The 70,790-nt window shown below is 45.8% G+C and overlaps 3 protein-coding genes and 1 long non-coding RNA gene across 8 annotated transcripts; 1 reads left to right on the top strand and 3 right to left on the bottom strand.

Moving 5' to 3' along the window:
* Positions 1-4,642: 4,642 nt before the first annotated feature.
* Positions 4,643-11,321, bottom strand: CYB561D1 (cytochrome b561 family member D1; the record flags this gene model as incomplete). The annotated part of the gene is made up of 3 exons (XM_083745246.1): positions 4,643-5,227; positions 8,223-8,260; positions 11,192-11,321. 3 exons carry the CDS (start codon positions 11,319-11,321, stop codon positions 4,730-4,732), a joined length of 666 nt encoding a protein of 221 aa, XP_083601372.1. The 3' UTR covers positions 4,643-4,729.
* Positions 11,322-16,988: 5,667 nt separating this feature from the next.
* Positions 16,989-39,436, bottom strand: ATXN7L2 (ataxin 7 like 2). 3 transcript variants are annotated; one of them, XM_083745187.1, is made up of 11 exons: positions 39,238-39,436; positions 35,462-35,530; positions 33,073-33,177; positions 30,750-30,954; positions 29,005-29,303; positions 27,861-27,943; positions 25,313-25,557; positions 24,609-24,801; positions 23,940-24,061; positions 20,240-21,119; positions 16,989-17,133 (listed from the first exon to the last, which is right to left on the bottom strand). In XM_083745187.1, the coding sequence occupies exons 1-11, from the start codon at positions 39,377-39,379 to the stop codon at positions 17,119-17,121; spliced, it is 2,358 nt and encodes a 785-aa protein (XP_083601313.1). In that variant the 5' UTR covers positions 39,380-39,436; the 3' UTR covers positions 16,989-17,118. The 3 variants fall into 3 exon arrangements, with proteins under 3 accessions (XP_083601313.1, XP_083601311.1, XP_083601312.1); XM_083745185.1 differs by having other exon boundaries at positions 20,240-21,116; positions 39,238-39,430; XM_083745186.1 differs by lacking the exon at positions 39,238-39,436 and adding an exon at positions 37,838-37,931.
* LOC310847438 lies at positions 39,407-48,152 on the top strand. Of its 2 annotated transcripts, XR_014565801.1 has the most exons (3): positions 39,509-39,531; positions 40,341-40,458; positions 45,375-48,152. It is a non-coding gene; the product is annotated as an uncharacterized lncRNA (long non-coding RNA). The 2 variants fall into 2 exon arrangements; XR_014565800.1 differs by lacking the exon at positions 40,341-40,458 and having other exon boundaries at positions 39,407-39,531.
* Positions 48,153-50,213: 2,061 nt separating this feature from the next.
* SYPL2 (synaptophysin like 2) lies at positions 50,214-67,892 on the bottom strand. Of its 2 annotated transcripts, XM_083745239.1 has the most exons (6): positions 67,458-67,892; positions 67,190-67,261; positions 62,241-62,365; positions 56,571-56,775; positions 55,461-55,652; positions 50,214-53,658 (listed from the first exon to the last, which is right to left on the bottom strand). In XM_083745239.1, the coding sequence occupies exons 1-6, from the start codon at positions 67,521-67,523 to the stop codon at positions 53,530-53,532; spliced, it is 789 nt and encodes a 262-aa protein (XP_083601365.1). In that variant the 5' UTR covers positions 67,524-67,892; the 3' UTR covers positions 50,214-53,529. The 2 variants fall into 2 exon arrangements, with proteins under 2 accessions (XP_083601365.1, XP_083601366.1); XM_083745240.1 differs by lacking the exon at positions 67,190-67,261 and having other exon boundaries at positions 67,458-67,802.
* Between the last annotated feature and the right edge of the window lie 2,898 nt (positions 67,893-70,790).

Genomic DNA, 70,790 nt, shown 5'->3' with positions numbered 1-70,790 from the left:
CAACAGACCCAAGGAGTGTCTTAAATGCAGGAGAGAGAGACAGCACAGTGTCATCAAGGAAGGACTTTGGGGCAGAGATTCAGAGACCCACTCAGCAGAATGAATCAGAATGGCCCTGAAATGCAGCAGGGCTGGCTTACCACACCTGGAAGGAAGTGAGTGAAGTAATACACACCACCAGCTAAAGAGGACTTTATGGGCTTATCCACACTTGGCCTTTGCCCCTTGCTTTCCAGGCACAGGTCTCCACTTTAATACGCTCCCCTAGTGCTCTTTTTTCACCCTGGAAACCAGCTCATTCAAGCTGAAACACAACAAATGACAATTCAGATTTTCCACAGATTGCTGTTTGCTCCAATTCAGCAGTAAAGAGCGGGATTTTGTGCAGAAAGCTCAAAAAAGAAGAAAAAAGAAGAGTGTTCTGACATGGAGGTTTAAAGTGTGGACCATGCCTGGAAAGTATGGAGGAAAAGTAAGTGTGGAGAAGCCCGAGCTCATTCACTGATCAGAGCAAGGAGGCTCTGTCAATTACCCTGGCACTCCGGCAGATGACATCACTCCTGCCCTGAAAAAAATCCCAGAGCTGTGTTCCCTGCCACCATTACATGCTAATTAGCTGATGAAACAAGTTGCAAAACGTTGTTTAGTGCTGAAAAAATATGAAATTCCTGCAAGATATACAGTGGTACCTTGGGTTACATACGCTTCAGGTTACAGACTCTGCTAATCCAGAAATAGTACCTCGGGTTTAGAACTTTGCTTCAGGATGAGAACAGAAATTGTGCTCCAGCGGCACGGCGGCAGCAGGAGGCCCCATTAGCTAAAGTGGTGCTTCAGGTTAAGAATGGACCTCCGGAACAAATTAAGTACTTAACCCGAGGTACCACTGTACACAACCCTTAAGGAAAGACACCTAGAATGTATTAAACACGGTAGAAACAAATTTATTGTGCAAAATATTGACCAAATAACATGGTAGCCTTAGAAAATGACTATCTGTGTTTCATTTGTCTTGTGAATGTGCATAGAAAACCTATAACCTGTACTGTATCTAAAAGCTAGATTTGGATTTTACTTTTATTTCCTGTTTCCAATAATAATAATAATACCTTTATTGTCAATGTACAACCTGTGTACAATGAAATTAACTGGGCCTCCCTCCCCCCTGCCAAACACTCGATCTCATTGCACTCTGTGTGCTTGTTGCTGTTTCCACACAGCTTCTTATTCAAACCACCAGTTTCTCATTGGGAAACCTGCTGCATGATGAAGACCACCCTAGTAAAGGTTTCTTCCTGGCTTCAAAATTGTACTTACTTAGTCCAATTCTACCACAAAGAATTCCCCAAACTGCAAATTCTGGCAGCAAGTGTGTATTCCCAAGCCTCAACCATGAATTCTAATTCTTCTTCTTCTTTGGCGATCACTCGTAGCCGAGTAAGATTGTCTTCCATAAAAGCCTAGTTCCAGCTGCTTACCTGTGAGTCAGGTCAAGAAACCTAAGAAAGTAGCACCCTACCAATAGTTCCTTTAAATGAAAAAAGATATTGTGCCACATGTGACAGCACAGGCTGTAGCCTGGGTAGCAATAGCTGCTTATGTAGAGTGTAGCAAAAACTCCAAGGCCTTTGAAAGGCACTAGTGATCAGAGGGGAAATCTCAACAACATTTCTGAGCCATGGAGGAAAACTATGCAGCTCCAGAATTTGTCTAACCGACCGCTGGGGAATTTTCTTAACCGACCCCAAGACAGAAGCAGAGGCTATTATAGATTCTGTTAGCTAAACTGCACACTTGGGATAAGGAAGCCTATTCACCCAAAGGACTGCTTTGCCTCATGGACCACTTTCTGGTGGCCACATGCTAATGGTGGGCGGGTCCAACAGATTTGATTGGTCCAAAAGCTGGTCAACCTACCAATGCAACTTTGTACAATAGACTACATTCCAGCTATGCGAACAACAGGGTTTCTGCACTAACACCATCCCATCTCTGCATTCAGGAAAGCAAGGGGCACTGCCACCATTCAAAGGCACATTCTAGCCAGGCAAAAGCACCTGAAGGGCAGGTAAGAAATCTAGTTTATCAACAACATGAATATTTGGAGAGCAGGAAATTGATGTTCAGTGTTGAGCAATGGGTATTCAGCACAGGCTAGGTGCTACTTTTGAGGGAGAGCTTAGTTATTACAAGAAATAGAAAATTGTGGAAATTTTGTGATGGAAGCAAATGGGGTGGGGAGGGAGGTGGGGAGGGAGGGTTGTTGTTCACCAGAGAAGAGAATGCATGTTTTCTCTCTATGTAGCTCACTATCAACAGAGGTGGTACATTAAGCCAAGTGTGAGATATGCCATTGCTGTAAGTACAGGAATAAAGGAAGTTGCCTTCTACCAAGTCAGCTTATTTGTCCAGCTAGCTCCAGCTCAGACTAGCTTATTCCGGAAATCCTTGTCTTAGACTCTGTGAAAGGATTCTGTGGAACTGTAACAACCCTTCATGTTTATTATTGGACTCTAAGAACAGGCAGGTGGAATAGATACTTATACATGTAGGGACCTTATGCATGAACTGACTAGAGAATGAACTGATCCACTGGGTCTTCTGCTTTTTTCGTTGAACTTTATGAGACTTCCATTGAAATCTACAATTTGATACAATGAATAGTATACAGTGGTACCTTGGGTTACTTACGCTTCAGGTTACAGACTCCGCTAACCCAGAAATAGTACCTCGGGTTAAGAACTTTGCTTCAGGTTGAGAACAGAAATCGCGCGGCGGCAGCATGAGGCCCCATTAGCTAAAGTGATGCTTCAGGTTAAGAACAGTTTCAGGTTAAGAACGGACTTCCGGAACGTATTATGTAACCAGAGGTACCACTGTACCTTATTTATTCAAAAATACAGCCGCTTACGTCTTGTGTGTCTATTGAGTATGTTTCACGTAACCATAGGTTTGTTGTTGTTGTTTATCTACTCTGACTGACATCAGCTTTCCAGGGTCTTGGGCAGAAGCTCAGTCAGTAGAGCATGAGACTCTTAATCACAGGGTTGTGAGCTCATTGGGCAAAAGATTCCTGCATTTGCAGGGGGGTTGGCTAGAAGACCCTCATGGTCTCTTCCAACTCTATGATTCTGTGATTTGTTGCCTGATCCCTTTATGTGTAGAAGCCAGGGAACAAACCTGGGCCTTCTGCACACTCATAATGTGCTCTGCCACTAATCCATGCAGCCAGTCTGTGCCTCTTCTCAATTCCCAGCAGGAGAAGGCTGCCCTGCACATGCTTAGAGGTATTCAAAATATTTCCACTTTCTCTATTGATTCACTAACTGATTTTGGGCTAACCACTTAACCCTGCTCTTTCGTGTTCCAGTGAAGCAGTGACCTCTAACTTCTATAACACACGGACACACATCATTCCTTAAGAATAACAAGAACCCAGCCATTACCCTTAGGTTCCAGGGCAGGTTACAATTAAAACTTTAAAACAATTTGAAACAACTTACAATCACAGAAATAAGGTGGGTCTGCTTCCAGGGACAGTTCAATGTGTGGGATATGACCTGTAAAGCCCTACCCAGCTGAGGTCCAAGCTATCTGCTGCTTCAGCTGCTTAAGCAACAAGGTCTAAGAGCGCTCTCATGTTGAGTCATCAGTGGGAGTGATGGGAGGCAAAGCTCGTTCCATCAGCTCTGCTGAAAGACCCCTAGGCACCTCCTAGTCTTGAATGACGCCAGCTAGTCATTTTAAGAACTGGTGCCTGAGTTTGATTCCCTGCCCCTTTCCTTCCACATCCTTTTTGCCTTGTGTGGCATAGCATTTTTTTTTTAAGATTGTAAGCCTGCAAGGCAGCGTCGAGTCAGGGGCTGTCTTGTTTTAATGGATAATATATAAGCCACTCTGGGAGCCTGGCTGGGTTTTGAGATCTTTGGAGGAGGCCCTTCTCCTGGTCCCATCACCCTCCAGGACAAACTTCGTAGGGACACAAAAGATGGTCTTCCCAGTGGCTGCTCCCAGACTTTGAAACTCCCCCCCACACACACACACACAAAAGAAAAGGTGGTGTATATGATGATGATGATGATGATGATGATGATGATGGACTAGGTGACCCATGGTGTCCCTTCCAACTCTACAATTCTATGATTCTAAAAATAAAGAAGGAACTGGTGGGGGAGTGAAGCACCATGAGGAGAGCACAGGTGTTGGACAGGTGAGGGAAGAACAATTCCAGAGGCACAGAAACCAGGTGAGTATAACTCATGAAGTTCCTAGCTTGTGGGTGGCCACACATCTAATTACTGAAGCATTTCAGAATCTAAGAAACTATGAAACATTGCTCAAAAGCAACCCCATTGTTTCTATGCAACTATTTTCGAAGACACAGTAGTCATGAAGTCCTACTGGAAACATGCAGGCAGCAAGTTGTTGATTCTGTTTTCTGGAAAAGCACCCTAGATTCAAGCATGAGGCTCAGCCAAGCACTTGAGTCTACCTGATCAATGAGCTGGAAAATTGAATCAGCATATTTCCAGAATGTTGGAGTACTAGTATTAGCATGTACTTGACCTAAAACAAAACAAAACGTCACTTTGACAAAACACGGTGCAGCACACAAAACACAGAATCAGGTGTCAACAGAGGCTAAATTCAGCTGTTATAAATACTAAGGATAGGAGAAAACAATGGGGATGAGATATTGATTCCGGTGGGTTCTGATGGGATCCAAGACTCAAATGTACTGTCTCTTCTTACGAGTTCTAGTAATCTGTTTCACAATAACCAAAGCAGGACAGAAAGGCAACCCCAGGCAGAAGTACCAAGCCACCCCTTTAATCTGGGCCTGAAACCAGTCAGAATAAATGCCCAGGGCCACAGTGAAGGTAGCTAGCAGATAAACTATCAGTCCGTACGTCATGTGGATGAGCCGGAGGCGACCCACGGACGAGATCCTCAGCAGCCGAGGAAAGCGAAGGCAGAATCCACACAAGACCTGCCCACAAGCTGCCAGGAGAGTCAGGAGGCCCAGAACACTGTGCCAGGAGACCAGGTGTGGAAGCTCACTCCGGTTCTTGCTGGAGACAATGAAAGCCAAGCCCAGTGTGGCTGCCACAAGCGCCAGCGTCTGGGCAGTCCAGTGCAGCTGCACTTTCATTTTGTGGGAGCAGGAGCAGAAGAGGAGGCCCTCTGGCGAGAAGATCAGGATGGCTTCCGTCAGGCACAGGCAGAACTGGGAATACAAGAACCCATTAGCAACCTAGCAGTGGAGCCCGAGTCACCTTCCCAATCAAATAATCATCAAAACAATAAGCACCGAAGCACAGCCAAAGCTTTGGAACCAGTTATGTACTTAGTCATAGCAGGCAGTAAGCCTCTTCCTAATTGGCACCACTTCAGACTGCAGATTGGCTGGTTTTTAAGTTAAAAGTGGAGCTATACCCTACACCTTTCATTCATTCACCACTCAGGGCAGCCAAGTGTCAAATAATGCATACTTGCAATGCTCCAATAGTTAGTAAACTCCCTGTACACTTATGACTAGCAGCTCAGGGGAAAGTATTCAGCCCAGCCTTCTCCCCTGCATGTTGTTTTTCCTATATCCAGGTATGGGTGTTGATGATGGGGAGGGCTGTTCATTTTTCAAGAGCATTCAGAACACACTTCTCATTTGCAACCTGAATTGACACGGTCTGGTGTGGCAGGGCGAGCTCTTCTGCCAAGTACATAAACGGGTCTCATGAGTTGGTGTTATCTAGGGTGGCTTATAACATACCAAGAAGAGCTGCACAGGGTTGGCATTGGGAGGTTAGCACCACTGGGCATCTGCTGAGGCTGACATCCTTGTGCAGAGGAATGCTGCTGACCCTGAAGTTTCCTGGCCCAGGTGGTTCTCCTCCTCCTCCTTGCTGTCCCTGCTGGTTCACCTACCAGCAACATCCTTCTCTTACTATGCATCCTCTCCTGGGGTGGTTGTGCAGATTGGGTCCAAAGGGAGAGGCTAAGCAAACGGGCAGGACTGGCAGTGACCAGGAGGAGGTGGGCTCTCCAAGGGCATCCTCCCATTGGCACTCCAAAGCCTGGTGCTGGTTCTGAACTTGCTGGACCATTTTGGGCTCTGCTACTGCTCCACCTGTTATGACCACTTCTAATGATAATGATAATAGAAAGATCCTAGGATTGGTTAAGATGCCAAGTCCAGCATATATTGGCTGCATCCTTTTTAAAGAAAACATATGGTCAACCTGCCACTGAAACTACCTATCTGTTGCTATTTGCACAGTGGCCCTGCAGTGGAATAAGCCATTTTCCTCCAGCAGAGGAAGAACAGAGAAATGAGATGTACCGGTACATCTATAGTGTATGCTTAAAAGCAGTTTTAATTTGGATTAACTATCACAGCTCCCTGAACACTGGGAAGTACAGCTTTATGGCAACAGCTCTGTAAAGGCATTGCTAGCACATAACATTAATCCTTTGCGTATGCACTCACAGCACTGTCTACAGTCATGGTGGGATTTCAGCCATGCTCCTCTACATGCCTGAATTAGATGGCTGGGGGATCTGCATGAAGTGTGCAGCCCTACACATCTAGCTTTGCTCTTGAGATTTGTGGACATCCCACAGGGTGGGGAAAGAATCCGTTTTTTCCCCAGGACACTTTCTCTTTACTTCTTGGTACACACTTTAGTGCTGAATCAAAAGAACAGGTCACTATCATACTGACCTGCCTTACCAATCCACAGCTTCTTTAAAAAGCTGCATAATGTAAGATGTTGTGGCCTTTATTTGAAATCCAAACGTTATTGGCTCCTGGCTGAGAGCAAGATGTTCACAGAGAAGCTTTGATATAGGGCAGCACTTTCATTCTTGGCAGTGATAGGCATATTTGACTCTTCAGATGCAGCATAACTGCTGAAGAAAGATTCAAGGGGCCAAGCTAGGAAGTGCCATTTTGCAACAAAAGAAAAGTTATTTATTGCAAGTGCGTGCAACAGACTAGCTGCCAAGACTCTAGAATGGTTCCAGTCTGGGGTTTATTTATGAGACCATTTTAATCCCATCTTTCAGTTCCCAAGAAACCTCCAAGGTGGCTTGTAAAAAAATAATGCACAAATTAAACACAATAATCTGCTAGAATATAGTTCAGTATTATGAGTACAGAGACTATCTGCTAGGGAAATGGCAAGTGCAATCTTAGGTTACAAACAGCTAATCACTTTTTCAGGAGAGTGGGAGCAGTTTCTGTCTAGTGGTGTCACCACTTGTACATATGTAATGCTGTGGGGAAGGGGAAGAAAATCTTTGGCAGGCAATTTGCTCCTTTTGTCAGAGGAGATGCATCTCTGGAGATGTCCCCTCTTTAGCAGTAGAAGGCACATGCTTATTATTATTGTTGTTGTTGTTAATATTATTATTATTAAATATTGAAATAGCATACAGAAAGCTTTGCAGAGTTTTTTCTTTCTTAAAAGAAGCACAAACACCAATCCGCTACAGCAGATAAAAAGAATAGGATAGGACAAAAAGAAATGTTATTGCAAGAACAATAACCTCCCCAACTTACCTTTATTCTGTTTGATAGCTTGATAGCTCAACACAATCCTGTGACATAATGGTTTACTTAGCACATACCCAAGAAGCACATGAAGGGGAAAAGTGACTCAAGGTCAGAAGTGAAAAGGCTTAGGGGGTTGGGGTGATGTGACAAGGAGAATGATGCTGGCCATAGTATGTCATTGTAAAAGTGTGGGGAAAAACCACAAGGATGGGGAACATGTAGCCTCCCAATAGTCAGCAGGGTCACTGGCCAGGAATGATGGAAGTCCAGCAACATCTGGAGGGTCACAGATTCCCCATCTCCGCCTTAAAGAAAACCCCACTAAGCATGTGTAAGAGAGTCCTATTGGAGCCATTATCGCAAACGTGCTTGAAATATAGCCACAACGAAAACACATGTCCGTTTAGAAGTGCTGGCAGAGCTTCTGGAGAGCATTTTGGATTTTAGCAAGTACCTCCCAAGGCACTGCAAAAACAGGTTTATCTGAAAGGCTCACTAGAGGGGGAAATTAATGTGTGTATTGTTAGCTGCAAAAGGAGGACAGAAGCCCTTCCACCTCTCTAAAAGATTAGTGTGTGTACACATCTCTAGGCTTTCTGCTGTATTCTCCCTAGGCAAAAACAGACAACATTCCTCTGATGTACTGAATAAGCAGGAAGCAACTTACTGCTATTGACATGAATGCAGGGTGCCAGGAAAACAAACCTATAAGAAAGAGAGAAAATGCTTAGCCGAAACTGTGTTCCAGTCCAAAAACAAACATGACTTCATCAACAGATTTGATTGCAGCAGCCCCTTCAAGCTAGGAAGTCTGATCTATCATAACCACTATCCATGTATATTGCTCAACACTGCAAGTTTTCCAAACATATGGCATGTGGAAGGAACTCTCGTTAATGCTTCTTGCAAGAGTTTCAGATGAGGCGGTGTTTGCCATAGCTTGGACCAACCTGATATTGACTTATCAGACTCACCTCAATAAAAATTCAGTACCTGTAGCGGCAAACAAACTTCCCTGATAGGCAGCTTGCCCACGATGGCCACCGCTACTGATCTCCCCCTGCTATAAGCAACCACAAGGGAACACAAAATGAACTTTTAATTTGAAGCATCCTTTGCAACAGTCAGGGATTCTATGGCAGAAGTGGAGGGCTTCTTAAAAAGTCCAGTGAACATACAAAGACTTCTCCAACCATACGAAACTATAGTACTGTAGGTGGATTTTCCCCTCATGTTCCTGTTCTATTAAGACTAGGGTTAGAAAGAAGATGTTCTAATTTAAAAGCTGGAAGGAGGAAAAGACTTTCCCAATGGGCAGGCCTCAGCTATTCCTTTTTAGCTCAGGAGAAACAAGGGGTGATATTCAACCAAGTTTTACCCAGAGTAAACCCACTGAAATTAATAAACATGGCTAAGTTAGGTCCATTGATTGTAATAGCAGTGCTCTGAATAAAAAACTTAGTTGAATACCACCCAATCCTCCTAAGATACAGCTTGAACCACTCAAACTCAGTAGGAATCAGATTGTAATTGCATATTAATTGCCTTGTTGATTTTAGTGGAAGACTTGTGCATGTGCTTAATTCCAATGGAAGCTCTCCATTTCAAAGTGCTTAGCTGTGGTTGACTCATGCCCAGTTATTAAAAGCATGTATAAAAAGCTCAAACCTAAAAAAAATGCCAAACTATGTTAACACAGACAGACACAATAGGACTGCCGGATCAAAATTTCAAAAACAAGAGCCTGCAGAGATCTGGTGTGTCTGCCCTATAAAGTTCACTGAAGCTGCTGGATTCTGAAATAAGAAACATCCATTATGTACTATAGAGCTGTCATGTTCTAAAATAAGACTTCCAGCAGCCAGAACGGAAGATAAAAAACCATTCCAGACTTCACTAGAAAGGACTCGCAAAAACACCCACACTGGCTATTAATAAATTACAAAAGGCAGCTATAGCATTTAAATGATTGCAGAAAACTAGGCAGAATATAATGCTATGTTAAAATATATGGGAACAAGCTTGAGTAGCTGTACTGCACTATGAAAATGGGCCAGACAGAGTAGCAAGCTGGGAAATTATGCCCAGTACGCCCAGAATTTTGGCTTCCTATTGAAGTAAATGGGACTGAATTGCTCAGTTAAAAGCTTAAGTCCAATACCTTTCACGAGGTTACAGTCTTGGAATTTAGAGAGCCAGAACATGGATATCCTTGCCCTCTTACAATACAAAGCCCCAACTAGCTGTTGTATCCACCTCAAAATATTATGAACTCCTGTATTTCCATGTAGGAAAGGACATGTGTATATTGTCATATGAAACAGTTAAGCACATGCCTTTTTCCTGCGTGTATATGAGCCACTGTGATGTAATGGTTAGAATGCTGGACTAAGACCTAGGAGACTGGGGTTCTAGCCCCAATCACTCAGTCATGAAGCTCACTGGATGGCCTTGGGCCAGTCACTGTATGTCAGTGTAACCAACCAGGGTTGTTGCAAGGTTAATATGGAGAGTCATGTATGCCACCTTGAGCTCCTTGGGGGAAAGATGGAGCATTCAGAGGCCATAAATTAAGGTTACCAGATTTTTTTCAGTGAATCCGGAGACACTTTTCAACTTCCTACTAAATAGATGGATTTTGTCAGGGAACTGATTTATAAATCTGGGGACTGTCCCCAGGAAACGGGGATGTCTGGTACCCTTACCATAAATGGCTTCAGCTTAGCACAGACACACAATAATCAGTGAAAAGATGCCCACTGTTGCTGCACATGTAAATCAATATGGGGGCTGCACAATTTTACATACACCAAACTGTTTTTTATATTATTATTATTATTATTATTATTATTATTATTATTATTAATTATTATTATTACATAGGTTAATAACATTTAAGTAGCTCCACAAAGTGGCTTATACAAGGGTGTAAGATCTTTAATCCAACAGTTTTTGAGCTCATTGCAGAAACTGACAGGGATATCTTGAAGCAAGCTTGGTCGGGATTAGTGTTTCAGGTGAACTACTTAGACAATGTTCCATTTAGAATTATTCAAATGTAGGTTGCACAATAATTGTGTCTGGGGGTTGTCTGTCCATTCACAAGTGTGAAACTGCAAATGGAGCAAGGACATCTGGCTAAACTGCTACTACAACCAAGCCAATGCTGTGTGCACATTTGCTTAATGCTGTTTCGGTGGTGATAGTGGCAGGTCTCCTGCCTGTGTGTGTAGTCGCCTTGTTAACATCCCTTCAACCACGCTGTCACATCACTTGCAGTCCGCTCATTTTTACATCAATCATCGACCTCTCCTTCTTGCAAAGATCGTAGAATCCCTCCTGTGTGTAGCCTGGGGAACCTAAAGCTTTCAACTCTGCCCATTACTTTCAGTGGGTCGACTCAGAGCAGGCCTAACCATGGAGAAAACGCAGGGAGCGGAAGCTCCAGCGCAAGAGCCACTTAACCTTGCGAAAGCGAGCCACCCGGTCCAGCAATTTGGGTACCCTAAAAACGTGGCCGTGGCGCACGTCTTCCAAGGCGCATCCTGGGCAAGTAGAGGAACCGGTGCCCTTCCCCGCCCCCTTCGTCCCGTTACTTTGCCTTGGGAATGGAAGCGGGAGGGAGAGTCAACTCACTGGTGCCGGGCCTGGAGAGCAGCAGCAGCAGCGCGGTGGTGCCCAGCGCGGCGAGGTGCGCCAGGACCCCGCAGCCCCGCCGCAGCCAGCGCAGGGCGCGCCGCTCCGCGCTCGCCGGGGCGCCTGACATTGCAGAACGCTTCCGCCTTGGGCTGTTGTTACAGGCGGGGAAAGGAGCGGGCAGGGCGCGGCTTGCTGCCGGTGGCGACGCACACCTGTCGGGGAGGGAGGCGGAGCCCAGGCCACGGGGCGGGTCTCTCGGGGGGAGCTGAAAGGGAAAGGGCCACCGTGGGCGCGGCGTGTCCACTTGGGCTCACCCGTTTCGCCTTGAGGGCAGGCGGCAGAGGTGGCTCCGTCCTGGGGAAGGCTTCGTCTCTCCCCACCCGCAACCCATCTCCATCCCAGTGGCGTAGCATGGGTTGTCAGCACCCGGGGCAAGGCAGGTAATTTGCGCCCCCTAACCCTAACCCCCAGATGTTGCGCCCGGTGCGGCCGGCCCCCCCTGCACACCCCACGCTACGCCACTGCTCCATCCCCGCCATAATAATAATAATAATAATAATAATAATAATAATAATTTATTATTATTTATACCCCACCCATCTGGCTGGGTTTCCCCAGCCACTCTGGGCGGCTTCCAACAAAACACTAAAATACAATAACCTATTAAACATTAAAAGCTTCCCTAAACAGGGCTGCCTTTAGATATCTTCTAAAAGTTTGGTAGTTACTTTTCTCTTTGACATCTGGTGGGAGGGCGTTCCACAGGGCGGGTGCCACTACTGAGAAGGCCCTCTGCCTGGTTCCCTGTAACTTGGCTTCTTGCAGCGAGGGAACCACCAGAAGGCCCTCGGCGCTGGACCTCAGTGTCCGGGCAGAACTGGGGGGGTGGAGACGCTCCTTGAGGTATACTGGACTGAGGCCCCAAAGCAGTAAGGCTTCTAGGGGAAAGGGTGTCGTTTTTGAGTAGGGTGGAAATTCCGCGATTTCTCACCCTAGGAAGGATAGAGTTGGAAGGATACTAGTCCAAATTAATGAATGTTAGAACGATGTTGGTTTAGAAATTAAGTGGTTTTCAGCTGTAATGATTAAGTAAAAAGAAAAGAAAGGTTAAAAATTAAACAAAAATTAAGGGAGAGGATTTGCTGAATTAATAATTAGAAATTGGAATACAGAAAGGGGAGGTATGAGGAGGTCGGGGAAGTAAGTTATAAGAAAATAAGGGATTGAAATTATACCTGTTTTTGTTTGTATTTTGTTTGTATTATTGTTTTTCTTTTATATAATTTTTGAAACTTCAATAAATATCTTTTTTTTAAAAAAAGGAAGGATACTAGTCCAACCCCCTGCGATGCAAGAGTCCCAGCTAAAGCATCCTTGGAAGATAGCCATCCAATCTCTGCTTAAAAACCTCTAAGGAAGGACTCTCTCCACCTTCCGGGAGAGTCTGGTCCACTGTTAAACAGCTCTTACAGCCAGAAAGTTCTTCCTGGTGTAGCTTTGTGACCATGGGGAGAAAGGGGGCTCTGCTAATGCACTGCCCTATATGTGTGGTTTTCAGAGGACCCTGAGCATTCAAACCTGATTTACTTGCTAGGTGGGGCAGGCGATATTTAATGAGCATTTATTCCGATTTGTTTGTGGGGAGGTTAGAAAAAATTACAACAAGCAAATGTTGTCCCACACTTTCCAGTGCATCCCACCCCCCTCACCAAAAGTTCAATTTTTGGGGAAGCAGTTTTCCACTCTGAAGATATCGGAGAACTAAGAGCACTATTGTGGGATTGGTGCCGCTTATGCACACGGGTTTTTCACACTGTCCAAGAGAGATTGCCATTATAAAAATGCCAGCCTCTAACACCCCCACCCCATTTTATCAGGATTTCCTCTTGTACAGAAATTTTGTTAAATAGAAATAGCTTGTTCTACAGCTGTTTCACCAGCTGTGTTCCACCCTCTGTTCCACAGCCCGGGTGGCACTGTGGTGTAAACCACTGATTGGAATGTTGGCGATTCGAATCCCTGTGACGGGGTGAGCTCCCGTTGTTTGGTCCCAGCTCCTGCCAACCTAGCAGTTCGAAAGCACGCTAAAAAGTGCAAGTAGATAAATAGGTACCGCTCCGGCAGAAAGGTAAACGGCGTTTCCATGTGCTGCTCTGGTTCACCAGAAGTGGCTTAGTCATGCTGGCCACATGACCCAGAAAAACTGTCTGTGGACAAACGTCAGCTCCCTTGGCCAATAAAGTGAGATGAGCGCCACAACCCCAGAGTCGTTTGCGACTGGACTTAATTGTCAGTGGTCCTTTACCTTTACAACTGCCATTACTGCTGGTGTGGGAGCTCGTAGGTACTTTCTGAAGTGTGGGGGCAGACTGTAATGTGTGTGGTGGAGATATAACAACACAAGAGGTATTGCATAAAACCTCTTTATCAGAATTGCAGTATAACTGGGTATCAGTCCTGTGCAAGACCTCTGTATTAATGAAAAACAACACTGATGTTGCCCTTCCCGTTCAGCTCCTTCAAAGCACAAGCCTCAGTTTCCCTCATGGCAATACAGGAGAACTAGGGATTGGTAATGTTTCTCCTGGTGCGCTCTCTCTCTCTCTCTCTCTCTCTCTCTCTGTGTGTGTGTGTGTGTGTGTGTTTAAGGTGCATGCAAGCAAGTACAGGTTTATATGCATGCATATGGTGGAGGGAAAGAGAGTGGTGATTGAGGGAGCAGTCAGGAAACATTGCACAGAAACAGGTCATCAAGGACTGCACACTGCTGTGGGAGAGGCAGTGGAATACCTTTGAAAAATCTAAGGTTAAAAAAGGTGTGTGTGGCCATGTACCGACAGGGAATAGAAAAACTGAATCTTAATGACGCATTAGTGACATAAAGTCTCTGTCAGGAAGCTCCAGGCCTCACATGGAATAAGTCTATGGTAGAACAGCCAATCTGCACTTTCAAATACAACAGGTACCAGATACACCTGCAGTCTTAGCAATTGTGAATGGCACAAATAAATTTAAATGGCTGGATTTTATTCACAACAAATACTGAAGCACAAGTCTAATTCTTTGCTGGTGGCCATTTTCATGTTTATTGCAGTAGTAGCCATTTAAACGCGTGCCATTTGCAATTGACAACTCCACAGGTGTATTTTGCTCTTTAAACAAGGCTTGTACCAGAATTCAAAATGCAAATTGTGAACCAGCTTTAAAGCCACGGCAGGGAAAATGCACAAAGGCGGTATAAGAGGCCTGCTTCACACAACCTGTGGGTGCATTGTGTGGGTCTGGGGCAGTTTGTCATTCAATGGAGGCTGCAACACTCGGCATATTAAGGAATAAAAATGCATGGGATCTGGCTGAAAGCATCTTGTTATTTTCCCCTCCATACTATGGGGAGAATACAGACAGTAAGACACCAATGCATGGATGTAGGCCTGAAGTCCCCAACCTGATGCACATATGCCGCACAGCACCTTCAGCCACTTCCCTTGTGACCCACTCAGCCCCCTTCTCAATTTTATTTTTAAAGCTGAACTGTTTTTGTTTGGGGTGATTGTCTTTTCTTGCAGAGAGGCACGATGGCTGCCTTTAAAAACTGTTTCATTTGTTTGGGGGTAGCTGAGCATCACCAGTCTTTCTTCTATGAAATGGGTGTTTTCTGGTACCCACAACAGTTTCTTAGATTTCAAAATATATCCCTGGGCCCAGAAAAGGTTGCTGCCTTCCCCGATGAGGCCTCATATATCTTGCCCAACCAAATGGTGAGAATTGTTTAACACTTCTGCACCTGATTAAGAGAAAAAGGAGACTGGTCTGCTTCTTCTAACCACTTGGCAAGGCAATAGATGGGCAGCTTCCCAAGTGCTCATATGCACAGATACATTAAGTTGTCACTTGGTTAACTGGCCATCTGTCCTGCCATGTGGAGAATCTTACCACACTTTTGAACCTAATCAGAAATCCTGTGGCCCTCCAGGTGTTGCTGAAGAACTACAACTCCAATCATCTGTGAACCTTGGGCCATGCTGACTGGACTGATAGTTGCTGTAGTCCCAACTATTCTGTGGCACATCTCACCTCGCCATCTTTGGGGTGGGGGCAAAATGGCTGCTTGGCCACAGTGACTGCCCCATATCTCTTGACCATACCCTATGGCATTCAGCAGTGCCCCACAACAGCCAGACACCGATTGAAAAGCTGTGAATAGCTCTCCTTTGTCAGTTTACAGGTGACACTCAAATCCCTGATTCATCATCTCACATCATTTCAGAAGCCATAAAATGGCGTCCAGCAGCAGCCAGAACCAAGAATGTAGTGAAGGTGCTTAAGTAATACCCCCAATGAGTTATTTGGGCCTTGCATGTTTTCCCAGTGTGTGTGTGTTTTACACCACAGGATTATTACCAGCAGCAATGTGGGTGTCTTTTCCCCTCAGGGATGAAGAGTAGGCACATGAGAGGATGGCTGTTCTCTCAGAATGAGGTCTAAAAAAAGGCTATGTACACACCGTACTTCCCTTCCCGCCCTCAAAAGAATCCTGAGAACTAGTTTGCTAATGGTGCTGGGAATTGTAGCTCTGCAAAGGGTAAACTACAGTTCCCAGGATTCTTTGCAGAGAAACGTGCTTTTCATGTATGGTGTGTTTGTAGCCTAAGTGTAGTTTAAAATATGCCAACTGTACCACCGATAAATGGAGGATTAATATTTGGGGGGGGGGTACCTGCCGCCTAATAAGAGCATAAGAAGAAGAAGAAGCCCCTTGTGTTGGTGAAGAGGATGCTGTCTGAAGACATTCTAGGACTTTGCTAAGACATCTGCTTCTCTCTCCTCTAGTCCTAAGAGAAGGAGTGGGGAGCTTTATTTGGCTTGAGGGACACATTCTCTCCTAGGCATTAATCTGGTCAGCGGTGCCCTGCACAACGCCAAAATTCCCCCTCCCCTGCCTTCCGTTCTGCTTGCTATGTCACAGTTGTGATGCCCTGTGACTCCCCCTTGGCTTCAGCGCCCAACACAACGGAACCAGCTGTGCTGCCCTAAATCCACCTCTGAGGTATCTGTTGCCATCAGGGCCAGAAGTAAAAGTGGGCAGAGCAATGAATGATTTGCCTCTGTACAGAAGACTGGCTTACACACACACACACACACACACACACACACACACACACACACACTTTTCTCTCTATCCCGAGAAGCAAGAGGCATTATCCAAGTTCAAGGATACCCTCCAACCAGGCAAAAAGATTGAATTATGGTTCAAAGCAGGGCCACTAGGGGTTTGGCTGGCAGCTAGGGGAGACCTGGGCCTGAGGTTCCCATTCCTGCATAATAGAAAGCAGGACTTAAGGGCCAAGGAGAGACAGGGAGAGCCACTGCGCAGAATCACAGCAGTGGTGGGATGGCAGAGGAGAAGCAGCACAGGTGAGCGAAGCAGGGATGCAGGCAATCGCCATCCAGAAGCATGTGAAGAGCTGGGTTAATTCCCCCTGGTACCTTATGGCAAATTGCCAAGGGTGTCTGCATGGCCTCACAGAGCCTTTCAGCGCTGGGCTCCCACCCTGCCTTCGCCATCTCATGGAACGCCCATTTCTCTTTGAACAACCACACTGCCAGAAAACATCCCCATTTCATTAAGGGCATTGAAATGACTCCCGCCACCTGCAACTGCATTTACAAGCCGCATGTTGGCTGCATTTCTATCGGTTTCCCTTGTGTTCAGTTTCCCCTCTCTCCTCCTTCACATCCCACCTGGCCCCTTAAAAAAAAATTGAGCAGGAAAAGAACAGGAGGAGTCTTGAGGTATTTTAGAGGGTTTTTTTTCCTTTAAAAAAATACTATAAAGTTATAAAAAAAGCAAAGAGGCTTTGAGTCGGACCCAGGGCAGAGTTCTCAGGCTGTTGGCTCCTTCTGCAGAATGCAGGCACTTGCTGTTAATGCGCTTTTGACTGCAAAAGAGAAGAGAGAAGAGAGGGTGTCAATGCAGAGGGTGACAGTTTATGTAGCACCATTCACAGCAAAGTGTCTATTGTAGCCAGGGCTGCAACCAGCACCTATCTGAAATTACAAAGAGCAGCCGCCATGCTTCTAACTTCATTAGAGGGGTATTTGACATGGCAACCTTTTATTAATTGGGGGGAAGAGCTTTGTATGGGATTGCACGGCACCCTGGGAGCTACGTTGCCCCCCCCCCCACTGTCAAAAACAGGGCGCCACCAAGCGCCAGTTTCTGGGAATCACAAGTGGGAGAATGCTGCTGTGCTCAAGACCTGTTTGTGGGCTTCCTGCAGGCATCTGGTTGGCCCCTGTGAGAACAGGGTGCTGGTCTAGATGAGCCTTTGGCCTGATGCAGCAGATGCAGGGCTAGATGTGCCGAGGTTCTAATAAAGGAACTTGGAAATTACAGGTTCCGCAGATAATGCAAATGGAGCCAATCATCCCATGTGATATCCAGGGCTCTGCAAGAATGAATCAAAGCAGGAGTCCCATTTTAAGATGCATCACAATGGCATGCGAGTGATCTCTCAGCAGCTCCTCCCCACGTGGCTCCGTAAAGCCAAGTGAGCAATGCCTGAGGGAACTAGAAAGGCCAGAGGCTGCTACAGCCTCCTGCTAGGCAAATTTGACAAATTCATGGAGGGTGAGCCTTCAACAGCAGGGATAGGGACTGTGTGGCCCTCCAGATGTTGATGGACTCCAGATCCCATCATCCCCAACCACTGGGGAGTTGTTGTCCAACAACATCAGGAAGGCCACACGTTCTTCATCCATAGTCTATCAACAGTTCTCAGTCCACTGGAAACTTCGCCTTCAGGGGTAATTTCTTGCTAGCTGCTAGATACCAGGGACAACAACCTTGGTCATGCCTGCTAGGAATTGGAGCTCCGGGCTACCTCTGGGATTGAAGGCCTTATGCCTCTGAATTCCGCTCCTTGTAAACAAGCGCAGGAGAAGGCTGGTGCGCTCACATCCTGCTTGTGGGCTTCTCAGAGGCATCTGCTTGGTTACTATGAGAACAGAGCGCTGGACCAGATCGGCCTTTAGTCTGATCCAGCAGGGCTCCTGTGTTCTTGTGCTTTGCTTTGTACTCCCTCCATCACTACAGTTTCATTTTGGGGATTTCGTGGAAACTGTCCCTCTGAGCAAAACCCAAATAGCCCCATTATAATTATCATATCTCCTTCCTAAACATTTCTACCCTTTATCTTAAAAGTGCTCCTAGCTGGGGTTTGCCATCTTTCCCTCTGCTCCCCACCCCCGCCCAGGAGATCTGTGTCCTTTAACTGCAGCTTAGCAAGAATTTATTCAGCAGGTAAAGCTAAATCGGTGCATCTATGTGCTAGGAAGCTGCTTAAGACTAAAGAAGTGGAGGAAAGGTGTCACTCTTAGCTAATATATTATTTCTCTTTTCCACCCTCTGCCCAAACAGTTAAAAGGTCTTCTATGCAGCTTGAATACTTCTAGTATTTCAAATTAGCTGAATAAAAGGATCAACTCACTTACCGTGCATTTATTTATTTTTACATAGGATACCAGTAGCCTCACTCCTAAGGCTTTGATAAAAATCAGAACTGGTCCACCAATGAAATAATGCTAAATTAATCATTTGCCTTTTAACTGATTGCAAATGTATTTAAATTTAATTATGTTTCCATGAGGCAATATTAGATGCATGTATTAATAAATGAAAGAAGTATGATATAACTGCTGAGACAGGTTTGTTACTCAGTGGTATAGAAATTTATTAAGTGCCATATAATCTAATAAACCAAAGCTTAAGCTCACTGATAGGAAACCCTGCCTTTAATGGTTTATTTTTCACCCCCTGTTCCACCACCACACCTGAATCAAAGCAACCACAAACATATACATATACAACATCCCTGCGTACTTAGATCTCAGACCCACAGATGGAAATTGGCCCTCGCTGATCAATCAATTGAAGGTTTAATTGACTGAGGCACTGCTCTCTCACACACACCAGGATACAGCTGTAGAAATTGTAAGAACACAAGAGCAGCTTTGCTAGATCAGACAGCTATCTAACCTAGCTGCCCTGTTTCCTGCAATGGCCACGTAGATCCCTATGGGAAGTCCATAAGAAGAACAGGGGAACAGTATAGCCACTTTGCAATCCTGTTCCCCAGCAAATGGGCTTCTGAGGAAGGAGGAACTACAAAGTCATACTGAGTAGAAGCCGCTGGAAACCTTATCTCCATGCATTTGAACAAAACCCGCTTCAAGCCATCAAAGTTGGCTGACATCAAATATTGAGGCAGCTAATTATCCTGTTTATGATGAACTGTGCGAAGTACTTCCTTTTGTCTATGCTGACTCTTCCAACATTCACCCCAAATGTGGTCACACCATAGATCTTTATAAAGGCGTTACAATACTGGCAGTTGTATCTATGACCTCTTTCCTAAGGAGCTCTAAGAAGGACCTTGACTTTTCCACACAGCGGCTGCACACTGGGCCAACATTTCCTTCGAACTATCTGCCACAGACCCCATGAGGAGGATGTTAGTCAACAAGCTAAGAAAGGGGGCAAGATGCAACAAAATGTCACTGCTGAACGTTCCGTACCCAACACCATTTTAAACGCACTCTCTTGAACACTACCCAAAACTTATCATATGGACTACAACAGAGTTGGTGCGTGTGTTGCTATAAATTTATTAGCTTCTGGGGACCATTATATGCCATGTCATGGAGTTATGAAGCAGTCAACCTTGCAGCAGGAAACACAAGTGTGCAGACTTTGTGCCAAAACTCTGGCGAGGGAGAAAAGGAAGCCGACGCAATCCTTTGGAGGCAGATGATCCAGTGTGGGGTGGTGGTTAGAGTGTCGGACTGGGGCCTCAAAGACCAGGGTTCAAATCCCCCACAAAGTTATGAAACTCACTGACCATGGGTCGGTCACTGTCCCTCAGCCTAACCTACCTCAGAGGGTTGTTGTGGGCATGAAATGAGGAGGGGGAGAACTATGTTGAGCTCCTTGGTGGAAAAGCTGAGAGATAAAGGAAGAAGGAGGAGAATGTGCAAAGAACGTACCTTCATTGTGTTCTGCTTCTCCTCAAATCCCAAGGAGACAACTGGCTTCTTCCTTCGGACAGAGCCACCCAAGTCAGAGGAGGAAGAGGAAGGCAAGGGGGAGGGGGAGTGCCTGGCCTTCATCGGCCTACAGTAGGTGGCTGTATTCTTGCGTCGCTTGGCCTCCTCATCCGAGATGCAGTTGGCTTGCAGTGCCTTTGGCCCATTCAGTGAGGAGGCCCGGTTCTCCAGCTGCGACGCTTTGACTGGGACGTGGCCGGGAGCCCTGCAGTCCAGATGGCTGACCCTCTTAATCCTGGCTCCGGCCGAGACGGTTCCATTCAGGGAAAGAGTCGAGGAGGAGGAGATCATGGATGGCTTGGCCTTGGCGGGCGGGTGGGAGACCTGGCAGCCAGCTGCCTTGCTCTTGCCCAGATTGAGGAAACAGGTCTGTTTGTACGGAGGGCTAGCAGGGGCCCCGGGAGACTGCTTGCGTTTCCGGGCCAAGGCCTCTGGCTCCACGCCGCCAGCCGCCGCCTCCTTGGCTTTGGAGGACTTGCTGGCCTTGGTCAAAGGCAACTTGCTGAAGGACGGCGAAGGGGTGTTGGCCGGGAGTGGGGAGGTGATGGACTGGCTCCCACCCATGCAGTCCGACTGGCTGCAGGCGGCTGCAGCGTGGGGCGACCCCACTGCATAGTTCATGCTGTGGTGGCTGCGGCTGTCCCTGGAGGCCACGGTGGCTGAAGCCGCGCAAGACACCGAGGTCCTGCCCGGGAGGCTGTGGGGAAGGCTGCACACCAGGGAGGAGCTGCAGTTCTGAGAAGTGCTGGATGAGGAGAAGCCCAGAAGAACAGGGGGTGGTGTGGACAGAATTGGATGGTCAGCAGCGGGAGGGATCCTTCTGGTTGGGCCAATGAAAAGGCGGAGGGGGGGGGGGAGAGAGAGAGTTAAGAAGACCTGACTTTGGAAAAACCCCTCCAACCCTCAGCTCTTGTTCCTTTTGCCCTCCATGCTGGATCGTAAAACCAGAATCCTCATGGGCTCCCTTGTTTTTTCAGGTTTCAGATATGACGTCGCACCCTGCTGCTCTCAAATCCAAAGCCTCCCTCTTTGGCTCAGGTTGCTATCCTGTTCTAAACCCCTTACGTCGACACCTGCAAACACATACACCCAGGCACATGCAGACAGCCACCACCCGCCCTCCCCTTTCCCCTTTCGCCAGAACCTGGGTGTTTGTTTTCCCTTTGTTCAGATGAGTGCAGCCATCCATAAAGGATGCGTCGTTGTCAAACCCTACAGCCCAGCGCCACCTGCTGGAGACGAGGGGGACCAAAAGCCCCGACAAAACACCACGACTACGAGGTCAGCCGGAGGAACGCAATGCTTCTCTTGGCAACCGTGTGCAGAGTGATTGATGGCAAAGCTGTGGACTGGGAACATAATTGCCTGCACTGCTCTTTTTTACACGGGTGCTTAATAGGTGCTTAAAAGCACATCCACATTTTACGTCCATTTGCAGGGGGAGGGATGTCAAACGTGGATTTCAGCTGCAAGCATACGCTCGCTTATTTTGGAGAAAGTCACAGTGAGCACAGTGGGGCTTCCTTCTTAGTAAAGCAACATAGGATCTGGCTGCAGGGGGTGGGGTGGGGGTGGGGGGCTTTCTACATTCCCATCTCCCCGCCACCAACCACACAAGAAGCATGCTGATGTTTCTCATTTGAACTCCTTGGAGAAAAAGGAGGGAGATACGAATGCAGCCGTTAAGCTATTGCCAAGGGTCCAGATGTCCCTTCTCTAGGCACCACTTCTGCCGAAGAGATAAGGAATGGGAAAAATGCAGGAAATGCAAACACCCAATCTGTCACTTCCACTGCTCCAGCAAGTCCCATGTGGAATGCAGCTGGGAGACGGATGAACATTAGCCACGGGTGACAAACCTCAGGCAAGGCAAGTCGTCCTCCACTACCAGGACAAACAAACCCTGAGCGTGGGTGATAGTGAATGGTTCAAAAAAGCCTCTGAAGAGACCAAGTGCTCTTTTGCTCTAAAGCCCGAGAGAAGGGGCCATTGAAGCTCAGCGGCAGACACCATGGTCTGCACAGTCCCAGGTCCAATCCTTGCCATCTAGGAAACAGCCCTGCCTGAAACCCCAAAGGACTAAGGCAGCCAATCAGTGCAGAGTGCTATACCAGGCAAGATCAGCCCAGGATTCTGCCTCTGTGTAAGACAGGTCCCTATGTTGCTGCATCTCTAAATAATGCCCATGTAAGCAGGATGCAGGAATGGGCTGGACCCTTATCTCCCTCACCCTTACACCCATGGGGCCACCCGTCTGTCAGTCACCTGACACCTCGGTAATGGCAGGTGACCCATTTTCACCTGCGTGGTTTGAAATTAAAACGAGACAGGCATAAGCACACTGCGCGAGATGCTTTGAAGCCCCGACAGTTGGCTGGTTGTTGTGGCTTCAAAGCCCTGTGTGTGGCTTTTTGCAAGCCCTGATGATTGTCAGGGTTTGCGAACAACAGCGCACGGGGCTTGGCAGGCGGCACGGATCAGAAGTGCCAGCAACCCCCCTTTTAACCCTTGGAATACAATCCATTTTTTAATGTTGATTTATAAAGTTGCTGTTCTTAGCTCTTTATGCACTGGCTACTTCGTTGTTTTAGTATGAACCAGCCTGATAATCTGATGCAAAGGCAGGTTATGAAAGGAAGGAGATCTCAATTTCTGAATCAACTAGGTCAGTTGATTCCATAACAGGGGCTTAGATTTCTGAACACAAGGATGGGAACTTCTAGGTGGTGTTGGACTCAGAAACTCCTATCAGATCCAGACAGTGTGACCTATGGTCAGGAGGTAATGGGAGTTTTAATCCAACAGCATCTGGAGTGCCTATCAGAACAGAAAAAAGGATAAACACATGGGACAGACATGCAAAGGTTGGGGGGGGGGGAACCACACTCCAACAAAATACCACATCTCATTGAAACACTATGTTTTGTAGCCTCCATTTTAAATATATTTAGACCTCACTGCTACCCTGCTATGGCCTGGTAAACAGCAGCAATGTCAGTGTCGGGAAGATAGGAGACAATAGGGAGTTGATACCACAAACAATCATACAGTGGTATCTCTGGTTGAGAACGGGATCCGTTCCGGAGGCCCATTCACAACATGAAAAGAGCACAACTTGAAGCGCCGTATCTGCGCAGGTGCACAGTGCGATTTGGCGCTTGTGCATGTGCACAAAGCGCAATTTAGCGCCTGTGCACATGCGCAAGTGGCGAAGCCCAGAAGTAACCCTTTCCAGTACTTCCAGGTTGCCGCGGGACATAACCTGAAAGAATGTAACATGAAGCAAACTTGTTTCTCTGAAATTTGGTTTGTTTTCCAGTTGCTTGTGCCTCAGAGGACTTTCTAGCGTCCCGAGGTGGGGTGGTGAAACAAACCATGGTTCAGAAGGGTTCACAGTAACACCAAGCCATAGCTAAAACAAACAAAGGTTCATAAGCCAATAACAAACCATGGCTTCAGACGTGTTGGCAGTAAACAAGCTGCTGGGCAGAGTTCGGATGATCAAACAAACCATAGTTTAATAAACCCAATTTTAATCAGCCATAGCTTAGTGTTAAGCACAAACAAGGGCAACACACATGCCCATCTTCAGCCACAATTCATCACAAGAGTTTCTCTACTTCCCCCTAGGATTACTTACTTCCACATGTGTGAGCTGAGATGTCTCTCCAGCATGGAACTGAGTGCAGAGCAGAACCGATCCAGCCGTCGACTGAAGACGTAACATCCAGGGCTCACCAACCTGCTTCCGAAAGTGCAGAACTGTTGTGGGGAGATGGAAGCAGGGATAAAAGGCATTAAGAATATTAAATCACGCAAACGGCACGTTCTGAATCCTCTTGCAAATGGGGATGGGATGCTAACACCAAGAGAGTTGTTTCTTCTGCCCACCTCATCTCCTGAGCAAAGGAAGGCAAAACATCACCACACACACCCCTTGACACCTGGTCTCATTAATATCAACAGAACAAGGGAAACTAACCTAATCCTGGACTGAACCCATAGGTAAGTAGCAGAGGATTTGTTTTGCATGTGTAAGGTCACAGAGTTTAGACCTTGGTGTATCCAATTAAAGAGATCTCAGAACTCAGGAATACATCTTCTTGGAGCCTTTGAGAACTGCTACTAAATGTCATTGGGTCAGATGGACCAGTGGTCTCACGCGGTATAAAAGCAGCTTCATTTATCCAAGCATCCGACATTCCCCTACCCTTGGCATTCTTCTTGCAAGATTTGGGGCAAGCATTTTTTTCCAAAGGTGTAAAGGACCTATTTCACAGAGCCACACCAGTTTTAGCCTGGTACTTACCGCCTGGGGGCGTGGCGGCCGCATTGCATAATGGCAGTCCACCTTGCGGGAATCATCCACTGCGTCATCCTCACTCTCCTCGCTCGAAACCCGGCCGGTGCTCTTGGGTGCTGGAAAAGGGTAGAGCCCGTGGTCGACTTCGCTAGAGGTGGCAGGCAGGTCATCGGTCTCACTCTCTGAGGAAACCCTAGACCTAAAAGCAACACAGGAAGTTAAAGCCCTCTTCAAGGGGAGAGTTTCCTGAATCTGTGGCAGAGATATTACTGGCTTCCTTACTAGGACATGTGTATGACTAGCAGCCATATGTCCCATGCTGCTAAGGAATTCTAAGAAACTTCAAAATTAGTGCAATTCTGAAAGATTCAGTCTGCCATTTTGATTGAAAATGGCACCCAACTGTATCCAAACAAACAAAAACCATCTCCTTGATCGCAGGAACTATTGTACGAAAACTGGTTATATCTTAAGAAGTGTCCAAATGTATGGCTAACAATCCACTTCCAAAACATATAGTGGATACTGAATATCTGTGGATAGAGTCTGCTTTTGCAGTGGTACAGAAGGTGGTACAGTGACACCTTTTCTGAGGTCCTGTCCACATGTGTGGTTGAGCCAAAAAATGTCCCAGGCAATTTTAATTAGAAAACTACCCAGTCAACTTCCTTCCCGTGCTTTACCTGGGACACTATCTGCCCTTGTTTTACCTGGAAAGTGCACAGTGGGAGTAGGGTTGCTTTATTCGGCAAAGAGAGGCGTTGGGCAGGACCAGCGATGGCTGTGAGAGTAACGAGGAGTCCTGCGAGAGTCGTTCAGAAGGCGCTTCCTTCCTCACTGGGCTCTTGTCTTTGGGGAACTCGCCTTTCCTGGCGTTGGCCTTCAGCTCAGCCACTAAGACGTCGAAGTCCTTGGCGCGGCCCTGCACCTCACGGCGCTGGTGGACAGAATGGATCTGAGGCACAGAGAATGGTTAGAGGCATCAGCTGACAAGCGACAAGCACATCCACCGCTGCAGGACTTCACGACACTCGCTTATGGAGATGTGACAAGAAGAGGGCTTTTTCAGCCGGAACTTGCTGGAACTCAGTTCCAGCACATCTCACCTTTGCCATGATAAGAGAACAAGGCTGGTGTTCATGGCGAGTTCTGGCACCTCTTTGTCTAGAATCACTAAGGTGCTACAATGGGGAAACTGGTGCTCTCAACCACTGAACATTTCAATAAATCCAAGCGGTTGGCTCCTAGACAAGTGCTGGATGAACCACTGGGCAGAAAACAAGAGCTCATACAGTTATTAAATTGGATTTTAAACAGGCCCACCTGGAATAAATCTGACTTATGGGTAGAAGGCAGCTGATCATCAAAAAGGTTAACATTATTTACAGTGGCTGCAGCAAAAGCACACTATGAAATTACCCAGTGTTGTCATGGGGATGACTTGACACACTGTGTTTAGCTTGCTTATGTTTTGCTGTCCTGGCTACAACTTCTGCTATGCCTGGATTTTACTAGTAATGCTTCATTATAGCACGTATCTCAAACTGCCCACCCAATATCCCCTCTGTCTGAATCAAGTGTCCTGAGTGTTTGGAACAGAGAAACCCCAGTTCTGATTCTTCACATGGGGTAGCTGGCTGTGAGAATACAAAGCTGTCTATATGGAGCCTTAAGACTACCTCAAACAAGTTAACTTGAAGTTACAAAGTTTTCCACCTATATATGATACCTGGCTGCCTTCCAGAGAGAGATGAGAGGCACAATTCCCCCGGGGGAAATTCTCCTGAGCACGCTTTATTGCAATGTGCAGGAGCTGAGCAAGACCATCCTCAGTGCTCTGGCACAGCTCCCATTTATTTAAGAGCTTTCCAGCAGATTATACCTTAGGTGACTCTTCCCCAACCAGGAATCCTCCCGTTGTTGTTGGACTCCAACTCCCATTAGCCTCAGACAACACAGCCAATGGTCAGGGATGAAGGGAGCTGTAGTCCAGCAACAGCTAAAGGGCCATAGATTCCCTGTCCCTAGGTTTATAGCAAAGTATTTTCTGCTTGAACTTTTCTACAGAGCAGGTGTTGGGACACTGCTGAACTACAGTTCCCATCAGCCCTAGCAAGCATGGCCAATGGCCAGAGGTGATGGGAATTGTAGTTCAGAAATACCTGGCAATCCAAAGGTTCCCCACACCTGCCAAGTGAGAGTCAGGAGCTTCCACTTGATAGGGTGACCACTTCTTCTTTTCTTTTAGAACCTACTCTTGCTCCTATGCCTGACAGCAGCCAGAGACAAAGCCACAAAGCAGGCATCTGTGCTGGCAGATTGATGTTGATGGCGCAGCAACAGGTAAGCCGTATCGCAGCACACTCTAGCCTTCTTGCAAATGCAGAAATCCTTCATTGGCAACTTGCTTCCAGTAACTCACAACAGTCTTAAGAGGAGGGTAGGCAGCCCGTAGGGCTCAGGAACCTGAATAAAGCTGGCAGACCAAGGGCAGCCAACTTTGTGCCCTCCAGATGTTCTTGAACTGCAACTCCCATCAGCTCCAGCCAGCATGGCCAATGGTCCAGTATGGTGGGAGCCACAGCCCAACAACATGATGAACATCAACATCCAGAACTGAAGTTATGCTTGCAGCAGGGGACGGGCTATGCAGAAAGGCCTCTCTACTTTGGAAAAACCACAGGCAGTGGTGGAGTAAGCCGATCGGGCGCCTGGGGCGGTGCACGTGCCCTGCGCCAAAGGGTGGGGCCAGCCGCCCACGGGGTGAGGCGAGGAGGCAGGAAGCTCCGTGGGGCCTCCGAGGAGTCTGCCTGTCTCCTCCCACTCAGCCGCCCTACAGCTGAGGGAGAGGTGGAAGGTGGACCGCTTAGGGCAGCGCGGAGCCTGCAGGCCCTGCGGTGAGTGCCGCCCAGCATTTTGTCACCCCTCTGAGTGGTGACACCCGGGGTGAACCGCCCACACCGCACCCCCCTTCCTCCACCCCTGACCACGGGCACTCCAGCAAGGTGTGTTGACCAGGGAGGGGAACATTACGAAACACACACAGTCTTTCCACCACGGAACAGGTGAAGCATTTCTGAGCATGGACAACCTTTTGCCTTCCAAATTCCAAGATTTAGCAAATGGAAAGGCGCCTTTGTCAGGCAAAGGAACAGGCCCATGGGGCGGGGGGAGCAAAGGCTGGTCAAAACTCTTTCTTATGCTGAACTACTCTTTTGCCCCCATTTCACGCCAATTTCATCACATGAAGCATCATACCTTGCAGGTCAGTAACCGAGTGCAAACCTTCTTGGTTTCGGGGTTCACCACCCCACACTGCCTGTTTAGGTCACATTCTTTCCCTGTGGGAGCAAAACACAGAATTAAGATGCAGACGGGAAAACAGAAGGCAAGGCACTCATTCTGCCCCCCCCTCCTATGTTTCCTGAGGCCTGGTTTTATGCCTTCCCCCTTCCAGTGCCTCAGCTTCCCTCTGTCCTTCAAGGAAGCCCTTATTCAAAAACTCCGTATTTCAAGGAACTCTTGACACCTGCTGTCAGAATAGCACAACAGGTTATTTGTCCAACAGTATTTGTTTTCCTGCTGCTTTTTTATTTTATTTTATGGGCATCCTGTGAGGAGTTGTGTCTTTAGCAATTACTACTTCTATGTGGGTGGCTCTCTTCTTATTCAGCATTTATTGTCCTGAGAAGACAAATACTTTGGGGTCGTAAGAAAAAAAAAAGATGCCAGGAAACTCCTCTTCCTGTCTCCCTTGGTCAACTGAGCCCCAAGTCACAGACTATGCACAGTGTTCCCCTTCTTCCCAGTCACCTGGAGGCCAAGTGCACAAACCTGGTTAAGAGAGGGATCTGACATACTGGCTATGGATACCCAGCTTCAATTTGAAATGGGTCGCTTCCCCTTTAAAAAAAGGGTGCTACTGGGTACATACACCTGGCTAGAGACTATCAAGCTGGCAGCTTGGCTTTCTGCTAACCCTTTCCCCTGCTCTAGGCACCCAACAAAGTAGCCCACCCAACAAGGGAGATCAATACAAAGCATGCTCCAGATAAAAGAATCCAGAGATATGAGTCTGGTGCACTTCAGAGTCCAATGTAAATGTTCTATCCTAGTCCTCAAATACCTCTCTGGGGAGTAAACCACCCTTTCTCCCAGCGGAAGCTTGGAAGAACCTGGATTTTGGGGTGTGGCATGTATTCCAGGCAGTATTCCCTTTGATGCCCACTCTTCCAGAATTTGGGAAATTTGGAGATAATGTCATGTGCAGAAATGCTACCAAACTGTTTGGCAATATCAGAAGCCAGGCCTGCTCTGCTGTGAAATGGAGTACAGGAAGGAACTCCCTACGCCTTGGCTAGGCGGTATGTTGCCTCCAGCTACAGGATACTACGGTACTCACGCGGCATCTTCTTCAGAGATTTCACAGCACCAGTCTCTTTCTCTCCCAAGGCAGGAGCATTCTCCATTTTCCTGCTCAAGCCGTCAGCAGGTATGATGGAGTTGCCACTGGCCTTGGCTGACGTTAGGGGTTCTTTCGGTGACGCCACTATGGAGGGCTTGCCCAGCATCTCTTTTGAGCTGGCAGAAGACTGTCTAGGGGTGGCAGAGTCAGAAAGCTTTGGGGGGGCCTTGATCCCGTCGCTGTCTGACTTTGGAAGGCTGGAGATCTTCTCTAGGTTCACAACAGGCACAAACAAACTGGAAGAGAGCAAAGCAGAGCCACAAGTCAGAAACATCGGAAAAATTCGTCATCTCCCACTTCAGTTGACCAAGGTGACACTCTTACGTCTTCATCGTATTGGGTTCTAGCCTTAAGATGCCAGCCAAACAGACAGAGTGAATAAAAGGAGAGGCAAAGACAAGAAAAGAGCAGGTGCAGTTTCCACATTGGTACCACATGAATCTTGGAAAGCACCAACGGCCAAATCTCACAGGTCTTCCCAGTGTCCTGCAACAACAATGTCTGGCCTTCAGCAATAGACCAAGATGAAGAAAGCAAACTCTGAAGTGCCTTCAGATCATTCTTCCACTAACATTGGCAAGGAGTAGTGGACATTGAAGGGGGCTCCTTTAAACTTTACTGCAGCCTTTAAACCAGGATTACTCCACTGTGGTGGCCACCTGACCTCATGAGACTCTAGAAATAGACTGCAGTTCCCTCAGTAGCAAGACCCGACCCTATAATTAACTAGTTAAGTTTGCTTAATTCTGCCTTGCTTTCCACGACAAACCTAGAGTCACTAAAAGTGACTAAAACCATCAAGGGGACAAAAATCGGGGGAAACAGATTACAGTGGTACCTCTGGTTACATACGCTTCAGGTTACATACGCTTCAGGTTACAGACTCCGCTAACCCAGAAATAGTGCTTCAGGTTAATAGCTTTGCTTCAGGATAAGAACAAAAATCGTGCAGCAGCGGCACAGCGGCAGCAGGAGGCCCCATTAGCTAAAGTGGTGCTTCAGGTTAAGAACAGTTTCAGGTTAAGAACGGACCTCTGGAACAAATTAAGTACTTAACCCGAGGTACCACTGTATATTCCTTCTCTTGCTTTTCAGATTCTTTTTTTGTTGTTAAATTTGTTATTTATTGTTGCAATTTTTAGTGAAGTTGTAAATGTCTCGGAGAAGGCATTTTAATACAAACAAATAAATAAAATAACCAGATGCAACTTATCAAAATCCATAAAAACGCTCCCCAAATATAACCTCAGTAATAGGATTCATTCAGACCCAACTATGTGTCTGTGTGCGCGCGCACACGCACACACACACACACACTAAAAACTACTTCTAGCTTCACAGGTCTAGAGGTTAATTTAGCCCTTATCTTTTTATACAAAGAACAAAAAGTAAAACTTTAGCATCCCTAGATAATAAAACTTTAGTATCCCTAGAGCTGCATGTAGATTTCCCCGTACCATCTTACAAAATGGAGAATTACAGCAGGTTGCACCTGCCATTCTGAAGGGCGCAATTTCTCCAATACCTCTCCCCCAGCCACCCCAGTAAGCACAGCACTGGGATGCTTCCCCCAAAAGCAATGGAATGAGATTCCATACAGCCCAAGAAGAACTGGTTGGGCTGTGCTCTGTATCCTAAAGCTCAGAAAGGTCCCTTGCCAACAAACCCAACCCCCTCCTTACCAGAGGTTGTCCTTTGACATCTTGTCTGTCCTCTCAGGCGTGTGCTGGGCTTGACTGAAGGAGCCCTGGGACCTCTCCCGCCAGGACTTGGTGGCTCCATGACCTCCACTGGCAAGAGACCGCCCATTGACCGCATGGCACTTTTGTAAATTTGAAGAGGTCTGCACCCGGCCATAGAGCTTGCTGGGAGGTCCATGTCGTCTCTCTAGGTGGGAATTAAAATGCTGTTACTGAAAATATTGCAATCAACTAGCCAATGCGGGAATCCGGATGGCAGCCATCATACTGCAAATGGCAAGTACTGGCCTGGAGTACAGAAATGGGAAGCAAAAGCACCCAATTTATGGATTTTATTCTAATACGAAATTTGGAGGTTTACTATGCAAATAGTGCTCAGTGCCAAACTTGTGATCTCCTTAAGGTTTCATGGGCAATGCTCTAGAAGCCCCATACTGTTATTAGAAAACTGTATCCACACCTCCGTCTCTCCTTTCTGTTGGGAACTTGCTGAACCAAAGTTAGTGGCTACATCCAGAACTTCACATTTAGAGCTTCCTAGCTCCAATTTACCAAGTCATGCATTTTGGAACTAATCCTTTCTGCACCACAGAACTGTGAGAGGCAGGCTCCAAAAACACATCCTTCCAAGAACTGCTCCAAAGAGTGGGTAGCAGACAGCCAAGCAGCTACTCTCTCATATAGCCATTTCCCACTTAGGGAGGCCCATAACCTGATCATAGTCAATCACCAGGAAGTAGGCACAGGGTCCAAAAGGGGGCGATCAGGACCAGCTGGAAATCTGCCTAACCTTAGCTGTCACCACCATCTATGTCTTGCTATTCTGTTCCTCGAGGCCTGATTCATAAAGCCCAAGGGAAGTTGTGGAGGCAAATAAAATTAACACAGTTCATTTATATCCTGCTTCTTCTCCCATGATGGAATTCCAAGATGGTGTGGATAGGGTTCCCTCATCCAGCTGTTCACCAGGCCTAGACCTGCTTGGCTTCAGCAGAGCTGCGGCATCCTGCACCTTTGAGCCATGCCCTGGGACACAAATACCAGCCTACCCAGCCCTCTTGGCAGGTTCCTTGGCAGGAGGTCAAGACTGTACATTGCCTGCCCCCCTGATCCATAGGGTGAGTCGCTAAAGCAGTCCATCTCCAGCCCCTCCACTCTCCCCGCTTCTTGCTCAACAACCCCTTTCAAAGGCAGGCGGATGGCCTTGGACAATCCCAGCGAGATTACTGCTCCCCCCCCCCCCCGCCCCAGGGCACCAGGCCAAAGGAAAAAGTCTGGATACGGACAAATCATTCACAGATGGTGGTGAGAGGAGGTTGCCTAATGTTAGATTTCCTTCGTTGTGCTTTCAGAACTTGGGAGGAGAAGCAGCTAAAAAACGGCTGGGCCTAAGTCACTAGTGTAGAGGCTGAAGGGAGAGAAGTCTGTTGGGAGGATGGGACGGAGGAGAGAAGGAACAAACGGCCCGTTTAGAGCAGAAATGACCCATCTGCAGGGCAATGGTTTTCAGGCAGAGATCTCTTTGCCAGATCCTGTACCTGTTACCCTTTATGGCAGCCTTCCCCAAGTCGGTGCCCTCTGGACAGGTCCTTTCTATGCCCACTCCCCTGCTGATGGGAGTGTTATGCTAAAACATCCAGGGGGCGCCGAGTTGGGGAAGGCTGAGTCAACCAGAGGTTCAATTTGAGACCTTCTCCCCAAAGCATAAGCTTAGCCACTCAGTTATGGCCTGTCTCCTTTCGAGATAGGACATCACAGGAACATAGGAAATTGCCTCAGACCGAATAAAACCAAAGACCCATCTAGCTGTGAATGGTCAACACTCTCACAGCCCTACCTGGAGATGCTAGGGACTGACCCTGCTCAGCAGGCAAGGCAGATGCTCCGCCCATGAGCTAGGGCTGTTCTCCGCAGGCTCAAGTGTCTCTCCTTTCTGATGTTACCTGATGTGTGTATGACCCTTTCCTAACTGCCTCCCCACATTCTTTCCCCAAACACCAAGGGCAAAGTTGTGACATCGGAAGCGACCCTAGCATGACCAGAATTCTGCCTTTCCGTCTCTCGGGCTGCTTGCTGCCCTCGCAGCGGCTTCCTCGCTGGTTGAAAAGAAATTCAAGGGAAGACGACCTTCCTCTTCCCCCACCCCGCCCCCCCCATTTTCAGGAGGAAAACAGAAAAGGGCCTTTCAAGCCCAGGCACCACCCACTGGGCCGGTGCCTGAGGCGGCAGCAAGCAGCCCTAATTCACAGCTCTCCATCCAGAGGCCACAGAAATTCAATTGGCAGTTTTTGGCTGCTTCGCTTACCGCAGTGCTTCTGAAAGGCTTGAGGTTTGACCACTTGGCCACAGTGGTTACACACCACCAGGTAGAACTCATCGTGAGCTGGGCAGTGACCAAAGATAGACATGTCTGAAAGGACAAGAGAGGCGAGTGATGAGAGAGAACCCTGGAAGAAGCCCCGTGAAACTTTGTCTGTTCTTCAAATAATAGCGGCAACAACACCCCACCATTAATTCTGACAAAAGATGGAACAAGAAGAAAAGTCCGCCATGCAGCTTAGAAAGGAAGAGAGCTGAGAGGCACATGTTTGCATCTCTGCCACAACTGTCTGGTGCGGTGGCACGAAGCATGCCTCACACTTCCATCCTCAGTTTTCCCAGCTGCAAGCTGGGAATAAGTACCAGGCTGCTTGTCATGCAGGATTGAAAGATCAAGGAGACACTGACTGCAAAGCAGGTCATCCATTCATAATGCCAGAAGGAGCTTTTATACAGACTTAGACCATTGTTCCATCAAACAAAGCCCTCTTTGGCTGCCTCCCCAAGATTCTTCAAGCACAGATACAAGGAGTTTCATACTGGGCTCTTATAAGAGCAGAGCATGTGGTATATTACTGAGCCAATGCAGCACCTAGATGTGAACTGGGGGAACCGCTTGACTGGCAGCCCAACGCTCCAATGGCACCGAGCTGCACAAGCAAAGATATACACAATTATTTTACATGTGACTTATGTCAAGACTTATCTGCGCAAATGGCTGTCTAGTTCAGAGAACAGCCACTGGGCAAGGCAGCCTCCCCCATCCAGCCTGCTGGTTTAGGCACAGCCCACTTCTCCCAGGCCTGAGACGTGGGCTCACGTTTTAGCAAACACACACAAAAAGGCAGCAGAACAATCGCTTATCCTTGGGTGATGGGGCCGTCACACGCTCCAACTTTGTCAGGAGGCAGCCCCACCTCCTAGCACAGCTGGGGTGGCAGAAAAAAGGGAAAACAAAGAGACACAGACAGGCTGGGAAGCAATGAAAAAAGACCGAGGGCAGCAGGGCAGGGGAGGGGAGCTGTCGGGAGAGACGGGGAGGGGCAAGGCTCAAACTAACTATGGGCTGAGAGTGAGCGCAGAAAAGAGCAGGACGAAAGCCCAGCAGAAGCTCATCTGGAAACTCTGGCTTGGGAGCTCAGTGGAAAGGACAGGTGGCAGCTCACATTTCCAAGGGTTCTGCCGAAAAAGCCTAGGGAGGGAGTTAGTGTGACCGATTTCATTTAGGAAAAATACAGGCCACCATGCAGGGGTCCCACAAAAGACCTGATATCCTTGGGGAAGCCGACCCTTCTTACCTTCTGCTGCAAGCAGGACCTTCCATTTGAGTCTCCACCCTGCCCCCACCACCCAAGACTTGTCTGAGAAACACACACACACAGAGGAGACTTTCTGATCTCTTGGTTGAGGGTAGACAAATGGTGGCTCAGGGTCTTCCCCCCCTAACAATCATTAAGAGAGAGAAAGAGAGTGGAATGGGGAGAGTCAGCACATCTTCACCCGTCCTACTATATTGGAGTCGCACCTGGAATCCTTTCTTTGCGATGAGCTGGTGAGCATGTTTTACTGGTGGCCAGAGCACGGCTGATATTCCAGCTCAGGAAAGAATTTGGCCGGTGCGGCGTAGACAGAAACATGGTGTGGCTCTTCTCTGCCGCTTGACTCATTTGCACAAGTCCATCAGCAGCTATTGCTCTGTACCAACTCTGTCTGCTTTTTGTGACACGCTGTGGTCTAAGTCATATGGGCTGATCAGGAGGGAGGCTGTGGGCAGGAAGGGGTGGAAAGCCAAGGGCCTTTTGTTCTGGACGTCTCTTAACATCATGTTGCTAGAAACCAAGGAGGCAAAGGGTTCTCAAAGCAAAGAAACATGTATGTGAAAGTTCCGCAGCTTTCGGTTATCCCGAAATGCTTGCTAAATCCCTATAACTAAATGTTGGGTTAGGGGCTCATTCATGGGTCATGGAAGATGCAATGTATTCAAGTCTAAGCTTGGAAGAGTATGAATTTATTGATGAACTACGAGACACTTCATCCATCATATTCCAAGACCCAGGCAAGGTTTTGAGCTCTAGTAAGGTACAGCCAGACTAGCTCTTAGGTCCAGAATGCTAGTCCTTGGTGGCATGTGCAAATGCAGCTATCAAAAGGGATAGTTGTCTTCTGCTTTTGTTGGGATGCTTTCATCTAAGGGTCACTTGCTGTGTGAGAATGCAATGACTGCTACTCCAGACACACACACACACACACACACACACACACACACACACAGAACTCCCAGCTGCCCTTGCACTTTTCTCTTCTGCAAAGCATTCACCAGACACAGGGCAGAGGTCTCTACAACTCAAGTCAGACTCAAAGAAGTCTGTTCTTACCTTCTTTAATGAGGGTCATTGCATCCAGCTTCTTGCTCCCATTCCTACCGTTTTCTTCCACATCAGACCCTAATAGATACATAGAAAAAGAAATCCCATCAGCAACACTAATAACCCTTTGCAGATCCATCATCCAACAAAGCTATTGAGAACCCATGACATCTAGACACATTAAGATGAATCATTCTCTCCCCCCCCCCTTACCACATGATTTGAAGTAACGCTTACATAGAAGCAAATCAACCTGAATGCAATGAGACTTACTAGGAAGTAAGCATGCTTAGGACTGCAGGCCTTAATAGGCTTGAAAAGAGCTCAGGAAAAGCATCTATTCCAGTCACAGCTTCCTCAAACTTGTCATGTAGTGTTATGTAGGTCACATTGTGACCCAGAACAGAGAAGATCCATCTGCAAGCTTGAGCAGACAGAACACTAGGACCAGGAAATCTGTAGATCAGGATTTCCCCTCTTTGAAACCCCATAATAATAAACACAGCATGCATGGTCCTGACCCCTTTGAATTTTTTTACTATACATGTATACAGGCTTTGAGGAGGTATGTGCAGGGGTATTCTATTTTATCCTCACAACAACCCTGCGAAAAAAGGTTAGGCCAGGTATGCAACGTGCCCAAGGTCACTCAATGAGTTTCATAGGGGAGCAGATTAAGAACAATCATTTCCATTTGCCCTAAAACTCCAGGTCTTAAAAGTTGCCAAGAGAACAAGGATCCCTAAGAATCAGTTCAGCTAACATGGCAGATGTTCCAGGGCTTCTGCAAACAGTAGTGGACTTGCTGAGTCTCAGACTCCACTGCCTGCTGCTTCAGCAGAACTGCTCTGCCAATCCGTATCAATCAAGAGGTGTTTGGAAGACAATGACAAGCACACAGCACCACCCCCTGACTCCTTTCCAAAATACAATGTGCAGGGTAGAAACGTGGCTCTCTCAACTCCACTTGAGACTAGCTGCTTTACAAACTCTTGTTTTCCCATTTCAAAGGGTGGCATTCAAATATCCACGGCCCACCAGAATTCTGCACATGCCCAGGTGTATATGCACGCAGAAAAGGGGCACACTTGCATGACAGGGGATAAGAGACAGCTGTCTCTATTCCATATACCTTTCACATGAGCTTTTCTGCTCTGCTAGTTGGGAACACAAAGCTTCAAAGAAAGATGCCCCAAGATGGGCTTTGAAACAGAATCACCAAATTCTGAGTTAAAGAGATACCCCTGGTTTTCAGTTCCGGAAGCCAAATCCTTGCCAATGCCAAATTATATTATAGTTTCGATCACAGCACCAGTGATATTTCCCTGGAAACATGTTAATGTTGTCAAGCTTTTCATTATAGCAGAACCATTTTCTTATTATGCTGTGTTTGTGTGTGTAAGCAAATGCCTAGAATGATGTGGTTTGTAACCTAATCCCAACATGCATATAAGAAATCAAACACATGGGATTCAGAACTAATGTCCCCCCCCCCCCATTCAGCTTTCACCAACCTGGTACCCTCCAGATTTTTGGACTACAACTCCCTGTGTAGTCTGGGGCTGATGGGAGTTGTAGGCCAAAAATCTGGAGGGCATCAGGTTGTCAAAGGCTGCCGTAACTCCTTCTGTCTGCGCATTGACCTGAAGCTCACAGACATTCATGAAATGCCTGCAAACTCCTTGCGATGCAGATCAAATGCTACCAATTGTGGGGAGGGATCTGGCACAAGGGGCTGATTTGTCTCCAAATTAACAGTGTGAAAGCAAGTAGCAGAGCTAGTCCCCAAAGTCCTGACTCCTGTGCTTTAACCATGACATGATACTCCACTTGCATTTAATAGATTTCACACCACATGGTGCCCTCACAAAGACAAGATGTACCTGTTACAATGCATCAACTCTTTCAGCATCAAAATACAAAACGGAAATCCAAAATAGCTGTGCGGTTTTTTTTATTTAAAAAATTGCATTGACACCAAGAACATTAATCTCCCTCTCTCTTTTAAAAAACAGGAAAAAACCTAACTGAATTAAAACGCACATACAATTAATCCCATACCACAACCTGTCAAGAGACAGGGTGGGAGCAAAAGGTGGAAACTAAGCAAGCTCTCCCCCCCCCCCCCATCTACGAAATCCTTACCATTCCATATCTATTAGCAATAAATAAATAAAAACAATCCATTCAGACAGCAACAGGAAGCTGTCTGCAAAGGACAATTTACAACCTGCTTCTTAAATCCCTGAAAACACAGGAGTCATTATGTAAACTCTGTTGGAGCTGGAAGTAGATGAGGAAACATTCGAAGCACTAACTATATCAAGTGCAAAGGGAAGATAATGGAGGGGGATGGGAGAAGCTCAACAATATAAAAAGCATCACCAGGGACAGCTCCGTTGAGTCTCACCGCCCCTTCTAGAGTCTGCCATCAGGCTGCACTTGAGAAAGTCAAACATTCTAGGGAGGTGCTCCCGAGCGGTTTCTAGGATTCCAAGGACAAAAATCACAAGGGGCCAATCCATCCATCCACCATTTTCATACAGATATACCACCACCCCCTTAGTAAAGGAGGGCAACAGAGCAAGGGACAAGACAGAAGGGGGGGGGGAGGAGCATAGGGATGCTGAATCAGGATGTCAGGGAGGAGGATGTGCAGTTTTTCTGAGAGAAAAGGGGAAATCCTAGAGTGGTAAACTGAGTGGCCAGGTCAACAGTGCAAAACAAAAAAGAGCTTTATGTAAAAGACAGAAGAGAAGATATAAGGAAGGCAAAGCAGATGGATGGGCGGGGACCAGTTTCAAAGGCCTAGGCACAGATCCTAATGGAAATGGAACAACTTCAACAAGAGGAAATCCAGAAATGCAGCACAGCTGGGGGAGAAGAGCAAACGGTGGGTTGCTGAAAGCACTTTGAAGGGAATCAGTTGAGGAAAACTGTAATGGGATTTAAAGATCAAGACAGATGGGGAAATGTGGTTAAAGGGGGGGGGGAGAAAAAGAAAAGTGGTCAGGGGTCACCTAGAAGATGATCAAGACCCATCAGGGGTATCATACTATCCAGGGAGTCACAGAAGATCAAGAAAGCTTGCTGCCCACAAGTGTTCCAGTGGCACCTCAAAAGTGCATATTATTTGGGGAAAACAGAAAAAGTGAATATGTGGAGATCAGGAAGAAAGAATGCCCAGGTGAAATGGAAGCAGTCGACATGAGGGCTCGAGGTGCACGAGAGTCAAGGCGCAAATGTTAGGAAACCTGGTGAGATCACTATGTAATAAATAAATTATAAACAGACAAGTCACGCAGCCTTTACATAGCATGTTTCGGAGACAATCGTGGGCTTGATGACAGAAGAGATCAAAAGTCCGGGGAATCTTGCGAATATGGCTTTAAAAAACAACACACACAAAAAGCCATGCTCGTGTAATAAGGGATCAAAGTAGGAACGAGAAGCACATAAGGAGCTGGGAAACGCGTGGGACAAAATCAGGCTCGGGGAGAGGGGATCCCATTAGGGGGATCGAGAGATCCTAGGAAACCCGGTCGAAGCGGCAGGAAAAGGAAGGCAGGCTTCACCGGGCGGGAAGCGAGGCGGCGCTAGGACCCGGCGGCTCCTTTGTTTGGGGCGGGCGGGGTGAGGGAGGGGGCGCGGGAGGAGGAGGGGAGGCGAGGGAGGGAGGAAGCTCGACGGCGGCGGCGGCGGCAGCAGAAACGGCGACGGAGGGTCCCCTGCTCCCCGCCGCCTGCCGCCGCCTCCGGGCCCGCGGGCAGGGCGGGCGCGCTCACCTGTCTCGGCAGCGGGCGGCCCGGCCCTCTCCACCCAGGCGCTCCAGCTCTGCCCCGCGAAGTCATCGAGATTCGGCAGCCGCCGATCCACAGCAGCCATTGCTGCTGCTGCTACCACCGCCGCGCGTCCACGCACCGCCATCACCGCACGGGAACGCGCAGCCCTCCCCGCTGGCCGCGGCCCAGTGCGCAGGCGCCCCGCGCTCCGCGCACCACGGGAAACGTAGTCCTCGCAACCCGCGGCGCGCTCGCTCTGCGCATGTCCGAGAAAGGCCAGGGGCGCGAGAGTGGCAGGTTCGAATCCTTGCCTCCCTTCCTCGGCCTTCCCGCCGTCCTCCGCCGCCAGCCATTTTAGCAGGACCGGGAGCAGAAAACGCCCCGAGTTGATGCCCGGGCTTCTGAGCCTACGCTGGAGTCTCGCCCCGAGAAACACAGAATAAAAGCCAAATGGAGCAGACCGAAGGGTCTGGCAGTCTGGCGTCGCTGCCCACAGCGGCTGCCAAGTGCCTCCGGGCATGATCAGCATCACACGCTAATCCACGGAGCTATCCAGCTGATGAGGGCAGGACTCCGATGTACTGCCTCTGACCCTGGAGGTTCCGCTAGCTGCTAGAAGTCAAGAGATTGTTCTTCTAGCGGTCGGTAGTTAGCTAATAGCAGAGCCCTACTGAGTTTATCAAATTCCCTTTAAAGGTATGTAAGCTAGTAGCCATTTCTCCATCTGGAGGAAGCCGATTTTGTTTGTTTATGCATTGTGAGAAGTGCAGGATAACTCTTGCACGCATTTAACTTGCATGCATTCAGCTTTACACCCTTGGCAAAAAAATAATAATAAGGGGGTGGAGGAAATGACTTTGGCAAGCCCCACCCACCATTGAACCCAATGTGTTTTGACTACTTGTGATTTTAGCTTTATGCACTTGCCCCAGAATGCAACCCTTACATAAGTTGAGAGTCGTCTGTACCCCATTTTGTCCGGCTTGAAATGAATCTACTGCCCACCACTGTTGTATGGCCACAATTTCTAGCAGTAAGAATGTAACTCCGCTACTGGATTGGTCCAAAGGTCCATCTACTAGGCCAATGTTTTCTTCTCATGGTAGCTAACCAGATGTCTATGGGAGGGCTGCAAGCGGAACACTCTCCTCACTTGTGATTTCCAGAATCTGGTATACAAGAACATACTATCCCCAACGCTGGAGACAATATAAAGCCATTATGGTTAGTAGCAATGAATGGCTGTTTTCCTCCACAAATTTCTCTATGCCCTCATTTAAAGCCATCACTACATCTTATGGGAGTGAATTCTATAATTTTAACTATGTACTGTTTTAAGTTCCTCTCAAAGAGAAAAACTGCTCTCAATCCACTTTCTCTACATCATGAATAATGTTAGAATCATGTGCCCACCACCCAAATCCAGTCACTTCCCCCTCTTCATAAACCAAAAATACCCAGGCACTACAGCCTTTCCTCATGAAGGTGATCGTCAATCACTTGTTTCAGGTACCTTTTCTGTACCTGTCCTAGCTCTAGGATTTACGTTTTGAGATGGGACCATCAGAACTACACTGTTTGAAATACAGACACGTAATAGCTGGCTGCTTTGTTTTCAGTCCTTTTCAAGTAATTCTTTGCTTAGAATATGCTTCCTTCCTCTTATAGGACTCCTTTAGCCATAAAAATGCTTTGCATTTCTTCACACTAGGAGGGTAAAGATATATGCAACATAAAATATATGTTGTAGACATGCAGTTCTCTCTCCCACACATAAACATGCTGGGGACATGCAGGCACCACACAGTACATGGTAGTGTAAAAGTCTGTATGCATAGCAAGACAGTTTATATAGGGCAGGTGAATTATGTTGCTGTGAGCTGGAGAGGTGTGGATAGAGCAGGGGTCAGCAAACTTTTTCAGCAGGAGGCCAGTTTACTGTCCCTCAGACCTTGTGGGGGGCCAGGCTATATTTTTTTGGGGGGGGGGAGAATGAACGAATTCCTATGCCCCACAAATAACCCAGGGATGCATTTTAAATAAAAGGGCACATTCTACTCATGTAAAAACACACTGATTCCTGTACCGTCCGCAGGCCGGATTTAGAAGGCGATTGGGCCGGATTCGGCCCCCAGGCCTTAGTTTGGGATAGAGTAACAGTAATGACTGAAGATTAAGGCACTTGTGAACGCCCCAATCCTAAGTGCATTTACTCTGAAGTAAAGTGCAGTTAAGTGGAGTTTACTTCCACATCAGTGCTGTGGGACTGCACTGCAGCCAGAGCGTGCCTGCCAAGCAAGGTGCGCGCTCAGAGACGTCTTTCCCATAGAGCTTAGTGGGCGCTGCACCACTAGGGGCGGCCCAGCGAGGGGGGGAGTTGCGCGGCTTCGCCTGCGGCCTCCCTTTTCCCTGCACGCCGGAGCGTGCAGCTTGCCTCCCAAGCCCCGAAGAGGGTGGGAACGGTTTCGTCGGCGAAGCTGAAGCCTCTCCCAGCAGCTCCCTACCAAAGCTCCCCACCAGCAAGCGAAGACCCCGCCTCTCCCTTTTCGGGCGGCTTCCCGGCAGGCAGAAGGGAACTCCAAAGCGTTTGCAAAGACTCCCCTCCTCACCCAGGAGCAGAAAGAGCTGCTTTGGCTGCTGCCCCTGCGACTCAGTCCATGCTCTTTTCTGGAGACCCAGCTGAACTCTGAGCGAATTATTTCATGGGGTCTGCCCAAGGCGTTTGGCTACCCGCCCCCCAGACCCGTGCTTAGCTGCGCCCAAATGCACTTTTATTTCTCCCTTTAAGTAGCGTGGTGAAATGCAGCGGGCTGCAAACGCTCACCCCGCACGCTGCGTGTGTGGTCGTGGGCGAGGACAATCTGCTACTGTCCCGCCTCACTCACCCGCCCACTCACTTCGAGGGGATCAGGGAAGCCTGCGTGGACGGGAGGAGCGGCGCTATTTCTGCCCCGGCTCAGCTTCCTGACCCCCACCCTCCTCTCCTCTCCGTCGCTGGGTTAAATGCCCTCTCCTTCCTGCTTTCCTCTGTCCCACTTTCTATCCAGTAAAGGAAGGGGTAGGTTCCCCACCCCACCCCCAGCTCTTGCCTCTCCTTCCCTGTAGTGAAATCTTGTGGAATTCCCAAGTTCAGGTCAACAACTCTGGGGAACCTTTCCTTAAAAAGGTCAACAACTTTGGGGTCCGCCCCCCCCTAAAAAGGTCGACAACATTCTGTTCCTGAGAGCACTAGGCCTGCTCAGCTGGTCTGGATCTTCTGCCACAGAGACAGAAGGCTCCCACGGGAAGAATTGCAAGCCAGGGAACCTTTTGCATCCCTGAAAGCTTTTCCACTGCTCCACAGACTCCCCCCCCCACACACGTGTAGATCAATATCTTGCGTGCCAGCCAGCATTCTCCCGTCCAGCCTGCACAATGAATTCATCCATCACTTTGCTCTTTTCCTAATGAATATTTTCTCCCTTGTAAGGGTTGTTGCTAAAGTCTCTGCACGGCAATATTTCTCCTTCAGGGTGTCACTCTGCTTAGGAGGCTGTGGTAGAGTTTAATAACAGGGCCTGCTGCTGCTGCTCCTTGGTGATTTTCCCCTCTCCCAAATCCATGCTCCTAACCCCCCATCTCCCCCACTTCAGTGCCAATATTTAAAATAAGAGTTATAATACATCTCCTCTGTGAGGTTTTCTGCCATTAAGAGGTTATTATAATGAATCAAGATAGGCTTCAAAACGCTGTGGAATGCCAGAATTACATTGCAGGGAAGGTTTTCTTGCTTATATGCCTATGCACACAAGGTGCAAGGAACTGCTCTAGGTCCCTGCCCTTCTTACTAAGAATGCATATAATGCTGCATTTTGTATTACCTCGTGAAACTCAAAAGAGAATGCTGTTCAGTACAGATGTTATTTCGTTTACGTCTTTTGAAGGCACCCACATTCTAACAATGGGGTTAGCCTGCAGTTAGGCCTTTTAAACAGCAGCGGGAGTCACCTGCGGAAAGAACAAACTGAATTTCTCTGAAGAGGGTTTCGGGGGAAGAAGCACATGGTCAGAGTTCGTAGCAAGTTGCGGGAAGGTTAACATTGTAACAAATGCTTTTAAAAATGTGCCACACAGTTTAGAGATTGTGATAGTGCAGCAGTTTTTTAGACACTCATGCACGCAATGTCCTCTGGCCATGACACAAACCACATTATAATGGGGGGGGACACACCCACATGCATTGTAGACCTTGAAAGTTCATGCTACAGTATAATAAATTTGTGATTCTATAAGATGCCCTCCTTTGCTATGAACCACAACCCCTCAGATTATTTTGTATTGTGATTTCATTATGGTTTGGGGTTCCCTGGTTGCTTTTCTTGTTGTTAAAGTTCATTGTGCTGTCTGTGTCATATTTATTCTGTAAATGCCAGTCATTCAGTTTGGAAAATTGGAAGGAAATTGACACATGGCAAAGGACACCCTAATTGTTGGGATTCTTTTGTTTGTTACGAGCTTTAAAAATATTTCACACAGAAAAGGCAAACACATTGTCTTTTTTCTTTTCTGCCTAACTTCCCCTTGATGTTTTAAATTTATATCCCAACCTTCCTCCCAAAGCAGCTCCAGGGCGGTTAGCAACAAATGATAGAAACAATAACAATGTTTAAAAAACTTATTTTATTGGATGATATGAAAGTGTGCTTGATTGTACGAGAGAAATGCCTGCTAATGACTGTTGAAAAACATTTGTACATAAAATCTGTGGATTTCTTTCTGATAATCAAGCTGTAAATTATCAGAGTAGGCAATAGGAAGCGTTTCCTCACACAACCCATAACAAACTTGTATAGCTCAGTTGGTTAGAGCGTGGTGCTGATAACACCAAGGTCACAGGTTCCATCCCCATGTGGGACAGCTGCATTTTTTGCAGGGGGTTGGACTAGACAATCCTCAGTCCAACTCGACAATTCTGTAACTCACTACCACCATATGTACTGATAGCTTTAAAGGAGAGTTACATAAATTCATAAAGGAAATGTCTCTGAGTGATATAAAGCACCAACAGTAACTGGAGCCTCCAAGTTCAGAGGCAGTTTAGTTTTGAATAGAAGATGCCTGGGGAGAACAGTTGACCTTCATGCCCTGACCGTAGCCTTGCCTCATGGAAGCATTTGCACAGCCACTGTTGAAATCAGAATGCTGGAGAAGAGGGACCATTGGAATGATCCAGCAAGTCTCTCCCTCTGTTCTTATGCAGTACTCTGTGCCTGACGGAAATAAACTACACATTCAGGAACACAATCGGATAGGCCAGATTGGATTACTGTAATGCACTCTACACGAGGACGGTTTGAAACGTAAGAGCCCTGCTGGATCAGGCCAAAGATCCATCTAGGTGCACTCAGGTCCTCCTTGCAAATTTCCCATAGGCAACAACAATCGCCCCACTTGCAATTCCCAGCGGCTTGTTCAGAGGGATATTGACACTAGTAGTAAAACAGCATAGTGAGCAACCCTCAATAGCATTATCCTCCATTAATTTCTCTACTCCTCTTTTAAAACCATCCAAGTTGGTGGCCATCAGCACATTGTCTAGGAGCAGATCCAGTTTAACTGACTGTGTGAAGTACTTATTTTGTCTGACCCAAATCTTGCATCCTTCCACTTTATTGGATGCACCTGGCTTATAGTATCATGCAAGTCAGCATGTTAACCAGAGTATCTAAAGCATCACTTGAAGCCCTTCCCCAACTGCCCCTCCTGTAAAATACATCATGGGTGGACAAAACAGGCCAGAGCCTTTTGGTTGAACTGCCAGAATTTGGAATAGCCTCCCAAGAGAGGCCTACCTGGCTTCATCAGTTTACCTTTCAGCAAGCCTTTTGGGATGCTGCATTAAAACAAGATTTGACTTTTTTACCTGCTTGTTTTTAGTGATAGTTGTTATTATTTTTTAAATATATTATAAATTGAACATGTTCATTTCCCTGATTAATTCTCATAGACAGACAGGATATAAATATTGGAAACAATATAAATAGGACAACCAGGAAATTTCCTAGCATGCCAAACTTCATGCTAGGGATTATTATGAAAGGCACTGACACTGGAATTAAATTGCTAGTTTTGTAATGCCTTGAAATAAATCTGCCCTACAGCTAAACGTGGAATCCTGGTCACTCCCTTGCACAGAGTTGGAAGATGACAAAATTATCCAAATGGAGAATTCATCCTCCAAACAGCTACTATCCTATACACACCTACCCGTGTGAGTATAAACCATAAAAAAACATTGGGAGTTACTGCACGATTGTAGGCAGGTTTTTGTAATTAGCATTTTGTGTGTCTTTCCTCAGGATGGCTTCTGCTACACTATCTGGCCCTGATGTGCTATAAAAGGGAATGTTTATAAATCTTGGGTACAGAGCTGCAATGGCACCCCATGCAGGCATTGGACTGAAATTTCCCTAAGTGCACAAATACAATAGGAGACCAGTCCCCTCTGTTTCGTTGCTCCACTTTTTGATTTCCTGATAATATTCTGAAAAGCAAACTAAGATAATAACACCTTGCCACTGTTGACACAAGCTCAAACTGCCCCAGGTTTAAGGAGGCAGGAAGCACCCATCAGCACACAGGATGTTGCAAAGCCACCAAGGAAAGCAAGATATATTTTTCTTAGTCTTTAATGGAAACAACCTCAACGGCTTAAGCATGTAGAAAATAATACTGTCAAGTTCTCCTTTCCTTTCTTCTTCCTCCTCCACCCCCTTTTCTTTGTTTAGGAAGGATGATAATACAGTTGTTGCATGCTGGAAACTGTACATTGTATAACCACCAAACAACAACAACAAAAGAACCCCCAAACCAGAAATGAAAGCAGAAACAGGATATCCTTTACAATGAGGAACATGCAAGAATCAAGGCTAGTGTTATAGAGTTCCTCAGCAGAACTCAGGGTTTTTAATGCATTGCTCAGATTTTGATTTTGCCCCTTCTGGAAGAAGCTCATGGTGCCAATAATGGTCTAAATGTTCTGGAGCAGCAAGGACATGTCAACATCTTCACTTTTTAAGGCACGGATAATACTTTCAAAGGCCACATGAATGTACAGGAGGGCAGGCATCTTGTTCCTTTCATGCTGGCAGCTGTATAAACAAAGCCTGATATTCATTCTCTAACTATTAAATCAGATATATTTAAGTTCACAGCATTTGAAAAACCTGTGGTTCTTTTTTTTTATTTGCCTTCTTGCTTCTGGGTGTGGCAGGTATGTACACAGGAATACGATCATCAAGATCATCTTCACAGGGTTTAAAACTACGTAATTTTATATTAAAACAAAAAAACTCCAAAAGCTCAAGCTCTCAGTTGTTTATAACAAGTGATAAAAGGTGAGCAATATTTTCCAGGTTAACTGTTCATACATGGGGTCAAAGTAATGACACAAACCCTTAAAGATACAACTCCAAGACACATCATTGTACTCACAGAAGATTTACCTAATAATACACACATTCAATCGAATCAGTACTGTAATAGAATGGCCACATACAAACAATTGAAATTGGATAAAGCTATCATGTCAGTTAAAAAATCCAGAATATAAAAAGTCTCTCTCATTTTGTTCAGAAAATCTTTTCCTTTCGTCTAAAGTTTCCATTATTCTAAAACTTCACGAGAGCAGCAACGCCCTATTTACTTATTTACAGTGCTTTTTTCTGGGGGTACGCATACCCCTAAACATTTTGTGAACCTTTGTACTTTTGTCCATTTACTGTATTTATTTTTCCCAGTTTGAACTATAAAATGGTGCTTTTCTTGAGTCAAAATGACAGTACCCCTAAACTTTTTTTTTTTAGAAAAATCACTGCTTATTTATATATTAAATTTGTATATCTGAATCATGGGTGATCCTTCTTGACAGTACATTGAAGATGATGAAGACTTGTATACTGTACAATAGGAGCTGAGATATATTAGGCATTTCTAATGGGACCAGGCTGATGTTTGTGACTGAACTTGGGATTGTTTGATTTCTAAACTATTGCAGCAGCAATTATTTACCTTTGGGTTGTTGTTTTTTACAGACTTGATAAGCAATTGCCAGTTGCAATTGTATGTTTATATATGGATATTAAATTTAAAACAATCAGGCTAGATGTGTATGCATTATCGTTGCAATCATTTGTGTATGCTGTACAAATAACATGCCCCCTTCTTTCAAACAGCAATGCTGCTCCAAACCAGTTTGTAAAAATGAATGTGGGAATTTGAGCAGGGAAACCTGGGCTGAAGACCCAGCTGTGAATGCAGCTGAATGGACTGTGACATGGTCATAATCTAACCTAAGTTCCCACATGGAAATGAAGCTGACCCAATAGAATCAATATCAGAACGCATTTCTTGTCGATGTGCCAATGAGACTCTTTTTGTTCTCATTATTCAGTCATCGTTTCCCCTTGACGCTCTTGGCATCACAGGAGAGAAATTAGCCAAGGTAGGGAAGATCTCTAAATTTCTCTGGAAAGCAACAGGAGACAGAGGATGCAGTAGAACACAGCATTATCTGAACCATTTTGCAGGGAAGCTGATAACATACATGATGCCTATTTATGCCGCAAGTAAAGGAATTTGGCATCTACAATAGCATCTGTAAAATCCTTCAGAATCCTTAAAATTTCTTACCTAAAAAGAAAAAGAAAAAGCAAGTTTCTAGTCCTCATAATACCGATCGATTTAAGAGTAGTTATGGATCTGCTGGTGAGCCAGAAACCAGAGGTAAAATTGGTTGAGGATTTCACTTATTTTTACAAACTTTCTTGCCCCTCTCTTGTTACTTTTCAGTTGCTCTGAATCGGTTTCTCCTCTTTCCCAATTCTATATTCAGCAAGAGAGGGAAAGAAATAAAACAGATTTAAACCTATGTTAACAAAGCAGCAATATTTATCCACTTCAGTATTTGTAGGCGTTTTCTCGGTTTGATTTTGTGTGTGTGGAAAAATCAGTGCAGTGTAGCACAGAATGTAAAGACGTTGGTTCAGATCTCCTTACTCAGCCTTGATGACCCTTGCCTTATCTTTCCCTCTCTCCCACCACTCTATGCCACCGAGTTATTGTAAGGAAAAGAAAGGATAGCCTTTCCTCCACGTATAGGTCCAGTGCCGAGGAAGAGTAGGACAGAAACCTGTAAATGGCTATCTCTTGTTTATTCACCTCTCGGATGAAGTTCTGGTGGCTTTTGAAAATCTCTGGATCTGACTACTGAAATCATAACAACATAGTTATCAGTGGAAAAAGAAATTGTGCTTTCAGCTGAGTACAGACAGTTATTTATCTAGAAGAACAGGACCTATTTTTCTTTACCACTACTGCAGAACTAGCCCTAGTCCAGCATTGAAAACTCATGGAAGAGCTGCAGGATGCACCAGTCAGGGAACTAGACAATGAATTTACTGTCCCCCTTGGAACAAGAACATTCCTAGGAAACTCTTTACTCCACACAGAAGCAACTAAGCCCAGTGCCACCTAGTGGCTACCCTTTATAATGACACTATCCACATAACAACCATACAAATCTAAAGGGTGCATGGGAAATGCCTCTCTGCAAGTCAAAAAGACACCTGAAGTGGTTAAAGTAGACTGCTGCAATCAATTTCTAGTGTAGTCAGTTTCACATCTAAGAAAAATCTGTATTTTTTCTTCTTTCCAATGAGGATACTCAACTCCCATTCAAAAGCAAACCCTTCAATCTTTAAATTTCCCAAATGCTGTGGACATGGAAAAAGAAAGGATGTGTTATTTATCATGGATTCTACTCACTAAGCATCCCTATCAGTCACCCATCTATCTACTGCATCTATCTAATACTAACATTTTTGTGGGTTGCTGACCTCTCTGTAAGCCACCTTGGAGTAAGCGCACTACTACTCCTCAGCAACCTACTAAACTAGTTTGAGCAGGGACTATGATGGGACACAGATTAATGGGTGGCATCCAAATAAATTGTAAGTGTCACAGAACCTCCTCTCTCCTTCCACAGATTTGCTTGGTGGGTCCTCTAAACCAGGGGTCAGCAAACTTTTTCAGCAGGGGGCTGGTCTACTGTCCCTCAGACCTTGTGAAAGGCTGGACTATATTTGGAAGAAAAAAGAAAAAGAATGAATTCCTATGCCCCACAAATAACCCAGAGATACATTTTTAAAAGAAGCACACATTCTACGCATGTAAAAACATGCGGATTCCCAGACCGTCCGCGGCCTACATTTAGAAGGTGATTGGGCCGCATCAGGCCCCCGGGCCTTAGTTTGCCCACCCATGCTCTAAACCAGCGGTTCTTAACCTGTGCGTCCCCAGATGTTGTTGGACTACAACTCCCATCATCCCTGAGCTCTAGCCTTGCTAGCTAGGAGTGATGGGAGTTGTAGTTCAACATCTGGAGACCCACAGGTTGAGAAAGGTTGCAAACCCTCTGGAGTAGATTAGGGGATGGTGTAGCAGGCATGTGGTGGAAGATGAGGGAGGGGGAGTTCTGTTGCACACGCATAATGACTTAGCTGGATTCAACCAAATATATACCACAAGCAATTGCATGCCTACAATATCACTTGCGGGTCTTTATTACCTATTGTCGGCACAGAGTCTTAGAAAAGGCAGAAATCATCCATCAAAGAGATATGAAATGTCGGGATGTGCATTTGTTCTCTTACATTAATATCACAACCTTTCTTCTGTCATGGAACCCAAGGCAGTAAATGCATGGCGCCTTCCAGGCAATGCCCAGACCTACATCTTCAGACCATGTCATATGTTGGTGTAATGTATACAGTGCCACCTGCGGTTGGTGCAGAAGAAATGAGGGCTCCCAAAAACCTTTCATGCAGCTGATAGCCAGCATAGCAATAAATAATCAACGAGATAACAGTATTTTATGAACTGGGCTGCAAAAGAGATCGAAGTAGAAACAGAAGGCAAGGACAAAGAAAACCAGCCCAAAGTCAGCTCTCCCTCAGAGCAAACTCTCTCGACACTTTATTAGAACCATACTAACAATCGTCAGGAAAGGAGAAAAAACATGCAACATACCGCCACTGGAAGAGGAAATGATTGAGAGAACTGGGAGACCATGCCCAGGGCTGCTGGTCTCTACTCCACATGGTGGCATTTTCAGGACAGGGCAGAGTATATTTTTGGCATTCCCTTCATTGAGCATCACTAATCACACCACTTCTCACACTGAGCTCTTGTACAGATTCCACACCTGCTCTTTTCTCACCCCTACACAAAACAAATGTGTGGGGGAATCATAGGCCACAAAATGCAAAGCTAGTACAAGCCAAGACTGACCCTTCCCCTTCTTCCAATCACAAGTTCTGCTGGTCCCCAGTCATCTGCTTGAAGTCTGTTTTGTGGGGGCTCCATCACAGAGGAGGGATGTGTCATGTCTAATACGCAGCTAGGAGTCTGAGAGAGTTAGTCATACAGGATAACTGTGGTTTCAATGCATCGGGTGTATCCAAAAAAAAGTAGAAAACCCACAAGGGTGTGAAATATCCTGCACCTGCTGTCTGTTCAGCTGCTCCCAACAGTCCTCTCCTGTGCTGTGCCAAGTGTGGTACTACGAGGCTACCCTATATATTATCTCTCTTATACACAGATTTATAAATAAATACAGAGAGAAACAAACTCACAGGAACTTGGGCCATGTGGAAAGTGATTTGCATGATCAATGGTATACAATTACCATTTCTTTTCCTGGAACTATTACTGAGGCCTTTATTCCTGCTTCTAGTATCCGTCTACATAGAATATTTCCCATGTCTGAAGCAGCATTCTTTAGGCCTTGCCCACGGCTTAGACACAAAGGTCAGGTCTTCAGCTGGTATGCACCACACAATGTCAATTTATACTGGCTGAGGACCTTGGACAAATCTTTAAGAAATTAGAAAATATCCCTATAAGACACAAATGTGATACAAGATACACGTATCCCAACTTGGGGAGATATGGAGGGTTGATCTGTTTGTACACTCAAGGGCTACAGTGACTGATTCTAGGACTTGCTGTAATGGTCAGTTATGGAAAACACTACCATGCCAGAAGCTGAATCCTAAGCCTACTATTATGGAGTAGTAGCTTGTGGCCAGAAACATGGTGTGAATGGTGATGTTCGGTGAGTGGTTTTTAAAAAAAGAATCACTGGGAAAAGTCCTCCTAAAAGACAGTTGGACTGAAAACTGGAGAAAAACCGCCCTTCTACTAGCTAGTCAGCTTTCTTTTTGTATTGTACCAGCCCTTATGTTGCAAGAAAATCTGGACACTGCAACACAAGGGATGATTGTATGCTTCAGTCTTTGTGGCTTGACTGCAGACATGCCAGAGGATTCCATAAAGGCTGCTGTTCTGTAATGCTGGGGCAATGGCAATAATTAAACTAGGGAAGAAGAAAATTACAAAATGTACAAAGAGGGTCTTCTTAGCGTAGAGGTCCCACACCTCATGAAGCACCATTTTCCTTTTGCAGGAGAGAATTCCTCTCTCTCAGCACAAGGAGGAGAAAGAGAATAAGGAAATAAGAGAAAGTCAAAGACCTAACAAGGTCTGATATGAAAGATTTAATCAGCATAGAAGAACTCACCCTGCAACCTGCTGCACCCCAACCTCCCAAAAAAGCTAGTTTTCCCCATCCAATATTAGACACATGGAAGCACAGGGATTTAAAGATTTGGGGTGCTTCTTTTCTATTTACTCATATAAGTTTTAGAAAATAGGCAACTAGTAGAGTTTGGAGTAAATGGCAGGCCAGGCTCCATTCCCTTGTTTATGTCAACGGCATGATCAAGAGAGGGAAGAAAATACGACAGCTCTCTTCACCTGAAAGTATCCGCTTCATATACGCAATAACAAAGAGTTTCTATGATTTAAAAATGTCAGATTTAATACTGTCCTAAACTGGTGGTCCCATCATTTGCTAGAGGGACATCCAGGGATACTGGAACCTTCCTTAAAGATTCTCATCTTCACTTGGAGGCCTGGGACGCCTCAAGCCTCCATCAGAAATCTACAAGCAGCTGCCTACTGCCACACTGGAGTTAAAACGGGCATTGGCCCGAGATAGTGGCATACATGAATTCACTGACAAACAATCCACACCACAAACTTGACAGCTCATCTGTTCCTGTTACCAGAGTGTTCAGAGGCCAGAACTAAGGTCATTAACCACACTATTCTCAACAAGTTGTACAGAATTCCACCCTTCCCCTGCATCTTTGTCAACCAGAAACGAATGCCCCAAGCCTCTTGGGCCCAAGTTTTATATCAAACTATCCTAGAAGCTGAGAAAAATTCCTCTAGGTTTTCATATTTAAAAGTTTGCATTTTAAAAATAGAACAGGACCTCAGAAGACACTGAAACAGGTATCCAGGGTTTACATCCTCTGTGTGGGGAAGGGTTTGCCTCCACTATACACAAAAAACACAGGGAAATAGAGACCAAAAGCTGCCGATCAGCTCATGCTGGTGGGAGTCAGCACTTGTGGCTCAATATGGACATAGCATACATCTGTGCATGACCTGAGAGGGAAAAAATAAAGGCACCAAAACTTTGCTGCTCAAGAGTGAACAACCCATCTGTGAGCAAACAGCAGCTCCAGCTTTCATACAACTGAATTTAAGAGAAGCAGAGAGATATTTAGCACATTCATACCCCACTATGCAACAGAGAGAAACGCAACATACTCCTTCCTTCAATTGTATGAAAGTAAAAATATTCCCTTTGTATTTCTCCTTTATTTTGTTGCTAAGCCACCTGCATATTGCCGCTTCTGCCTCTATTATGGCTGCAGAGTTGAAGGTGTACTTACTCTCAAAGGTGCTTAGATGTCCCAGGTTCTGTAGCACTAATGCCTTGGTTATCTCTATGCTGTTATCCAAATCTACCTGCATTTCTCATTATAAAGTGGTCAAAATGGGAAGGAACAATGCCACACACCCTAGGACTGGTAGTAGCCAATGTTACAATGCACAATAATATATGTTTGTAAAAAAAAAAAATCTGAAGGCAGAAGATGTTTTTTTTGTAACCATGTACAGTTTGTGTATCTAGGACCACAAGAGGACCCCCTGATTTCAGCCAGAGGAAGGCATTCCAGAATAGTCAGGAGAGAGAGATGCCAGTATGACTATTGGACAGCAGCAACAATTGGCAGAGAAGGCGTATTTCCTGCCCTGAAATGGGATGAGCATGTACGTGAGACAAGGCACTGTTCCTGGTGGGGGAAGAGGAGGCTTCAGGAGTGAAGGAGGAGAGGTTCCTTATTGCTTATCAACAGCTCCTTGTTCAGCAGAGCTTTCCTTGTTGGTGGTCTGAGCATGCCAAGGGGTCTCTTTAAAAACAAACCAGCAGTTTCCAGCCCACAGTATAAAGTTGACAAAACCAAACAGCTGAGAAAGAAAGAGAGAAGTGCAGAGTTAATGTAGAAGCACTTGTAGCCGAGCTATCTGAGCAGACTGTATGTTGTAGAGGAGTGCAACCACTCTGGGCTGGAGCCAAATAATGAGGCAAATTGGGTTGATATGGAGCTCTTTTAACCCTTTCGGAATCAAACTGCGATAGCAATAAAATGCCCTAAGCTGGATCAGTGTGTTACAAAACCTCATGTTGCTCTGTTTTTCAGTGCCCTATATGCCTATGTTTGTCTATGTTTCTCTACTCTAGGTCCTTGGGCTTTGCAAGAAGCGAGTTTGTCTAAATGCTGACCTTGGAGCACTGAAGAGCTGTGGATGTTTTTGGTGGTTTTGTTGTTGTTAAAGCAGAACAGTGGATTTTTTAAAAGTAAGTTAGACTCTGTTTCACACACACGTCTGCTGCTCTGTTTGGGGGGGGGGAGTAATCTGGAGCTCCTCAGCACTTTGCAGGAAGTATTAAGGACAGCCTCACCTTCTACCTCCTATTGGAGGACATAACATCCTAACACAAACAAGCACTGGGAAAGCTAAGCTGGCCAGTGTGAAGATGCTAATAGTTTCATCAATGTACAAGCAAGAATATACACCATTTGGCCACCTTTTCATTATTTTAAGGTATGAAAGAACAAGAGACAAAATCACCTCCTACCCCCAAAAGATAACTAGATTTTGGTGTTTTAGTTGGCCTTATAAAAGCATTGCCCTAGTATGGCGTATGCAGGAAAGTGAAACCCTTTTACTTTCCCTATAAAGGCTCCTGGGCCTGCAGTTTGGTAGACTTAATCCACTCTGGAGGGGCTCATCTGCTTCTGCCAAAAGGGGAAAAAAGTTTATAGCCATTTTCAGATTTCCCATAACAGTGAATGGGGAACACAGAGCTCCATTTTATACAGAGCAGCATAAAACCTGAATCACAGTTTGAAGTGGATAGAGAGACTCAAAAACAGAGCCTAATTGTTTTTATAAGCAGATACAAAGCAAATCTTAAGGCCCATGCAAAAACTTAGTATGCTCACGTGTTCTTCCTTAATGCCCTTTAATTTTCTTTTGTCTACTTCATCACTTTGATCAACAAAGAATAAAAAGTCAAATTTTCACTAGTTTTCAGTAAGTGTTTGTGAACAGTGGTGACTGGTGATTCTCATCCACATTTGTGAAGGCAAGGACCAAATGAGGTCAATAGTTATTTTAGAATCAATTAATCCATTAAAAAATGGCCTTGAACAGATGCCCTGTCTGTTTGTCTGCTCTTCAGGGGCTGAAATCTGTAGTTAGGTCATCACTAAGGTGCATATATTTTAGGCACTGCTGTACTCCATCACATATGCAATTTAAACCAGCAACCACTGTACTAGTACTTATTTAAGTACAGATTTGACAAGACTGCTGCCAGTGCTGTAGAAAACTGTGAAATGCCCATAATTTAAAAAAGAATCAGGAGCTTTATATTCAGTACATGCAGACAGGCTGTTCTTGGGAAATAAAGATACCAACTGCATTTTTTTAAAAAAAAAGGTTAAGATCCATTAGTTAGTAGCTATTTGTTGTGTCGTTATACATTACGAACAGAACAGAAGCTGAAAACTGCACCTACATCACTACCTGTAGCTTTAAGTTACTCAAAGGGTATGAATGTATGAAGTTATGAATGTGTATGAAACTAACCGAGGTCTATTAAAATCAATGGAGCTACACTCTATAGGTTCCAATGCAGCTGAAGGTCTGCGATTCCCACTCCCCCCACAATCACACAATATTGCTCCCCAGGCAACTCTTACCACAGAGATGTTGGCCAGGCCCATAGAAGGTGTGGCCCCAGCATTGCATACAGCAGTTTTAAGTTGACACACTGACATGGCAGCAATGAGACTGGAAGGCCGCGTAGCTCCTTTCACATCTGACAGACCTTTGCCCCAAGCTGAAAATGCCACTAGCCAGAAAAAGGTAAATGAGACGGTCACACAGAAGTCCTGGGGGGAGGAAAAAACAGAGAAGACCACAATGGTTCCATCTCATAGACCAGACTGTCCTCCCTATTCCACCCAAAAGATGCAAGCATTGAGGGCCCTCGATGTTGGGTTATTGCCCCATTCCATCTCTCAGGCCCTTCACATGGTGGGTCTACATGTGCCAAAATAGCCACATCCAATTTTTCCACAGCCACCTAAGACACTCTGAAAGGATCTGCAAGTGATATGGGGTCATCACAATTCAAGTGGCTCCATGCAACCCCAAGGGGAAGGAGTTTAATGACAGCATTAGATAGTTTTTAACTAGTCTTTGTGCCACTTAGGGGGAGCGGGAATGCTGTTCCAACTAAAGAAGGCCAAAGATTCCACCCTAAAATGAGGGGTGACCAAGGTAAAGGTTCCTGTACATTAAATAGTTGGGTAGAAGCAGGAATACCAGAAGGCGCAGCTTGTCATGTTACAGCACTGCAGGAAAATACTTGTACAGTGGTACCTCAGGTTACAGACGCTTCAGGTTACATACGCTTCAGGTTACAGACTCCGCTAACCCAGAAATAGTACCTCAGGTTAAGAACTTTGCTTCAGGATGAGAACAGAAATCATGCTCTGGTGGTGCAGCAGCAGCAGAAGGCCCCATTAGCTAAAGTGGTGCTTCAGGTTAAGAACAGACCTCTGGAACCAATTAAGTACATAACCTGAGGTACCACTGTATATCAGGCACCGTCCAGATCCACTCAGTGCATAATATGGTTGTGTGAGCTGCTCCTCTGGATTGTCCCAAGGATAAACTGAATTAGAGAGTTTAGGGAAGCAGTGTTTAGGGAGAGAAGTGTCTCTTATCCAAGGAGCATTTTAGACACTGGTTCTCCGGGGTTTAGGTCCTGCATCAAAGAGCAGAGGACCAAAGTGAAATCTTACCGCAAAAGGAAGCTTCTTATTTTCTTTGTAGAGTGAGTGAAACCGTAGATAGACTGCCAGAGCTGCCATGGTATACAAGAAAGAAAAAACACCCAAGGTCACAAAGAACTCAGCAGGTGCTGAAAAGTCTCCCAAGAGATGCAGCGTCCTTTTAGCAGTAGATCCTTCAATACAGTCTGGCATATCAAATGGAACCTTGTACAACCTGGTCAGGATGAAAAGGAAAGAGAAAGAAACATGTTTGGTACGACTTAGCACATCTGGTACAGAGCTACCTCTGACAAACAGGGGTGAGGGTTGAGACAGATGATAGCTTTTAAGCGAGTTAAAAGTAGTTGAGATTTATTTTGCCCTACTCTTCACTTCAGGTCAAATAGATTGTGCAAGATTTTTGAAGCAGAACAAAACCCTGCAGCACCTGTGTATCAAAGTGAGATGAATGCACACACCAAACAGCAAACAAACCCCTTTCCAAAGTTCCTGTAGCTCTCTGGGGAAAAACACCTCAAACCAACAACCAGAGCCTAGCTCCAGCCTTTCCATGATAGAATCATGTTACTCTTCTCATTGGGGAATAAAACCATATCTGCATCTTTGCTTATCCTAATCAGAACACACTTATCGTAAGGCCTGATGACAGGTGGTGCCTTCTCTATATGGCTTGCTGCGATAGTACATTTCACCCTTACTCTGATGGAGCAAACCTCTTGGGTACTGATACAGCTTTCAAAAAGATACATGTGTGGTAGAGATGCTTTGACATGACTTGAACAAGACATTTCCTTGAAAGAAAGATAAGTAGCACCTCTCTGTTTTTAATTACATACTTGAGCTTTGGGGTACACTCTGTAGGTTTCCTCTAAAAGTATTAAACCAACTTCCTACCAAAACAGATACAAGGTGGAAACGTCTCTGAAAGACACCTCCTGCCTTGAAACTTACTGGGACTGTTCTGGCAGCTACCACTTTGCAGGATCAGAGTTTTTTTCCACCTTCTGCTTTCCAAAGACTCAGCTTTCCAAAGCAGTGACTTTGCTGATGCACAGAATTGCAATTTTCATTTCATGGAGAAAATTGGTTGGGCTGGGACTTTGTACAAATGTAGTACAAATATACATACCCCATCTTCAAAGAGACCAAATATATCTTGCGCAGGGAGCGCTTATTAGCTGTTTGGATATAATTTTTGGTCACTAAGAAGAGCTATTACAGTTCTCCATCTAGCTGCTATCGGGTGGTATAACACCAGCAGCTCTCTACATTATATAAATAGCCTCTAGCCTTTTCCCACATGTGCCATTTGAACCAGGCTGGCACTGAAGTCAGAAGTTCTGTAGCTTGAGCCCTCAGCAACAGCTTCCAACATAAAACTGTGTTTACCGACATTAAAATCAGGAGGTTTCCACATTGCAGACAAGAACTATAAAGCCAATCTGCTTATCTGCAACAGATCAAATGGTTTGCAGGTTATGTGAAGCTATTCTGCTTATTTTAATAAGCAAGAGCCCACAGAAATCATCTGATAATTTAGAGGGTAGAAAAAGGCAGCTATGATTCCATTGAAAAATGCAAACTTACCACGGGGCTTAAACAGAGAAAAATTAATGTTCCCAAGTCTGTCTAATCGCTAGCTTTTTATGTTTAACATACCTCTTAGAAAAGACATTGTTAAGCTCACAGGCTGCAGTTTAAGAAGGATCTAAGGACTTGTCCAGATAGTAATTTAACCATCAACACCTAAGTATATAGGGCTCCCTGCAATGAAGGCATGGCCATGACAGAACAGGTGTGAATCCCACCCCCCAACCAAAAGGTAGCAGGGTTCTGTGATATACTAAAACACAAATAATAATCCAGAAGTCAAGCAGCAAGAACAGCTCAGAGAATGAGAGCAAAAGCCTCCTTCATCTAAAGTGCTTCTCGACTCATACACAACACAATTCATTATTCCAAGAGACTATTCACCAGATACTTTGTTCTGTGTTTTCTCTGTTAGAACCACTACCACTCCTCCCAATTTGTTCTTCTTGTCAAAGGCATCTCAATAGACTTCACAGACTTGCCTCTATTTATAGCTATCAGATGTTGGCAGGGAAGCAAAGTTGCAGAGATAGAACCATGCTCATATCCTACATACACTGAGTGTAAGATTGATTTCATTCTAACTTTGGCCATGTCTGTACTCATCTGACAAGTCTTGTGGTAGATCCCTAACATACAAATCATTTAATATTGCTAGCTTCTTACTTTCCAAGAAAGGTAATCTCCTGATTTGGCATGGCAAAAGGACCTATGAATGCCCCCCACAATCTGATCCAGTCTCTTGTTTTTTTGCAGTGGCATTGAACCCCAACACCACCTTGACTAGGACTTAGCAGAACATAGATAGTGGAAGGGAAAGAGGAGAGCAAGCAGCAAAAAGGAAGGGAGGGGCTATTGGTTTGTGTGCATTACTGTCTTATCTTTATTATGCCTTTTGTGCTTTTATCCTGTATTTTCATGCTGCGAACCACCCTCAGATCTACAACTGAAGGGCAGTATACAAATTTAATAAAATAATTTTAAAAACATATTTCACATGCTTATATGTCTCTCAACAGATGACAGATGCATCAAGTCAGTTGCAGCTTTTAAGTTTGCTATGAAGGGCATAACCCTCCTTCCCAAAACAAATCACAGAGCACCGAGAATTTACAAGTACAGTGCTGTCCAGACAGCTTTCCCTATGCACAATTAGGTCCTCCAGCAGTGATTTTGAAGGGGTGTGTGTGTGTAAATGACAGTCAGTGTGGGGGTTTTGCTTTGGATTAGTTCATTCCTGCTAGACTCTGATCTGCTATTCCTCTGTCTAGCAGTTATTGGCACAGAGATTTTATTGTGTCAGGTGCACCCATTCATTTAACATTTATTAAACTATCCAATGGTAATGCCCTTAGAAAGCGCCTTCCTTATCATTTCAGCCCTGAAATCAGTGGAAATACAATATAATGCATTTAAACCCACACACACACAAAAGGAAGGAGGGAGAACTCAAAACACAGTTGGAACAACACTGGCTAGAGCTCCTCCTGAAACAGAAGTCCAAGGCCAATGTAATCCTCCAAGAAGTGTTGGTGTGTTGGGAAGAAAGCATCCTCATCTCCTCCTTGGTGGCATTCCAGCAACAAAATTGCCTGCAACCAGGGAGTCTCAGGAACTTGTCCATTTTAAATAGCTATGCTTGGACAAGCTGGAAAAGGTGATACTTGCCTTAAAGGGTACCTAATGAGGGAAAACAGGGGAGCTGGTTGCGCTGTGGTTTAAACCATCAAGCCTCTTGAACTTGCCAGTCATAAGGTTGGCAGTTCGAATCCGCATGATGAGCTGAGCTCCCATTGCTTTGTCCAAGCTCTTGCCAACCTAGCAGTTTGAAAGCATACCAGTACAAGCAGATGGAGAGGTACTACTGTGGCGGGAAGGTAAATGCCGTTTTTGTGTGCTCTGGCACTCATCAATGTGTTCTGTGCACCAGAAGCGGTTTAGTCATGCTGGCCACATGACTTGGAAAAGCTGTCTGTGGACAAACGCCGGCTCCCTCAGCCTGAAAAGCGGAGATGAGTGTTGCACCCCATAGTTGAATTCAACTGGACTTAACCGTCCAGGGATCCTTAACCTTTTGACCTGAGGGAAAATGCCTGGGAGAGCTGGACTCCTCTGATATGTTCTGGTGTCTTGGGGAAATAGGGCTGCCCACATTCAAAACATTATAAGGAATTAGGGGAAATTAGGATATGCCCAACAGGGAATTATGGGAAATATTAAACTGATGACCCAATTCTACAAACTCACTGCTTAGAAGCAAAAACATCCCAATTAGCAGTGTTCACTCATGAGGTTCTCTGCAGATCACCAAAAATGGCACATTAACACATTTTCTAACTTATCTTGCAATGTGACAAGAATTTCTCTTCATTGTTAACATGGCTGACAACTGATTTTGTCAAAAGCCTATGTCCAAAAAGGGAACATAAAATAGGTAGGCGTATGGCAGTCTCTTACAAGTGGATAGAAACTGAGCCCCATGTATCTAAGGGTGCCTTCTCCCTTACATTCCCATTAACAGAACTATGTTCTACAGTATCTTCTTGACGGCAATGTCTGTTTACCTTATGATGCTCACATAGACAAACATGTCAGAAAAATTAACAGTATCTTTTCCTGGTTCTCTTAAACAGTATATTTAAAAACAAAAAAGTCACATTTGAACTTGCAAGGAACAGGTCTGATGCATTCTGTAACTACCGTACTTTCTTTTGCTAGCTTCCAAACAATGGGTGAGTTATAGTCCATATTAAAGCAAATATATATTCTATTTCATTAATGATGCTTTTACTGTATTTGTTATTTGCTGTTACTAAACGTGTTGCTTTAAATAATCTGCATTTTAGTGTTTGTAAGAGTGGTGTGTAAATGCTTTGATTGGTTAAATAAATATGTTACTTCGCCTTAGCAGAACGATTCTTCTGTGAGCAACTTCCTACAACATTGGGGGTTGCTTAATTTAGGGAAAAGGTCGGGGAGCAGGACACACAACAGAGATGTATAAAATTAAGCACGGTGTAGAAAAAGCAGCGAAAAAGAGAGATTTCTCTCCCTCTCTCAGAATACCAGAACCCAAGAGTGGCTTGCCTGGTGGGGCAGAGGCAGTGCAATGCTGCTATGTAATGGCAGGGGTGAAAAGGCAGCAAGGTCATGGCTTGTGGACAAACCAGATGAAGCAATTCAGGGCTCCTCCTGGTATGTCCTCACAACCCCAACCTCACCATCTCATTCCTACCAGTAAGTGGCAGCGACGCCACTGCCAGCAGGCTTCTGCAATAAAGAAGATCTAGAACAAACAAAGATCTAGTGGGAGATCTAGTACAAAGTAGCCCTTCCAACTCTGAGTCACCAACTTAGATAGCTTTGAAAGAGGGTTAGGCAAATGCATGGAGGATAAGGCTATCAGTTGCTTCTAGTAGCAATGGCTATATGCTACTTCCAATATCAGAGGCAATATGCCTCTAATTACCAGGTAATGGGGGTTATGAGTAGACAAGGGCAATTATGTGTGTGTCCTGCTTGGGGACTGAGTGAACAGAATTGCCCGATGAGATGGTCTTTTGGTTTGATCTAGCAGAGTTCCCCTCACGTTGGAAGGACCCAAAGAACCATAAAACTAGTTGCATACACCCCAAGGGGGACTTTGTGTTTGTGTTTCCATATCAGTGCCCCTGTATGTTGCAGAGCAAACCAGTTCTGAAATCAAAGCAATTTACAAAATTGGTTTGAGGTGTTGCATTGGGGGCGGTTGTTCAAGGTAAATTAGGGGGAAATCCTATTAAGCCTGCACAAGCCCTTGGCATGCCTAACCCCAATAAACCACACAATTCTCTCCACACACACACACACACCCCAATGTGTTTTGAGTCATTTCCTAGAAATCCAGAATTTTAGTGTTGGGATACTCTGGAGTTTATCCTGTACAAGCAGAAATTTTGCAACTAAGTTTCATTTCTTCAGGAAGCTTTTCCAAACACAGGCAATATGAGGTGCTAGAAACAGAATCATAAGGACCATGATGTATTTAGCTACAATGTTCAGCTCCACATAGTATCTCCCAAGTTAACACTCAGTAAGACTCCCATTTACCTGAAAGGATATCCAAACTGCACAGTGATAGCAGTTGTCTCTTTAGGACTCTCATTGCATTTCACAGTAGCCCCTGTTTCTGCACTGAAAGAACCACAGGCTCCAAAGGCAAATATGGCAAAGAGCTGGAGGAAGAAGCAAAGGAGTTTAGAACTAAATGTGTCCTAGTCGGTAGCAAACAGTGGCACAGGCTCTGGCATCATGCAGGACAACAGATCTGGCATCAGCTACTATGAACTATCCAAGACCTAAAAAAATCACAATCATCTAGGCTTGTCTTGCAAAACATTAAGATCAGCTCACATGCAAGCCACAATGATAAATGCCACAATCCATGTGCAATCCATGTGCAAAGCTAGCCAATTAATTGGGGGGGGGGGGGAGAGAAGCAGACAACATACTGTATTACTTTTCATTGAACTATTCATCTTTAATATAATACAACCCAATATAGTTAAATATGGTTTTTTCTTTTAAAAAATACACTTCTCATCTGGGTGTGTTATCAGTAACCTCCACAGTACTAAGTACCTCTCCACTACAATGACAGTAACAAATAAATGTCAAGCTGGATTATGCAGAAAACCAGGTTGTGCTAAGGTTCTTAGGTAGAACTTACTGGTTTAAAGAAAATGAATCTTGGGAGTTTATTAATTTCTACAATTATCTGGTACAACAACTGAAAGAGGTCAATTTTTTTATAAAAATTAAAAAGTAATTTGGTCCAAGTTCACCACCAAACTATATACCAAAGAACAGTTGTTCTCTACATGTTAATAGTTTTTTATTATCAGTACCATTAACCCAGAGTTAAATACAATCAGCTCAAAAGCAAATGCCAATGCATTACAAAGCAGAAGTCTGAAACTTAAAATCTCTCTAAGGGTTATTCCAGTTTAGCATATCATGCCAACCAAGAATATACATGCACCGAGATCAGTATTTTGTTTTGCTATTAGGCCCAAGTATGTCTACATACCGACACAGGCCCATACAAAACTAGATTAGGCCTTTTAGGATGCTTCAGCATTACAACAACAGCAAAAAGAGTCACACTTGCCCCTGTTTTGGTGTATTGGTGCTGCATTATGACACCTAGGTGGTACCAGTGGACAACAGGCCCAGCAACTGCTCAGTTGATAGGATCAAAGCTGCTAAAATCATTGCATATAGCATTCTTGAGAATTAAATGCTCAAACATGAAAGGCACTTGCAGGCAAGGGATATAGCTTTAGCGCTAGTCACTCGTTGCACCACTACAGCTGAAGAACTACAAAACTCGGCCGTCCAAATGCAAGTGCAGGGAAAATGAAACCTATGTGAAATCTGCAAACAAATGAGGTGGGGGGGCAGAGCTGCAGCTGTTCATATTTTGGACTATGATGGAAGCATAAATAAAAAATAAAAATAAATTAATAATGCATTATTATTCCACAAGGGAGCAACTATTTTCCATGACCTCTGTTTCTACACTTGTTCCTGCCTTCTGAAAAGCCAAGAGGCCTGGTCTAGTGAGTTTGGGCCAGAGACACTTACAGGAAGTGATCACTATGGCATCCTACATCGCTGGTAGAAATTGAATGAAGCGTCAAGCTAAAACGTCATCGTACAGCAGGAGTAGGCAACCTACGGTCCGCAGACGGTCCAGGAATCAGCGTGTTTTTACATAAGTAGAATGTGTCCTTTTATTTAAAATGCATCTCAGGGTTATTTGGGGGGCCTGCCTGGTGTTTTTACATGAGTAGAATATGTGCTTTTATTTAAAATGCATCTCAGGGTTATTTGTGGGGCATAGGAATTTGTTCATTATTATTTTTTCAAAATATAGTCTGGCCCACTACATGGTCTGAGGGACGGCGGACCGACCCACGGATGAAAAAGGTTGCTGACCCCTGACCTACAGTCTGTTTACTAGCCAGTCACATCAACCGACTCCTCCCTCCAGAACTATATAATCCTATCTAAGATGTACATTCATTCAGCAGTTCATGACAGCACCACAATACTCATCGAAGTACTGTTTCCATTATTTCCAGGGGTGGAGGGGGAGCTAAGACCAAGCTGCAAGCATAATTGACTTAACTTAACAAAGTAAGCAGCAACAGCCCAAATGCTGAACTGGTGTAGATTTGAACTACACCCAATTTGGGCCAAATATGTGGGGAAAGTGTAGAAGGAAATAGGGACTGAACTGAAAACAAAGGCATTAAGGGATATGGGCCCTGTTTCTACTGAGATCCTGCCCTTTGTTTTCCAGGTCTATAAATTGGCAGGACACATAAGAAAAAGATTTTATATAGGATGGATAATGCTGCAATAGAGCAAAACACCATCTTCACCGTACCATCACCACAACAGATGGCCTGATCAAGCCATGCACAAATGCTTCCACACTCATTGGGGGTGGGGGGGGGGAGGACATGCAAAAAGAGATCCTAACACAGCACAGGAGAACTACTTATTTAATTATACCATGCTCCTTCAGGAACTATTTGTATTATTATCCAAGCCGCATAATTGGATGCTACTAAGGCTATTTATTCCATTCAAAGAATCCAAAACCCATTTTAAGATCTCAAGTCTAGTGCTTCCCTTACTCTTTTTTTTTAAGGGAGGGGGGAGCCATCAATGGATGCCTCTCTCTTTTTAAGTCACATACGTTTTTGGCCTATGCCCCAAAATGAAAACCTCTTAAGACTGATTTATACCACCATTTTTCCCCCCACAAAGAGGCAGGTAGGCGATAGAGACTTAGTGAGCTATAGAGTTGGCCAGACAACATAATGGAATGTGAAATGTAATCTGTTGCTTATAGGGAGAAGAGCCATATTCACAAAAATTGAGGTGCACACAGAAATAACCAAGTAGGCAAATACTGCACATCGGAGAAGGCATGAACACTAATACTGCTTCACAGAAAGCAAGTCATTGTGTTGTCATTAGTCTTTGATGCTGCATTGTTCCCATGATCCACTGCTTTAATCGGCCAATTTTTTCATGAGGTCCCCACTGATGCAGGTATGGGAAGCTACCAGGTATCACTGGACACCAGCTCCCATCAGTCCCAACCCACTCGGCCAGTTGTCAGAGATGATAGGAGTTGTAGTCCAGTGACACCTGGGGACAGTCTGGAGAAACAGGAAATGTTGCCTTGCCCTGCCTGCCCTTGGCACTGCCATACCTGCTGGAACTGGTGTTGCTTCTCTGCTTGCCCTCCCACTGGTGTAGAAGCGGCGCCAGCACTGGCACCAATTTTGGGTGAGATCTCACCAAAATTGCACAAGATCTTGCACTCTCTGTAAGATCTCTTTCAATTTCAGCCAATACCAGCATCACATCTGGTGCCTTGGTGGCTCCTGCCAGCTGAGGCAGGTGCCTCAGTCTGCCTGCTTTGTCTGGAGGGCAACATATCCCCCATCCCTGTCCTATAGCAACAGCTGTAGAGTCAGAACTGTGCTGGTTGGAGCTGATGGGACTTGAAGTCCAAAGCAGATGGAGGACACCAGATTGGAAAAGGTTCTCTTATGCTCTTCAGTATTTATGACCTTCAACCTATCCAAGACTGCACTTTCTTACGAAATGGATGCCAGCTCAGTTCTGTTTTGTTACTATCAACCCTCTGCCTTTAAGTATTGTCAGCCGTTGAGTGGGGACACGGGTGGTGCTGTGGGTTAAACTACAGAGCCTAGGACTTGCTGATCAGAAGGTTGGCGGTTTGAATCCCTGCGACAGGGTGAGCTCCCGTTGCTCGGTCCCTGCTCCTGCCAACCTAGCAGTTTGAAAGCCCGTCAAAGTGCAAGTAGATAAATAGGTACCACTTCAGCGGGAAGGTAAACAGTGTTTCCGTGCGCTGCTCTGGTTTGCCAGAAGCGGCTTAGTCATGCTGACCACATGACCCGGAAGCTGTACGCTGGCTCCCTCGGCCAATAAAGCGAGATGAGCGCCGCAACCTCAGAGTCGGTCATACCATCTCCTTTTGGCCCAAAGGGGGTGGGATCCACTTGAAAGACCTGTCATGTTGTGCCAACATGTGCATTTAGCAGTGGCGTAGCGTGGGGGGTGCAGGGGGGCTGGCCGCACCGGGCGCAACATCTGGGGGGTAGGGTTAGGGGGCACAAATCCACAGGTTAGGGGGTGCAAATCCATGGGTTAGGGGGTGCAAATTACTTGCCTTGCCCCGGGTGCTGACAACCCACGCTACGCCACTGGCATTTAGTGAAAGTAAATGCAGGTTCCATGTGTTACAACTGTATTGTTGAGCTACTTAGGAAAAAGTACATATCTTAGAGGTTTTCTTTTCTTTTCTTGTAGGTGAGAACACGGGCTCTTCTCTTTTCAATAAGACATTTAGCTCTAAATAAGCCTCATTCATTTCTCATTCTTGCAGGGACAGAATTTTGGGCATTTTCCTGGCCACCCATTAATCCTAGGGAAATACCCCGAGCCCCTCCAACCCTTGGGCTCCAAACTGGGTACTACCGTAAATAAGACCAGGGCTTCTAAGCTCCCCTTGGGAAGCCTGAGCAGGGAGCGAATCCGTGAGCTCAGGGACAAGTTAAGGCGCGGTATGTGCAGGATCAGAACTCCAGAAAGGTTAAACCCGCCCGAGTGAAATGTGAGCGCTGCTAACGCCAGCTCCCATGCATACCCCAGTCCACGAATCCAGACTCCTTGCACATAGAAGGGCTGCCTTAGAGGGCAGGCACTCGGGCGTCTCCCTCCCGCCCTCCCTCCTAAGTCTGCCCCTGCACGCCGCCTCCGGCTCGCAGCCAGAAAGTCGGCTCGCAGGGTCCCACCGCCCGAGAACCGACGCCCCCTTTCTTCAACTCCCCCTGATCTCCAAGGGCCTGGTCTCTCAGCGCGTTTGCTGGACGGCAGCGTCACCTTCCTCTCACTCGCACCCCCACCCCACCCCCCCAAAAAAAAGTTGCACGGGAGGCCGAACTTACCCACTCCAGCACCTTAATGAATCCCAGGGGCTCCTCCAAGCGGCCCCAACGCAGCCCCAAGAGCAGCTGGGCCTGGCGAGGGAAGCAAAAAAAGGGGGGGAGGGAAGGAGGGAGAAACAAGGGCAGGGAGTTCAGGTCAGCCAGGAGGGAAAGCCCAAAGAAGAGGAGGAGGGGAAGGGGCGTCGGAAAGAGGAGAGAGAACAATGCGGGGGAGGGAGAGAACGGAAGAGCGACGGGGAGAGAAAGTAGCCAAGAAAGGGCGCCCTACCACCGGGCTCTGGGACTCCTTGTCCGCCGCCGCCGCCGCCCCCCTCTGGGCTCTGGGCTCCGACATTCTCGGCGACGAGCTGCTGTCGGTGGTCGTCTGCACGGCAGTGGCTGCGGAGAGCGCGGCTTCCTTGCTTCTCCGCCGCGCGGACGGAGGAGTGGTCCAGCCGAGGGGAGCCGGGGCTGCAGAGGCGCCTGCTGCTGCTGCTCCCTCCTCCGCGGAGCTGCGGGGAAAAAAGCCCCGTCGAAAGTCCTGTCAAACTCGCAAGTGGAGGCGCGGGTGGGGGAAAGGGAGCGCGTCACGCGGCGGCGGGCGCACATGGAGCTTGGAGCGGCCCCCCCCCGCGGGCTGTGGGCGGAGCCTCTTGCCTGGCGGCTCCGCCTTCCCCCTCGAAGGGACGGGCGGCGAAGGCGATCCGGACCTGCTCTTAAGTCTTTCTTAAGCGGCCTCGCTCGTCTCGAGGGTTGGGACGTGCCGGTGGGGCTTCTTGACTGACAGCGCAATCCTAGCCATATTTGTGCAGGTGTAAGCCCTGCATAGGGGGCTGGACTAGATGACCCTGTGGACCCTTCCAGCTCTAGTAAAATCAGTCAGTGCTGAATCAGTGCTTTAGGTAATCAGTGCTTTAGGTAACGTGGGGTTAGGATCGCTGCCTCAGTGCGGGCACAGAAAGACCACCAAACTTTGATGAAGTTTTGAAAGCCTGGTTGTTTCAGTTGAGCTGTAGCACTTATAAAGAGAAAAAAAGGTGGCTAATATCTACTAAACTAAACTAAACTAAACTAAACTAAACGCATGTTAAACTCCAAGCAGCAGACCTTTAAACAAACGTGTTGTACTGCTGCTGTTTGCTTAACAAAATTCAGTAAGAAATTTTGTTTTCAAAAGACACAACTGTTTGATGGGGAGGAAACCATGTAGGTGACTTGCTCCCACCCTTGGCTTCCTGTTGTCTGTCTTGTTCACTTTTATGCAAACCAAGAGTGCCAGCCAGCGTTCCTTGTTGCTTATCAGATATAAATATTTACTTGGATTGCGTTCCTGGGGCCCCAGACCAATAAGATTCAAATGGAAGAAGGCTGGACTTGGGGGTGTTTGATATTCTTGCACAGCTCTCTACCAGAATGAATCTGTACATTCCTCATCCCCAGTGGATTCATCCTACTCCCTTCTTCCTTTATTGTTATTTATGAAGGCTGGTGGTGTAGGACTGACTACAGTCATAATAGCAACAAACGTGCCTAACTAGAGGAAGTATTTCATATTCACCAGGAACAAAATGCTAGGAAAATGGGTTGCATCCAAGTAAGGGTTACTTGGAGTAGACCGACTAAAATTACTGTACCTAAGTTCATCATTTCCATTAATTACAGTGGTTCTGCTCATGAGTATGGCTAACATTCGATGCAATCCTCTGCAATACAGAATTTCCAGTAGAGTAGACATGTTTGTCTGTTGCAGGAAAAACAACATGCCTTACTCCAGCTTATGCAAGGGAAATTCTTTTCCTTCTCCTCCCTCTACATGCCCCTCATACCCCTCAAATCTGTTCTGGGTTTCCCCCAACCCTCTGGAGCAGATATGGGGAAGTGTGGGGACAGATGGGAGGAGGAGAGAGAGGGGAAGTTTTGTTGTAAGAGCCAGTCTTTCCACTTGTGCAATGACTTTGTTGGATTCAACTCCATCTTGTTTTTCCAGCAACCCTGGAGAAGTGACTGGTGCCCCATCTAGGAGGCTTCTCAGTTGTAGGTAGTATCTTCCGTGGCAAGCTTTTGTGTTGCCTTGAACTCCTCAACATGGAAGATGTTGCACAAAAGCGGGTGGTTTTCTTCATCCCACCACCTTGTGTTACATCTTCTGGAGAACTCGAAAGGATGCCACGTTTTTGTGCCTTTGGGGTTAGTCCTAATAAAAGGTATTAACCTAACTATAGACTTTGCAGTTTTTTAAAATCATGGTCACCTTTGCCTTTCATCTCCCAAGGGAGGCTCAAAGTGGCCCTGAATCCAGTGTCATTTTGGCATCAATCCTTTTATTTGCCCTGGTATTTTAGGTAATACGTTCTGCAATGTTTTACTTTGCTATTGTATCTCTGATGCTATTACTTTTTAATGATTTTAAAAATATTTTTAAAAAGGTCACTGTTGAAGTTTTTTTGCATTTATTGCAGCTGTGCTTTTAAGGTTATTCTTAGCCACTCTGGGCGGTTTTGCACCTGAAGCGTGAAGAAGAAGAGAATCTTTAACAGAAATAAAAATAAACATAATAACTTGAAGACAGATATGTGGGTCCTGCATGACAGATGGGAAACTAATACACATTTATAGTTGTGATTAAGCTATGAGCAGTGTGACATTAAATATGTTAATAAGATGAATGGGAATGTGCTTCACTCACACCATACTGGAGTGCACATCTGGATGCACATCTGCATCCTCTCTGTGTTCAGCACTGCACATCTGGTTCCTTATCCAGCATCAGAAACCTGTTTACACAGATCCTGAGACAGCAGAGGGAACAGTGGGCCTGAAGTCTGCTTCCATGAATGGATCTCCTTTACTTGCAGGAGGTGCCTGAGTTTTTCACAGCCACAACTTTAAACCATCCCACACCCAGGATGGTTCTCCTAGCACAAATGAAAGGATAGTAATGCTAGTGAGAAGGTAAAGCTATTTAAATAAAAGTCCTAACACCTAGATCTTCACATTTCTGATGTGTACAGAATTTGTACTTACTACCATTTGGCTGGCATTATCTGCGTGTCTAAGGTTGCTATCTTTTTTCCTAGCAGCTCTCCTGAGCATTGACAGTGGTGCCTATATTGTGCTAGTAAAATTAAATTCTGGAAATATTTGGGGAGTGAGATGTTGCATAATGTATGGCACCTAAAATGTCAATGTGTTTCTTCCAAGCATTTTGATGTTCTGATTCTGCACAGCAAGCTGCCAATTCACAACAGTGCTATGAATCTGTTCATTTAAAAATCAAATATGCGTATTTCCCAGCTCAAAGGTTTTCTGGGAGGCTTAAAAAAACATAAACTTAACATTCTAGTGTAGCAAATCCAAAGTTGAGCTTCTGAACACCAACTCAGCTTATATAGCTTGGTATATTTTACAAAACCGTATATGACAGTTCAAAAATATAGTATTTGAGAATAAAGCTACCAGAGGAGTCTTGCCATTTAGCAGGAGCCAACCAGTCTGCCAATCTGGTCTCTCTCCAAACGGAGTTAATTATTTTCTCCCTGGTATCAGCTCATGTCATTCTATTAATAAAACAGCAACTTCAGGCCAGAATTTGATTGGTCAGTTCATTTGGACTTTATTTTCA

Source organism: Podarcis gaigeae, assembly GCF_964106915.1.
Source record: "Podarcis gaigeae genome assembly, chromosome: 6".
In the NCBI taxonomy this organism is placed as follows: domain Eukaryota; kingdom Metazoa; phylum Chordata; class Lepidosauria; order Squamata; family Lacertidae; genus Podarcis; species Podarcis gaigeae.
The sequence above is the reverse complement of the archived record's forward strand: the minus strand, read 5'-3'. Positions and strand labels throughout refer to the sequence as shown.

Excerpts from the sequence above, each read along its gene's own strand:
- ATXN7L2 (XM_083745187.1), bottom strand. The coding sequence starts at position 39,379 with ATGGCGGTGCGTGGACGCGCGGCGGTGGTAGCAGCAGCAGCAATGGCT. Across the intron at positions 27,944-29,004 it reads ATCTCTGAAGAAGATGCCGC|GGAAAGAATGTGACCTAAAC; the intron begins GTGAGTACCGTA and ends TTGCTCCCACAG. Across the intron at positions 24,802-25,312 it reads TCCCACTGTGCACTTTCCAG|GTCTAGGGTTTCCTCAGAGA; the intron begins GTAAAACAAGGG and ends TGTTGCTTTTAG.
- SYPL2 (XM_083745239.1), bottom strand. The coding sequence starts at position 67,523 with ATGTCGGAGCCCAGAGCCCAGAGGGGGGCGGCGGCGGCGGCGGACAAG. Across the intron at positions 55,653-56,570 it reads ATAAGAAGCTTCCTTTTGCG|GACTTCTGTGTGACCGTCTC; the intron begins GTAAGATTTCAC and ends TCCTCCCCCCAG. Across the intron at positions 53,659-55,460 it reads GCCTGGCCAACATCTCTGTG|CTGTTTGGTTTTGTCAACTT; the intron begins GTAAGAGTTGCC and ends TTTCTTTCTCAG.